The sequence below is a fragment of the Durio zibethinus genome, chromosome 20 (assembly GCF_047325235.1).
Source record: "Durio zibethinus cultivar Kanyao isolate XHJ-2024 chromosome 20, ASM4732523v1, whole genome shotgun sequence".
Lineage (NCBI taxonomy): Eukaryota > Viridiplantae > Streptophyta > Magnoliopsida > Malvales > Malvaceae > Durio > Durio zibethinus.
Window position 1 is genome coordinate 6,686,004 of NC_143181.1, and position 71,409 is coordinate 6,757,412.

Here is a 71,409-nt window from a genome sequence, read left to right on the forward strand (position 1 = left end):
TCTTTAAATCTTTTTCAATCAAGAAGTGTTTTCATTGAAGGATTTCTTTTCTTTTTTTTTTTGTTTACAAAATCTTGTTTCTTATTTTCTTTAATTTCAACAAAACCATTCTTTTCTAAGATTGATCCAAGTTTTCTTTATTTTCTTTGCAAAATTTGGCTACATGTTCTTTCTTGTTTTTTAATTTTTTTCATGCAATCTTTATTTACTTCAAAAGTAAATTGGCATTCTTGTTTACAATATTTTAATTATTTACTTTGCAGCCTTTTAATTTTTGGCTTTAGGATTAATTGTTGGCATTAATCTTGGCTTCCCAAGTGATAGTTGGTGAAGCTTAAAACCCTGTTGTTTTTTAATTGATCCTTATCTATTCAAATTTTGTAATCTTAAAATCCTAAATATTCATTTGTTTAGATATAGGATCTCAGCATTTCACCTTTGGTACTTGTGAACCACCCAATATTATATTTTATAATTCTTGAAAAGACGATACTTAGAATACTCTACTTTATTACTTGATCTGTATAGTTTCAGGCTCTATACAAAATGTAGCAATCAAAAGGGCACCGAACTAAAGCTTTTTCTAGCCCTTCTTGGGCCTTGGTTCATGTGCATATAAATGAAAATCAAAGTCCTTGGACGATTGGGTTGACATCTATATCAAAACAAACTGAGAGTTAAAAAAATCAAAAAATTAAAGACCTATAATGTTGCCTTATACCTACCCTAATCTTGGACTTGTTTATCACTTTGGGGGAGGTCAGCTCATTAGCATCTATGACCAACTCCCTATTCGGGTGTAGTCCTTTATTTTGCCTTAATCTATGAAGTTGGATATAAAAAGAGCAATGGGCATATCAAAAAAATTCTTAGGCTCATTCATAATCTCCAATGCCTTGAACTCACTGTCCTTATTTTTTTTCTCCTTCTGGATGAAGAAAAAAAGTAGCTTCTAGTTCTTTATTGAGCTCGAGCAATCTGTGAATAATTTTTTATTTAGACAAGTTGTTACATAGAACTACTTCTTGTCACTGAGGTGCTTCTTAATAGAAAAGAATTTCTTGAATAGAGGGAGGCCAAGATAAATACCTAATTGTTGGCACAAAATTATGAATGCTAGGTGAGTGTTAAATTATAAGAAAAATTTTTTTAACAAATAAAATGTGCAAGAGGAACCTTAGATCGACCATTATGGAATCGCAATACACTTAGAGTCGATAAGGCTTTAGCTTATTAGTGATCTAATCTAAGGTGCTCAGCATCTATATACTATACCCTTTTTTTGAAAAATAAAAGTTCATTCCTAAAAAATGAATGTGATGAGCAAAACATGTATTAGGGTAGTTTTTAGGGTTAGCCCTGCCCTTTAAGTTCTTCATTACATCCTTGGGGATCACGCCTAAAGAATATGGGCTATAGACTGAAACCTCAGCTACCTTATCTGATTCAAGGGAAGACTCTCTTTCATTTTTGCTTTTCTCGACTGGGTTATTTTTCTCCACCTACTATTTCATAAAATCCCTTTCGTCGTTATAGTTCTCATTATTAGAAGACTTAGACTTCTAAGCAGAAGTGAAATTTTGAGTTGGAACAATGGCTAAGAGCAATATAACATTAAGAGAATATGAGGAATGAAAAGATTCCTCAGAAGAAGAAAAAGAGAGGATATCAATGAAAGCTAATTGAGGAGGAAAAAAAGAAAGAACATGAGCATTGATGACAATTTAAAAAGCAGATGAGGTAGAAAAACAATGAGGAAAACCCCAGAATAGAGAATAGTCGAAAAGAAAGGAAAGTCGACCGAATAAATTGGTCTAACTTGAGAGATTGGGAAAAAACGAGGATTTTCCAATTCAAAATCAATTTGAGCATACAACTTATCCACGTTGGACTTTTTCTTATCAAGCCTAAACACTATCTTCAACTCTTCACTACTTTTCTTCTAACATTAGGTTGAGCCAGTAAGTCGTTTGCTATAGTCTGGACCAACAATGATCAATGTGACTAGGTTGTCATCTTTCTGCCTAAGTTGACCCCTTAGACTCTACCCTAAAACTCCCTTCACTCTCAGAACTAGTGTTAGTAGACATAGTAAAAAGAATATGTACCAAAGTAAAAGAAAAGCGAGTGGTTGAAAAGAAGGAAAAACTTTAAGGTAGGAAGAACTTGAAAGCTTTTTAGGTTGAAAAATTTAGGTCGAATTGAAAACAAAAAGGCAAAAAGGTGAAAAATAAAAGCTAATAGCCCTTCATATAGGCCAGTATCAAATTAGATGAACATCATAGATTGTGCTACAAGTCAAAATACTAGTAAAAATCATCTTTTCACCTTCCCTACTCTGAATTTTATTGTCCAAAAACCTTTCTCCTCATAAAATGTGATATTACTCATTTAAATCGACTAGTCCAAACAAAAATGCTAAGTTGAATTGATTTGGTGAACCAATTGCTAGGTCACCGCCAAGGCATGCACAAGGAACGAATTTTATTAAACGCCAAGTTTCACATCGGCTAGATAAACCTTACCAGCTCATCCAAACCTTATCATCTTCACTTCAGGCCATCTAAGGTGACACCACTTAGCTAACCTCTAAATTGATCATATACCTAACCTAAAGCACACACGTAAGTTCAGACCCACACTAAGTCGGTGTAGGCCAGGACAGCCCAGATTAACCCGAACAAATAATGTAAACCTCTGATACTTGCCCATTATATCAGTCTTACAAACATTTGATCTCGATCATAGAAGGTCGAATCCCTAACAATCCTTTAAAGCTTGCATTCGTAGAGTAAGGTCAAATTCACAAACATATACAAATAAATTAATCACATACCCAATAGCCTGATACTCAAATTGTTTGTAGGGAAACAGAGTGTTGGGCAGCATTTAGTAGTCTAAAGGGTATTATAATCCATTTTCCTTATTAAAAGCTACCAACAACAATCAATGTCATTTTGGACATATATGCCAACTTGACATATAAGATTGATTTGACATATTCAAAATCACATCAATCCAATCACATCACTTTTGTCTCCCACAAGTCTCTCGCGTCTTACCTATAAATATGAATATCTAGATATTATCAATTCCATTTCATCTTATTCCCAACTCAGTGTACAAACACATAGAACACTCCCTACTTTTGTACTTAATCACTCATTTCCTTTTCTTGTCATTCCAAAAACACCTTTGCGTCGGAGTTCGGCACAAATAGAGCCAATACCAAGTACTTGGTCTTTGATTTTAATGAGTTAAGATTAGAAAGTTTATACCTCACGAGCTAAATTAACTATAGAAAAATGCATAATAAATAGAGTAGATGTTGGCTTAATGGTTGCCGAACTTTTCCTGCCGGGGTCTTCTTAAACTATGTTTTGGATTAAAAATGCAGGTTTTTGAGGGACCTAGAAGAAGCTCCAAGGATAGCTCGAACAAGCGACAGTGTGGTATGAGTACAAATTCTGGCAGATACTGCTTTAGAACCATGTAAATACGCATTTGTGGGATTATACAAGGATTTTCGGTTTAGATTACTGGCAGTGAAACTGTTATGCCTGGAATGGAAACAGCTATATGACATGGAGAGACCACGGAAATTAACTCATTGTCGTCAGATGAGTGATTTTACGTTCACCATTTTGCTTACAATTGCAAGTGAATTGGCTAAAACCACATTGAATTCTTATGGAGGGGTTGCTATTTCTTCTATAAAAAATTTTGCACTCTCAAACGACGAATTAGATAAAATTTTGTATACCTCATTGATGTATTCAATATTCACCCATCTATTTGTTTATCATATGATTTTCAAAAAAAAAAAGCCGTAGTTGTTCTAAACTACGACTCCTTCAATTTTGGCATAAAGCTTCGACAAGCGAAGAGTTACTCGCACCAGATCATACTGCAAGCCATTAGCTTCCATACAGTTATTAATGCTTTTCTGCCGCGTGGACTTTCTCACTGATCCAACTAGGCAATTCTAACGGCTAACTTGACTACTACTTTAATTCCTTTTGCGTAGAAAATGCCAAGTTATATGCTACACTGCCATTTCAGTATTGGCTGATATGTTCTCATTCTTCTACCACATGTCATTCATTGATTAGTTTATCAATATGTCAGGCCATTTTCCCTTGCCACATCATATTGGCGTATTTTTCTAAAAGAATGAAAGCCAAAGGTTTCAAGGCTCGTTTTGGCAGCCTTGGGCAGAAAGTAGAAGCAGGGCGGTGCTCAGTGCTGACAATTCAATGTGGAAATGATGGAAGTTGAAACCCCGAAGTAAGCAGCAGCTGTCTGATTGTAGGAAGCAGAACACTTAAAAGTGCTACACATTGCCAACTCTCAGTACCAAAAAGTACAAACTGGAAAGCTACCCACCCACTCACCATCTCCATTAATAGCAAATCTTAAACTTCGAAATCCAATCCAACGATTCAGTCAGAATCATGGATCTTGTTTTTCTTCATTACTAATTAGTATTACAATATACATTAAATATTTTGATTTAATATCTTGTCTCTCTTTAAACGCTTTTCTTTAGTATATTACTTTTGAAAAAGATATAGTACCACCATCGATCTTTCTTTTTCAAAAAAATATGTTTATATGTATAAAAAAATATATACATAAATAATATGAATTTTGAACATCCAAGATCATAAAATTTATATCACCTCTACAGCATAAGTACCACTTAACCTTGTCGATCTATAATCTAAGCAGCCAGAGGCCGCAGTCCGCTGCAGCTGATGAGAAATGAAAGCGGAAGCGGCGGTGGCCTGGTGGATTAGACATGAGGTTCGTTCATTCACTCACTTTGGAGATTGTAACTGACGGTAATCAAGTCAGATTAGACAGCGCCGTCAATCCCAGTAATAAAATAGATTATGTCCTTCAGTTTTTGCAGCACCAATTCGGGAACATTTTATTATAATTTTTTAATTAATTAATTATAATATAAAATAATATAAAATTTATCATTTAAAAGTGTAATTCATTGAAATATATAAAAGGTTAAAGAGAAGGTTAAAGAAGGGAGGAAAAAAGGAGTTGAATAAAAGAAAATGAGTTAATTATACCGTCAAGTCATAACAGATCATAACTACCATATACGAAGAATAATCTTTGTTTCGAAGTTGACTATTAACTTGCATTTGTACATTCAACGCTAAATTTTTTTTTTCTAGAGATAAAATTTTTGTATCAGCATACATTTTTCTTTTTTTCTTTTTCTTTTTTTTGTTTGATAAAAGCATGATAAAATTAAAAAATTTACATTTTTTTTTAAGTTAGTATTTGAAATTCAAATTCATTTATCTACTTCTTTTATTTTAAAATTGTGATTTCTTAAAAATATATATATAATTTTCTTAAGGAAATTCAAAGTCTTAGGTTAGTTGACTATGCAAGCTAGCTAGGGATATACATCCTTGTCTTACAAGTGTGTTCTTTAATCACACTATCGACTTTCAATTATTTTTTTAAACCTTGTAATGTTATAATTATATTTGAAATTATAATAATGCTTTTTCATTCCTCGACTTCATCGTCATCAATTTTGTATTTTTCTTTTAACTACTCAAAATATAATTAAATTAAGGCCATAGACTGAGATATTGAGTAAATATATGATAGTACTAATGCTTGTGGCGTGAAGCAAGGAGTGAAAAGAATAATTCAATAAAAAAATCAAGGCAATTTGTAATTTGTTAAAAAACAATCTGAATAGTTGATTTAGTAATAATAAGTATATTTCTTCAATAATATATAAATGTGTATTTCTTGTTAAAACCGCGTTGAATTTAAAAAAAAAAATTCCAATCTGTACTTTTTTATCATTTGATGAATTTATCATTTTTTAATTATATCCAATTGGGATTACTTTACTTCCAGGTTGGGTAAGGCAAAGAAGAAAAATGTATGCATTAAAGTTAAAAGTATTTGACCGAATGATCATAGCTAGAAAACAAAAAGGAAAAACAATGTAAAATAAACTACAGTTTCTGAGAATGATTTCTCACTTTCCTCCTCTTTTCTTCTAAAAAAAAGAGTAGGTGATGACATTCAAACCTGAAATTTTCTAAACATTTAAAACTTTTGATTTTAAGTAAATAACAACTACTCATCAGCCAACTTTGATATTACAGTCAGCTGACTCAAAGCCAATAGTAAGGGGAAATGTGGATAAAATTATAAACAAGAAAAAGACTACATTTACAAGATCAAAATTTTAGTCTGCCCAAGTACTACAAAACAAACCCATTTTGGAGCTCCAACTAAAAGAAAAACAAAAAAAATAAAATAAAATTCCCATTTTGGAGGATAAAATATTGATACCCTGTGAACAAAAACAGGTTGATCTGCGAAGAAAGGAAAAGCGCAAAAAGGTAAACAAGGCAGAAGCAAGTGTATATATATATATTCTATTGTCTCTAGGGCTTCAAGCAAAATTGGAGTTGACTTCTACTGAAGATGGAAGGAAAGCATGTAGCAGCAGTACTGCTTTTTTCTTCAGTTTTATGATGATGATGACGATGATGATGATCCTCAAGCAAGTCAATGTCTTGTGGTGAGACCGAAACTTTTTTGCAGTTTTTGGAGAGCCATTTGGACTGCATATAAGAAGGTTTTCTCCAGGGAGGAACATGGAGACCATTCTCTTTGAGTGACCTTTTAGCAGCTGAGCAAAGTAAAGGGATGATCCTGTTAAGCTTCTCTTCAGTACCAACAAAGATCAATGGCAGACCGTTTATCATATCTCTGTAGGTCACTGTTGGCCTTGCTAATTCAAACTGAGACCTGAATTCCATATCCACTATTACCCTTTTGGGTCTACTATTTTCCACCACCATTACATCAATATACTCGTACCCACCTGGACATTGGAAAACTTCGGAACGCAAAAAAAAAAAAAACCAAATATTAAATATGTATATATTCATGAGGGATTAATGAAAGAAATTTTTTGTTTTTTCATCTGATCAATTTAACTGTTTAAGAATAAGAGAGAGACCTTTGTGATGGCTAGAATTGCAGACCCATGAAGTTTTGCAAAGAGAAGCTTCATAACCATCGTTTCTCAGTTTCATTACTACCAACTTCTTCAGATTGTTCGTCTGATGCCCAGCAGTTCCCATATCTTTTAAATACATTAATATCTTTTCATGTATCCCGACCTCCTCATCCGTGTGTTTTCCTAGAACCTCCTGGAAAAAAAATTTAAGGAATCAGGAGAATTCACAAGAATAAAAAACCGAATAAAAACAACAGTTTGATATATGTTATGGACTTGAAAACCATAGAAGAAATTAACCTGCAAAACAGGTTGATGATTGAGAGAAAGCGGTGTTGTAGTTTTCAATTTCAGTACTGAAATGGAAGTGGGCGTTTCTGATTCAATGAAATCTCTCACCATTTGAACCAACTCTTCCTCGCCTAGGCTTCCCATTTTTGTCTTTCACCAAGTCTCCAAATCGTCAACTCAACTTCCTATCACAAAAGTCTTTGGAACGCGGTTCTTTTATATCTTGGAAAACCTCACTTAACAGTTCTGATATCGCTAAAATTAAAAAGAAAAAAAAGGGTTCAAGTAAATGTCGTCATTTGTCATCATTAATACATATCCAAGACATTTCTCTATTTCCATGCTATTGAACATAATCCATACCATATGTCATCATTTTTCACATTCTCTCACCATCTCTCCCAATTTCCACGTTGCAGCTCAATGATTTTTTTTTTTTGTCCGTTCTTCAGCTCTCCCCCTCACATCATTAATTCATTCAATTCAACGTAATTATAATGAAGCTTCTCCCCACCGTTCCAAAGTCTCAGTTTAGAGACCCCAATTTGCAAATAGGCCAAAATTAAAAGTCTTCAGACTTAGCCCAATACTGTTAAATTTATTTTTGTTAACAGTGACACAAATAATCATGTATTGCTTTTATTTATTCTTTTAAAATTCATAACTTGTCAATTAAGTTTTTCTTTTTATTGGTGCATTTACTATTTATTTTTTATTTTTTGAATAATTATTATAAAATGAAAATAAATAAAAAATAATATTATAATTGAATTAAGATGAATAAATGGCTAAATTTAATTATATCAAATAATATAATATAATCAGTGAAAATAGATAGACCCAAGCATTTTATTTTGAAAAAACTTACCTGTACCAGATAGGATGTAGCATGTTGTAATTATTATGCTAAACTTAAATTTTTTATTTTTTAACATTCGATAGACCGTTAATACTTATAAATAAAAATAAAATCATTCAAATAATCAATTTAAAATAAAAATAAAAAATAGTTTACGTTTAGAATAGAAAATAGTTATGAAATCTGATATCCCAAAATTAATAGATGCACATATTCAATTTAAATTGATTTGATAATTTTTTTTATTTACTAACTTCCAAAATATATACTATAATTTATGATATAAAGATTGTTCAAGAGGAATCGATTTATGAAAACTTTATGCCTATGTTTATAAATATATTAATAAGAGCTCAATAATAAACCTTTCCAATAAAAATTTCTAAGCCCAAAAAACAAGTAATGATCTGGACATAAATTAACAAATGATATCTATTCCTATATATATTTTAGAAGAAATGCATGCTTTTTCCAAAGTTTAGGCTATTTTCCATTATATTTTTTCTATTACTTTTTAAAACAAATTCAATTTATATTCATAAATATGACTTTTATAGTTTATAGGTGATTCCTACGCATACAAATGATAATGAAAGGTTTTAATCAGCAGTATTAATCTCTACTCTCTATATTGAAGCCAAAGAATTTTTTTTTTCAAACATTCCTTTATATAATTTATATTTATATTCATATTTATATATATAATAAAATTAAAAATAATAACTAATATAATAATAAAAAAACATATTTCAGTCTCAGTTATGTAAATTAAAATTTTCATTGAGGACGTATAGAAAATGAATTTTTGTTATAATCATTTTTAAACCTAAAAAAGTAGTAAACATTGAATTGAAAAAAAAAAAAGGAAAGTTAATTTTCTAGGTGAGAAAATTTTGTTGACAAACTTTGTTATTTAATTTAAAATAACATGTCAAATTTTAATTTGTGGCACACATTTTAAATCAATGAGAAAGCATATTATATACATATATATATGTATATATAGTTAGTTTAATTTGATTAAGTAACTCAATTTAAAAAAAAAAAAAGTTGTTTGGTTTGATAAAATGTTTTTTGTTTTTATTTTCATTTTTTAAAAATAATTTTTATTTTTATTTTTTAAAAATTTATTTTCATTTTTTAATATTAAATATATTTTCGCTCATATTTTTTTATTTTTTTAAAAATAAAAATAAAAAATAATTTTATTTTTTAAAACCAATCATTACCTTGATTTCTGTTATTTCCTCGCAAAAGCAAGGAGCATGGACAATTGAAAGTACATGGGCGTCAGATGTACGCCTTGCAGGCCCACATGGGGGTACGCACGCCTTTAGTTAACGTCCCAAAGTTGAAAATATTGGAGGGGGGCGCAGATCTTTTGTAATTGGGCTAGGCCCAGGCTGAGGAATTGGCATGTTCTTGGGCAACATCTCCGAACTCAAACTCCTCAATGGTGGCCATGATAGCAGCGTAATATCGAGGGTGGTGGATTTCCTAGTTAGCTGAGCTGATTTAGCAAGCGAGGCGGAAAATGACTTTCGAAAAGTGAACTACCATTCTACCGCTGACGCGAAACAAACAGCCGTTACATCTCCCAACAAGCAGTTGGGGACTCTCAGTCAAACTTTTGGTCAATGAACTACCATTCTACTGCTGACGTGGCATCCATCTCTACTACTCTTCTCTTTTTCTCTGCCAAGTTAGATGCCTCCGTGGTTAAAACGTAATCTTCTATAATCCCGGTTTCACGGTCCATTCTCTCACACGACGGCCTGTTACGAATGCCACCACCACAGCCTCCCTTGGACCTTGCACCTCAGTCGGAAGTTCCAATCATCAAGTCACCTGTTAGAAATCAACGGCTGAAGTTCTTCCTCTGATTAAATTTAAATTTAAAATTAAATAGACCTTGCCGTGACATTTTCTTTTTAGCTTTATAAAGAAAACAAAAAATTTGCCAACTGCCTTAAGCAAAATGTCGGTTTTGTTTCGTTTTCTTTTCATCCAAACAGAAACCCAGCCCCATCCTCCCAAAAAGCTATGGTTTTTTTCATTCATTTGAAAAAATTTCTCGGGTTATTTTTTCTTTGAATTGAAAAACAAATTACAATTCTCTGATTTTCTTCGGGAACATTGTGACAACAGGTTTGGACCTAAACTAGTTTCTTTTTTTTATTATTATAAAATTTCCCTCATTTTCTGCAATATTTATGGTTTTTCTTAATTTTAATTTTATCTCCTTTAGAGTAGCTTTAGTAACATTAGGGTTTTATTTTTCTTCAGGTTATCGATACTCTAGCTTTTCTTTGAGTATTGCGGCTTGTTTTCCTTCGCCTTTGTTTAATTCAGTCAATTATTAACTGCTTTTTTTTCGATTGCAATTAGGGCTAAGTAGTTTTCTTGATTGGTTGCTGGGAAAACCCAGGAAAACGCGGTTTTAAGTGATCGTATGTTTTTAGCAAAATGTGAGTCAAGTATAGTTGTTTACTTTATTTGGATGTCTGAAATTTTTTAATTTTAGTAATTACTGCAAATTTGATAGCTTCAATTGTACATTCGGCATTTTTGTTGAAAACTGATAAATTAGGGACATTTATAAAACAAACGCTTGTCTCATAGTGGAGGAACCTTTCTAGCTAAGCAATGGACCTGTAGATGTAGTTCTATTTAATCCCTTTATATCGGTTTGGGACCAATAAATGAATTTTATTTTTGCGTTCACCTTGTCCTTGTCATATCTGTGTTTCTTAGGGAGAGCGGTTAGGGGCTTTGTTTTGTTCGGGCTGGTTATATGTTTAATATTTATTGCTAATGAACATATAGTGTAGGCTTTAGATGTTCTAGTTGATAATGTTATAACCTTTGGATTACTAAGAAGATGGGAAGATGAGTGAACACATAAATGATAAGTGCATATGGAAAGAGTTCGTAAGTTTGTCATTTTGGATATCTGTATTGGAATAACCACTGGTTTCATTTTTAGCTTCATTTTATAGTAATTGAAGGTGGGCAGATTATACTTATAATGTAAGTCCTGAGCTCAAGCTATTTGTGTTTCTTTAACACCCATTCAGTTGATTTTTTTTTTTTTTAAATTAAGATGGGCTGTAAGGTACTTATTCTAAGCCTGGAATGTTGCCATCAATCAGTGCTTCTTGTAAGTTTACTGAGCTTATTTTTAGCGTCTAAATTTGTAATTTATTACACATCCATTGGTAGTTTTGTTAAATACTCAAACTCCAATGCTTTTTCTTTGTATTAATGGAGCTTTAGAACTGAATTCATGCATTGCTTCCTTTCAATCCTCTATGCCAATTTTCTCTTCTTTTTTGTCTTTTTAGTTTTTTGTTTATTATCAATGTAATATTACTTCTTCTGGTATTTATTGTTGATTTATGGTATCTATGCTCCTTACAGATAATTTCAGTCGTGGTCCCCTAGGCTTCTTTCTTTTCCTTTTTTAGGCAAGCAATCAATTTTCATGTTAGGACTGTATAGTGGAAATGAGCTGAGAAAGGATAATCGCATTGTAATGTGGTAATTTTTGTGTGCTCATTCTGGGGCAATCTTGTGGCAACAAAAGAAGGGCAATTGTTCTTTGCAAAAGTGGTAGTTTGACAGCAGTGGTATTCTTACAATTTGCAGAAGGAAAACATATATTGAGCAACTGAAGAACAAAGCTTGGTAAATGTATATCTTGCCTTATAGATTCTTCTGCAACTTAAGATTTTGATCAGCACGCATTGGTTTCTTGGACTGTTGAATAAGATTCTTGCCTACTACTGCTCCATGGGATGGCGAGGTGTCTTCTATTCTTCACTTTTCCTTCTCACCCTAGTCGAATCATCAAGCAGATCAGAGAAAATATTGTTGCCATACCTGGGCGCACAGAAAGCTGTAGAATTCAGCTGGTCTGTCTTCAGTGCAAGCATATTTGTGTTTGTTGCTCTTGTCCTCTCTATGTACCTTATCTTTGAGCATTTAGCTTCTTACAATCAACCAGAGGTATTTTATCATCTTCCTATCCGTTTTTGGATTTTTTTTTTATTTTTTATTTTATGTTGCACATTATTATTATGTTCTATGTTTTAATAGATGTGCCTTTGCTATTTAACTTCAGGAGCAGAAGTTTTTGATAGGACTCATTCTGATGGTTCCCGTTTATGCCCTGGAATCGGTATGAGTGTATTAACTATTTATTTATTCTCTTACCTCATCTCTGCCCCTTTTTGGCTTCGCTTATTCATATTTTTAATGGTTTACTATTAGTAATGGAAATGTGTGTTTAACTGCATTTGCAATGGTTTTGCTTGCAAGCTTTGCACGGTTAGGTTTGAATAACATATTTTAGGGATTTGAGAAAGTCTTTCTGTCATTTCATCAGTCATATGTTTTGGTGACAGTAGGAACTTGAGATAAACATCATGCTTTGCTGGGTGATGGTGATGTGTTAATGAGATGTTTTGGCATCAAGTAATTCAGTTTAACTTAACTAGGTTAATTTCATGTGCTATCACAGCACCGTAGGTGGATGGTGTCATTGCCTAATCTCAGATTGAAGCAGAATTTACTTATTTACCATATAATTAATACTTGGCCATGTTGAAGATATGGTAAACAAATTATGAGAAGCATGATTGTTATCCAAATACTCAGTTAAAGTTTTTTGCTTGATGTGCTTATCATCCCTACTTGAACAAATTCATCTTTTCTAATACCTTTTTTTTTTGGATTTATATTTGAATTTTTATTATCTTTTGGGGGCACATTGTCAGTATATGATGTGGTTTTCATGAAGCTTTGCACTATTTTCCTTGGAGTATTGTCTTGTCTGCTTAGTCATTGGGAGGGTGCAGGGTGGCGGGGAATTGGATATCATAACTGAGTAAACTGACTATAGTAAACTGACTAATGGATGATTCTCACAGCCTCCTAAGAATGGAGGATCCTCTATCTTTGAGACAGTTGATCCTCATTGTAGTTTAAAACATTGCGGCAGGCCAGATGCTCTTTTCCCATTTATCTACTAATTTTTTGCTTTAATTATTATTTTTTTTTACAATTCTACCTTTACAACTTGCTTTATTAGCTTTAAAAGTTTGTCCATTCAAGTAGAGCACTTCTTGATCTTATTATATGCTATTTTATAAAACATCAGTATCTTGGCATCTGATTCTGTAGGGATATTTTACAAAAGGAAAAAAAAAATTGTAGCAATGGTTGCAGGTATATGTAACTTTTTATGGACTAACTGTGTATTTTGGATTTCTAAAATTTTTTTGATGCAGTTTTTATCACTGTTGGACTCTGATGCCGCTTTCAATTGTGAAGTAATTCGGGACTGTTATGAGGCTTTTGCATTGTATTGCTTTGAGAGATATTTGATAGCTTGTTTAGGTATGTGTAGAAGACTGAATGTTTCATTGTGCATTGATAAGCTAATAGTTGTTGTCTTGAATGTGGTTTGTAGAATAGATTACTTCTCATAAAGTACCTTTCAGATCTTCAATTTCTCATTTGTTTTTTCCTTTTTGAGTAGGTCTGTGTGCTTTGTCCTTTTTTGTTTGTCTTTATTTTTCTCTCTTTTTTTTGGTATCAATAAACTGTGCTTAAGAAATCTATAAGAAATACATATATGAAGAGTTAATATGTGCTTGATGGGCGCATATGTCTTTAAGTCATTTTTCAATTGAATGTCCAGTGAGATGCACTTTTAGTGAAAGCAGATAGCCTCTGCCCCTTGCAAACCTTTGAATTAGATGGCAACTGCATTTAAAGGGCTTTCATTACAAGTCAGATTTGGAAATCCTAAAAGCCTTTTTTTTTTGGGTTTAACTAACTGATTCAGGGACTTCTCATGATTATTTGAAGCTGTTGCATGCTTATGTAGGCTGTTTGAGGTTTAGCATTTGTTTTATTTGTTAGTGAGAAATCTTTTACTCTACTCCGATAGTATTTATTGCTGTAGCTCATCTGGTAAGTCATTTACATTGCTGCTCAATGGAAAACTATTTCCCAGAAAAGTTATCTGTTTAAAATACAAATTAGTTGAAAATAGGTGGTTTGGCAATTTCATTTTATAAGTAATAATATGTGTTTCTGACCTTTACTTTGCTAAGAACTTTAGTTGGTAGTGACCTGACAAATATTTCATTATGTCTGAATTATAGTCTCATATAGAGAATTCTTTTTGTGATTGACACTAGCCTAGATGTATGCCTAGACATATAGACTGCTTGTAGTCCTTCCTTGGCCTTGCATAATAGGGTGATAAATAGGTGTTTCAACCTCCAACATGGAGTCTTAAGTGATCGCCTTTGGGGTGTCATGGTAACAAGGTTCTTGAATGTTGCATCCACCACCGTGTGCTTCCATTTACTTGTCTACCAATACCATTTTCAGAACACAAAACTATGCGTTAGTGTTTATTTTCCCCTAATTTTAATTTGACCTGAAAAATGGTGTCTGTAGGTGGGGAGGAGCGTACAATTGAATTCATGGAAGGTCAGACACTAATCACTGCCAGCACCCCTCTTTTAGAAGATGCATATTCGTATGGAGTTGTTGAACATCCTTTTCCTTTAAATTGCTTCCTAAAGGATTGGTATCTTGGTCCCAAATTCTATCATGCTGTAAAGATCGGAATTGTTCAGTATGTATGTGTTTATATGTCTGGAAAACATTTTCATTGCTGCTTTTGAAATTTTACAGCCTTCAGGTGCTTACCAAAGAATCTTTCTTTCAGATGATATTGAAGATGATATGCGCACTGCTGGCAATGATTCTGGAATCCTTTGGAGTTTACGGAGAAGGAAAGTTTGAATGGAGATACGGGTGAGATATATATGCTTCCACATTTTCAGGATCTGAAAACTTGATTGCACATATATTACTGACTTATCATGGGCGGCTATGGATTTTAAGTTCATATCATTTTAAGTTTTTATTTTTTATTTTTTATTTTTTTGGGGTATCTATCATCACATTCTGACCTTAAGCACTCTGATTTTCTGGCAGCTACCCATACTTGGCTGTTGTTCTTAATTTCAGTCAGACCTGGGCCCTATATTGTCTTGTACAGTTTTATGCTGTTATTAAGGAGAAGCTGGAACCAATTAGACCACTGGCCAAGTTTCTGACGTTCAAGTCAATTGTATTCCTGACTTGGTGGCAAGGTGTTGCCATTGCATTTCTTTTCTCTATGGGAGCTTTTAAGGGGTCATTGGCTCAGGAATTGAAAACACGAATACAAGACTATATTATCTGTATTGAGGTATGTTATTAAACTATATATCTATATTGATAGTTGGCTGCAAGATTTTAGAAAATTCTTTCTTTCTTTCTTTCTTTCAGCAAGAGATTGGTGTACTGAAAGTGTACTAGTCTAGTTTGTAAAGTAAGCAATGATTTTTGAAAGGTTTGCTGCTGTTGGTCTACAGAAGACAATATGTAATATTATGTGTTTCTGACTGAATGTTTAAGGTTTAGGGTATAGGGTTATATTGTACGTTATGATATTTCCCCCCTTGGTTTCATTCAATTTTTGGCTCCTTGTAGGTTGTTATTTAACCTATCCTACCTCCAGTGTTTTTGCATAAACTGTGTTCTCCAGACTGAAACCTGTGCTCAAACTTTGTTGCTCCAACTCTTGTTGGACACATATCTAACACATCAAAGTAGGCATGGTGATAGGGTCTTTTGAACCTCAAAATATAAGAGAAAGCCTAGAAATGATTGAAGACGCAGAGTTGGATTCCCATGTCTGATACTCCTTTTCTGGGCAATATAGATTGGAAATGCTTGTATTAACATTGTATCTTTAGCATTTAGATAATATTTGAGGCAGGGTGTTTCTGATAAGTCTACACATCATGGATGATCTATGTTCTAAAGTTTTCCTGACAGTGTATGGTTATATTTGTGTGTGGTGCTAAACTCTTCTTGTTTCTTATGCCAATATTATAATGTATTTTCAAAGTTTAAAGTGATACTCTTGTGGGAGGTCTAAAGTAATTTTTGTGAAATAGATGGGTGTTGCTGCTGTTGTGCATCTTTATGTCTTCCCAGCGGTATCTTACAAGCGTGGAGAAAGATGTGTTCGTAATGTAGCTGTTATGACTGACTATGCTTCTCTGGGAACACCACCAGATCCTGAGGAGGTCCGAGACTGTGAAAGATCTACTAGGATGCGCTTGGGTCGCCATTATGAGAGAGAGAAGCGTTTAAACTTTCCCCAGAGTGTTCGTGATGTGGTCTTGGGAAGTGGTGAAATTGTAAGACTATCTCTCTGCGTTTCTGGCTGGATACCTTTTCTATCTTCCTGGTTTTCTTCTTTACTTGTTATTTATCATTTTGTTTCCTTCTGAAATTGGTGGATTCTTAAGTGCTTTTTTCCCAAAAAATGAAGAATTTTACTTATTTATATCTGTTCTGACTTTGTGAACCTTCTATCATATCTCTAGATTGTTGATGACATGAAGTATACAGTTTCACATGTTGTTGAACCAGTTGAAAGGGGAATTGCTAAAATAAATGAGACCTTCCATCAGATATCTGAAAACGTGAAACGCCACAAGGAGGAGCGAAGGAGGAGCTCTAAGGATGACAGTTATCTTATACCCTTAAATTCATGGAACAGAGAATTTTCTGAAGCTCGTGATAATCTTGTTGAAGGCAGTGCTAGTGACGGTGGTCTGGCCAATGGGAAGAAAAATCATGTCCATCCTAAAGCTGCGGCATCCGGGAAACGAACTGCCAGATAATATTTGCAGCTGTTTATCGCCATGGGAGTTATCAAAAGGTATTTGTTTCATCATGGTTTCTTTCTGGACAATGTCAAAGATACCCGGCATGTGTATGCAAATTTGAATCTTAGATTTTTTTTTCCCACTTGCTCTTCTTAAAATGCTACCTGTTTCTTGGGTTAAGAACTTGGGAGGGCATGACCTCGATACTTTCTAACATCGGAAATATATAGAGTAAGATCCTGACTAAACTGCAAAATTTTGCTGCAGTTTGGTGAATGTATAGAACTCACTTTTCTGAACAGGTGTAAATTATGATGATATATTCACTCCATTATAAAAGCAAGATTTCTAGTGCCTTTTTTTTTTGGGGGGGGATTATACATTGAAATTTACTTTTTTGTACTTTTTTGGCATTCTCCATCGAGTTCACACATAATAATAGTAATAATAATAATAATAATTTATTTTAGTTATTACAAGTAAAAGAAGTTAAGAAGCAAGATCACTACTAGTAGCTTATTGGGGTTCCATTTGATAGATGCTTTTATTTTTTACTTTTGGTTATTTGCTATTTGTTTTTGGTTTTCTGATCATTTTGTTTTACATTTTGCTTTTCAATAATTTTTTTTTGTCAAAAAGCAAAATCATTTTGAGTTAATAATGTCTATGAATAATGGTAAGATACATAATTAATATTATCTAAAGTTCGGTTGCAAGAATATCCAAGCAGATGGATACCATATAACTGTAATGGAATCTTTTTTGTACCAAAATGAGCATTTGTTCTTCTACTATATGATGGTCAAATAAATATAAAATGTTTTTTTTTTTAAAAATACTACTCTGTCAAATAATCTATTCATCTTCAGATTGTAGACATTTTTTACTGTTCTTCATTTATATGATAAAAATATAATAATAAACGGTAACAAAATTTGAAGAGTAATAATTATCCTATCAAAACAAAAGGAAATTATAAATTAAAGATAGAAGAAAAAAATAAAAAAATTATAATAATAAATTTTAAAATTTAAATTTATTGAATGCTACTCTAAAAAAAATATTTTATGAACCAAAGTCCCGAGTTTTCTGTTACTGCAATTTACAATTGGAAGAGCAGTCCCAGTTTTTTTAACAAAAAATAATGAGCCGGACCAAACCCTTGAGATAAGGCCTTAAGGCTTGAATCCACGAGCATACCAAAAGCAAAGTCCAAAACAAAAGGGCATAGAGAGGACGTGCAGGGTAAAATTGTTATGACTGGAAAAAAAGTGAAAAGGGTGGTGGGATTAGGGTTTATAGCTTCTTCCCTCTATAAATGTCAAACCCAGTTAGCATGTTCGTCCGCCATCGTTGCAGCCACCATCTTTGTTTCTTATAATCTTTTTCTCGTCTTCGACCATGGTTGCTTTAAAGTTTTTAAGAGCTATAATGTAGATTTTAAAGGTATTTTTAATTTTGGGCAATGATGAGGAATTAGAGAAAGTCATGCACCACGCTGATTCTAATGTGCTGATAATTTCTCTCTACCCATGTTTTTTCTGAGCTCTTTTCTTTCTTAAAAAAAATACTAATTGTTTTTCCACTATTCGATTCATCTTCGCTAAACCCTTTTTTCCCCTTTAGTTTTTCAATTGAAAACATTGAAGAAAAAAAAATAATAAAGGGAACCAAGTGATGTGATCTTCTTTAACGAGAAGATTGAACCATGATGCGGACCGTACAGCTTTCAGCTTCTGGGGATAACTTTTGGTTTCTGATGGTTCCTCTCTTTTATATTTTTTCTACATTTTTTTTAAAGATATATTTTGGGTTTGATTTAAATCTTGTTCTTGGAAAATTCTACCAGTACCAGGCTATCAGATAACTGTTGGTTGACTTGAAATGCCACTCAAAAGAAATGGTAAAGACACTGGATCCCCAATCTAGAAGTGTTGGGAGATCAAGTGAACAGGATGAAATGTTGGATGTTTCAGTGGTTTAATGTTAAGCGTATGACTTGAATTTAAGAAAATTAATACAGGAATTAATCAATAACTTTTGATTCATAAGCTTTGAATCTGTTTCTACAGAGTAAAAACAGACTGCTTTCAAACAACAGTTAAATCAGTAAAAATTATGGACTGCTTTTAAACGATAAATTAAGCACAATTTTGTAAATTTAAGCTTTTTTTACCCAAATCTAAGAGTGGGTTTTCTTGTTGAACACCTGCAAAAATTTCCTTGAGTTTAATAGCAGTTCTTTTGTCAAACAACTAGCTACTTCGGGTCTCCTGTCATGGTAGACGAAGGAACGGTTCTATCAAAACAAAATAAAAAGCTTTGTTTAATCTTATCAAGCATTTCTTCGTTCAACTGCCTTGAAAATGGACGTGATGATGAGATTTGTGAGATGCAGTGGGTTAGACTGTGTAGTTGAAGAAAATCCTTAAGCATCAAATTCAAAAGCAAAAGGAAAAAAAAATTCTGAAACATGTTTCTTGTAAAAATGCTGGATACTTTCCTCGCAATTAAAAAACTGCTTGGATAGTGGAATACGGCCAAATCTTTTCTTTTCCTTCTCGCGAGGAGTTCATTGTATGAGGAGTTTGGTTTTAACTAAAACTCTTGAACTAGAGATCTTGCCGTGGTTCATTTGAATTCGCTATTAAATTATTAACATGTTATCCCAGGGGCTATTCCTTCAAGCAGATCTGACTTTCTGTATATTGGTATCTTATTTATTTTGTGCTAAATACTTATAAAATATAAAAATTATTATATTATAATTATGTTTATATGTAAATATAAAACATATTTTTTGATTTCTTATTAAATTTATATATAATTTTCTTAAAATATTAGATCATATTATTTTTATATTATTTTAATTATTTTTTATTATATTTTCATCTTCTGTTTAAAATTATTAAATCTACTCTTTGATCATTTTGTCAGAACTGTACATGGCTCATACAAATAGTTATACCAGGTTCATTACCTCCAGTTAATTTGTAATTGAATCGTTAATTTGCGATTACATTTCATTCATTCCCTTCAGTTTCGCAAGGTAAATCAACCACTAATAATTATCCGATGCACGAGTTCAGCTATACTTTTCAAATTGAAAGGGAGCTATATTATTTTCTTAAATCCAAAGTCATCCAAAAAATTTGACTAATTATTTTCAACTTTTTCACGAGGTTGGCGTAATAAAAAACAATGGAAAACCGCCTTGGGCCACGGCCAAGGCCACGAGGATTTCCACTAGCAACTTTGACTGGTTGCTCACCACAAACAAGTTTTCCTGGTGGACGTTGCGTGCTCATCCACAGCAGATAAGCCTAGTCCGTATAATAAACTGAAAATCAACTACCATTTGAAACTGTCTTCTTATATTAATAATTAATCCTGTCTTGTTGTCCACACTGGTTATCAATTGCTACTTGAATTTGAATCTGAATACTCTTATATTCACATATTGATCTACTGCCTGGTGACAACAATTTTTGCCTATATAAGATCCCTTGTTTGCCATAGTACTTGAGAAAATGGCTTCTTCAGTCACTGATGATCAGGAAGACAAGTACCGTTCTTACTTACATGGAGAGGGTGAAAAGAACACCAAGTGGAAGTTGGGTGCCCCTCCTAACTATGATGTTGTTAACAAGCTCTTTGAAGAAGGCAGAACTAAGGTTTCTTTTTCCTCCATAATATGCATGATTAATTGTATATAATATATATATATATATATCAGTTATGTATTCAATGTGTCATTATTGCAGTCTGATTTTTCATTTTGTTGATGACAGATATGGCCCCCTGGATCACTCGAAGAAAAGGTCCAGAACCTTGTCAAGACATGGGAAATGGAAATGTTCAATAAAATATCCTCCCATGACTATAAATCGGTTATTCTAGAGAATTATACTGTCACCGTAAACGGTATCACCATTTCTTTTCCCAATTTTTCATCTCAGGTTTATCTTATCATTGTTCAAAGAAAAAAGTACTGATTTTTTGTCATAATATTTAGGTAGGAAACCTTTGACTATAGAAGAAAAGAGAAAGCTTGGGGGAGGTTATAACTCATTTATGCAGACCTCTTTGCCAGAGAACTTGAGGGGTTATAACCCAGATGAAGAAACTGCAGATTCCTCTCATGTTGCCTTCACAACAGCATTCCCAAGAGGGTTTGCTTTGGAAGTTATTCAAGTTTATTCAGGGCCGCCATTGATTGTGTACAAGTTCAGGCACTGGGGTTATATGGAGGGTCCTTTCAAAGGCCATGCCCCAACTGGGGAACTTGTAGAAATCTACGGAATATCAATTTTTGAGGTATATATTTGGCCTAAAAATTTTTTATTCTTTATCTTCTATATGGTGAATAAATATATTCCATATTTCTCCTTTGAAACAGGTTGATGAACAGATGAAAATCTTGAAAATAGAGTTCTTCTTTGACCGTGGAGAGCTGCTTGGAGGTCTTATGAAGGGTCCTAAATTGGATAGTGGTACTGAACAGGTGGCTTTGAGCTGTCCATTCTTGAGGAACACAGGGTAGCTTCCTTGGATGTGTATGAATATATTTCTGTATTGTGATGAATAAAAATGATATTTTCAAAAATATTCTTGTGTTATTCTCTGTGTTCTCTAAAAATATTATTAACTACATCATCAGTTTCCTGAAAAGACAAAGGAAATTTACAAATACCAAATATTACAGCAGTAAATCTATAAGCAAAAGAGCAGAACATTATTTTTGGAACGGAGAGTCAAACTATAAGAGGAAAAACCAGATTTTAAATCCGGATAAAGATCAGAACTTACATGAGCTTCCAGAGTAACTCTATAGTTTAAATATTTATTTTACCTTGTAATCATGTATTTAAAGTTTACTTCTCATCACATTGTATAAAACAGAAACTATATACACATTATGAATAGAACATGGCAATTTTGCCTTTTGTTTCCTCATATTTCCTGTCTTATTGATTTTAGCTTATAAAAGGAATGAATCCTGTTTAGATTTAAAGTGATTTTATTTTACATGGTAGTGTCAGAGAGATTTCAGATTGTTTTTAATTGGTAAATAACATTTAAATTTTTAATGATGCAGATCTCAATCAAGTAAAAAAAAACATATGGTAGTTGTAATTAATTATTACCACTCATTATCCTTTTCTTATGATATAATTGTATTTCATTGAATTTGAGTGAGAATTCCCTTCTCCAAATTAGAAAAAAAAAATGAATAAACCGAATTTTGTACTTATGTAACTGCAAATAATGCCGAATTTTGTGAGCTATATTAGAAAGGAAATTACAAAGAAATATATATTTTTTTGGGTTATAATAGGAGAGCACAACCCTAATACAAGTAAAGGAAAGAAGAGAGGTCTGATTTAAAATCAAATTCTTGATGTCTCATCAAACGCTTTTAACCACTAAACTAAAGACTTTGAGATAATTACAAAAAAATATTGAAGCATATGTATCTTGCCCATATTTTAATTTCTAACCAATGTAGTTATCATCTCTGCTAATTACAAGGTCACGAACCTTTCATAAAATTCAAGAAAACGAAAATGATGCAAAATGACAAGAGGACTAGGTGGATACCGAAGTTCATGATCACCAGATAAAGCTGTCCACAACCCAACAGAGAAGCTGACAGTAGTTATCATCTCAGAAACAAAGCATGGGATCGTTTAATAATATCCTTAAATCAGTAATTACCATTTCTTGGAGACTATTGCATTTATGTTCAATTAAAAATGTTCTTTAATTTCGGTTACTTCATTAAGATTGAAAGGGCCAGATTCTAAAGGTCAAATATGTCAACAGGCGATTGGTTTGTTGGAAAAATGTTATACTCTTAATTTTGGTTATTATGATTTAATTTTTAACAATTTCAAATATCCAAAAAAAAAAAATCCAAATCTATGTTTATTTATAAACGATTTGAAATTGTTAGAATTTTTTGTAAGTGTGCTACTTTTAATTGATGGTTTTAATAATTTAATAAAATCAACTGATAATTTAGTTTTAATACGAGATAAGCATGAGAGTTTAAATAATTTAATGTGATCACCTAAGTGTAAGTTTTGCACATCTATTGGGTCAATGTATTGTGATGGTTATATAGACCTTTAACCCAATAAGCCTTTGATGGGAATGCTGATAGGGTTATTTAATTAAGATTAAAATATGTCATAGGTTCTTATATTTTTTTATTTTAGAAATTTAGTCCCTACAGTACTATTTAAAGGAATTTAGTCCTTATAATATTACTTTTAAAAAATTTAGTCTCTATAATATTATTTTTTAAAGAATTTAGTCCTTGTGCATTGTTAATGATTAAACTGAAATCTTTAAAAAATAATACTACAAGTACTAAATTCTTTTAAATAATACTAGAAGACTAAATTCCTAAAAATCAAAGAATATAGAGATTTATGACATATTTTGACCTTTAATTAATTAGGTTTAGGTCCCCTTTTCACTTCTGCAATACAATAACTACCCATTCAGAAACTGTTAACAAAAGAAAAGTGAAGATGAGCACCGTAACTACTTTAGAGATTATTTTGCTTTTGAGAATTCACAATGATTGCCTAAACAAGTATGTCGAATCATTTTGATTAATGTATGGTGTTATAATTTTCACATAATGATCTTGGATTAGTATTTACATGTGGGATCAGAGCTTAGTTGTGTGAAATTAGGATCATAATTTCATCTTAATTTAACTTATTTTTTGGTGGATTACTTGTTTGGGACAAATAAGTTATTGCCATAATTTTTTTTGAATTCTGATAATTATTTTCAAAATTGGTTTAGGGCTTTTGTTCCCTTCTAAAAGAGGATTAAAACCATATAAAGATTGTTTTTTAATTCCTTATATGGTGAGAGAAATCGAGGTTTAAATTTTTTAGTTATAGCTTTGATCAAAATTATTATTTTGTTTATAAGATCAACATTTTATGTGTTTAATTTGAAATTGATCCTTGGGTAATGTTTTTAACATATTATAAATATGTATTAAAGCGTCTATTTCATAAAATGTTGGTGAAAGATGATCAAATACAAAGAAACAAAAATAGGTTGTTTATGGGTTTGTAAAATCCAAAATCTTTTGTCAATTGATCCTTTTTTTTTGTGATTTTTGCATGAATTTGATAAAAAAATCACTTTAGTCAAAATTTTGACACTTCAATTTGTTGAAAACACCGTGAAAATGCATCGAAAATGGCCAAAAACTATTGACTGACCTGAATGGGTAGAAAAATCAATCCAGTCGAGTCAGGCCAACCTAGTTAGAGGTTGAAGAAGCCAACCCACAATGCCAAACGAAGCCCACGCACAAGGAGTGGTACTTATGATGCGTGTAGGCTCGTCTGGTGGTTATTTTTTCTAACATGCTTAGAATTTTATTTTTGATTTTTCTATGATTTTTTGAAAATTTTAACTTCCATGAAATATTTATTGTTTAATATTCATGCCTTGTTCAGTAATTATTATATACTATGCATATGATTTTATTTATTTTATTTGATGATAAAATATTTTGGTATGCTAGGAATCTAATGGCAATAGGTATATTTTCCCTACATAGGCCTTAATATTTAAGTACTCTTAAGTTGAATTTTATGTGCATAATTGATTTGCAATTAAAAATATTTTAAAATTAAGTTTAAGACCCAAGTTTAAATGTAATATACATTGTTTATAGAACCTAATGAGATAAATCTAGGTTTAGTATCTAAGCTGGAATGGTCCATTGTATACATTAAGGTTGAGAATGCAAACTAAAAATTTTAGGTAATTAATAAAATTTTTTGATTTGATAATTTTTTATTAATTGATATAAGTGCTTGATTGCTAAAGTAGCTTACTTATTGAAGTTAATGGAATATTTATCATTATAAGATTATGGGATGGTTATTAAATTATTTGATGCATTTACCTACTTAAAAAGGGTTAATGTGTAAGGTAATTTATTTTGGAATATAAAGTATCATGGTTGAGGGTGTATAGGTCTAGAAAATTTATCTACCTAAAGGGAATAAGTTTTTCAAAAGCTAGGACATTTTCATATTAGCTTTATGTGAAAAGTTCCTAATAGCATGTTGCATTTTTTACCCAAAGGGGAGTTTATGATGATGCACCTAGACCTTTCAATAATTGTTAGCACATCACGAATCATTGTTATACAACATATGATATTGCCCATTGACTAATATTGTTTTTTGCTTTAAACAGTGACTTTTACTATCAATAACAATTAAGCCATTATCGAAGTACTTCATAGGTCTAATTATAAGAGATGAAATGAATATTTTAACTTTGCTTTGGTTATGAGCGAAATAGACATAGCTTTACATTTTTCAAAACCTACTGATCTTACTAAAGAAAATACTACTAAATAAAAAAAAATTTTTGCCAAATGGATAAAGGCAAATTGTATGTGCATGACATTAAGAGATATATTTCTGAACATCTTTTGAATGGTTTGGATAATACCGAAATTGTTAGGGATCTCTATAATATTGTAACCAATAGATACCAAAAATCCACTAAGTTTAAGGCTATGAACCTTATAAGTGAGCTTACGAGTATGATGTATGATAATGCAGGGGGTGTTAAAGATTTTATTATGAGAATGGTCCACATTCAAATCAAATTAACTTCTTACGAAATTATCCTATCCGACAAATTTATTGTTCACCATGCCTTTAATTCATTAGCTATTGAGTTCACCCAGATCAAAATTACCTAAAATGCTATGAATGAGGTTTGGAGTGTTAATGATCTTATTTCAAAATATATTTTTTAAAAAGAAAAACTCAAGAAACAAAAGAGCGAGAATGCCCATCTTATTATCTACTCTAAACTCAATTATCAAAAAAATTATAAAAACCTAGGATATCTATTCCTAATGCTCGTAAAAAAGTTTAGGATAATAAAAGACATGGTAACGGTCAAACTAAAAGGGTAAGAGATCCAAAAGCTATAATTAAGAAAGATATCTGGTACTTTCCTAAAAAAAAAAAAGTTGTATGAAACATGAGTGTCCCATAATAAGGCTTAATTAGAAAAAAAAAAGAATAAATAAAAGGTAATTCACCGGTACTCGTTTGTTTTGAATCCTACTTTGTTAGTGCCCCACTGAATTTGTAGTGGCTTGATAATAGTGCAACTGTTCATGTTGTGTTACCTTATAGGGTTCAAAAGTAAACGGAAGCCAAGTGAAAAAAATGTCAAACTTAAGTTGAAAATAATGTTGAAGTAAACATTACTTATGTAGAAACAATAAGTTTAAATTTGGATTCTAGTTTTTAACTTATTTTGAAAAATATTTTTTATGTACCTTCATTTAAGAGAAATTTGATTTTAGTTTCTATTTTGGATAAACGTGGTTAGTACTTTGGCATTGAAAACGAAAAAGTTGATTTATTTTTAAATTTAAATATTGTTGGTGAATTTAAACTTGTTGACAATTTTATATAAACTATGTTTGACCTTCAATAATGAATATAATTGCAATAATGTTGAAAAGATAGTGTCTAAAAGATCTTTAATTGAAGAAAACTTTTTCCTGTTTTGGCATAAAAGGTTAGGTCACATTTTTAATGAAAGAGAGCAAATATTGATAAAAGATGCTACTTTACCATCCATTGTATTTGAAAAGTTAAACACTTGTGTTGATTACATAAGGGGTAAACTAATTAAAACTAAGAAGAAATGGGCAACTCACAATTATGACCTTTTGAAACTTATACACACTGATATTAATAGACCTCTTACATCTACTTTGTGTGGTAACAAATATTTTTTACTTTTATTGATGACTATTTCCACCATGTGTATCTTTATCTACTTGATGAAAAATCCAACGTTTTTGATAAATTCAAAATTTTAAAATTGAGGTAAAGAAACAATTAGGGAAAGTCATCAAAGTCATTAGGTCTAACTGAGGTGGTGAGTATTATGGCAAACATAGTGAAACTGGATAGCACATGGGACCATTTGTCAAATACTTTCAAGAATGTTTGATTATTGCCTAACATACTATGCCTGGTAGTTCTAAACAAAATATTGTGATCGAAAGGTGGAATCGCACCCTTAAAGATATGATGAAGAGCATGATGAGTAGAATCAATTTTTCTTAATCTCTTTGAGGTGAAGCTATTAAAACTACTTTATATATATATATATATTCAATAAAGTGCCTAGTTAATCTGTTTCTAAAATACTTTTTGAATTGTAGACTGGTAGAAAACCTAGTTTGAATCACTTTCGAGTTTGGGGATGTCTTATAAAAGTTAAAATCTATAACCCTTCTGAAAGAAAGATTGAACCTAGAAGTACTCGTTACTTTTTCATAGGATATCCAAACCATTTTAAGGGATATAGGTTTTATTGTCCTACTTGTTGAACTAAGATTGTAGAGTCATAAGTAGTAAAGTTTCTTAAGATGGATGTTATTGATAAGGATATGACAGAGGTTGTGAATAATAATGAATCCATTATATATGTCTCTATTTTTTTGCCTACAACAGAGTGCCATATTATGCCAGTGGCCATAGAAAAAAAAGATTAAGGACAGTAGGATATAAACCCTTATCCTATTAATTGTATTTCTATTAATGTACAGCAAGTTCAAAAAAATAATATTGAAATTCAACTAAGAAAATCTACCAAACAAAGAAGATTTGCCATTTCTAATGATTGTGTAATTTATCTTGAAGAGAGTGACTATGACATCAGTAATGTAGTTGATCTTGTCACTTTTGGTAAAGTTGTTAGGAGTCTACAGTCTAATGTATGGATGGATACAATGAAAGATGAGATGAATTCTATGGCTCAGAATGGTATCTGAGAGCTTGTTGAACTATCAAAAGGGTGTAAACCTATTGGTTGTAAATGGGTGTATAAAACCAAAAATGATTCTAAGGGAAAAATTGAGAGGTTCAAAGCTAGAATAGTGACAAAAGGATTTACTCAGAAGGAATGAATAGATTATAATGAAACATTTTCACCAGTGTCTTACAAAGATTCGTTTAGAATCATACCATATTTTAGTGTAGTTAGGAGTCTCATGTATACACAGGTTTGCATTATGCTAGACATTGATTTTACAGTGAGAGTTCTTGAGAGATATCTTTCTAATCCTGGAATAGATCATTAGGTTACCACTATAAAAGTAATGAGGTACTTACAAAAGACCAAAGACTATATGTTGTTCTATAGAAAGGTGGATAATATTGAGATAGTTAGGTATGTAGATTCTGACTTTGTTAGTTGTAAGGATGACATGAAATCCATTTCAGGATATATTTTTATGTTGGTTGGAGGAGTTGTGTTTTGGAAGAGTGTGAAGCAAACACTCTTAGCTTTTTTTACCATATAGGTTGAGTTTGTAGCATGCTATGGAGTTGCTACGCATGCAATATGGCTTAAAAATTTTATTTTAGGTTTTTGTATTATTGATTCCATCTCTAGACCATTGAAGATTTATTATGATAATAAGTCTGCCATGTTATTTTCTAAGAATAACAAGAACACTAATGGGTTTAAACATTTAGAGATAAAATATTTTAAAGTCAGATATTTTATGAAAATGATGAAATTGTTGTCGAACACATTGAGATTGACAATATAATTGTTAATCCTTTGACTAAGGGGTTTAGTCATGTTGAGTAAACATGTTGAGAGCATGGGTATTCTGGGGTCTTTTGATGTAGTTCATTAGTAGGAGTATATCATTTGTATTTCATACTCACACATGATTTGTCTTTATATTTAACCTTTTACTTACGTTTGAAATATTTATATGATATTTGATTCTATGCTTAAATGATGATCATCGCTGGTTAATATTTATGGTGTTATTTATTATTGGTACATACATTTGAAAAATTAAATTTTGCTATATACATTGTGAAATCTTAAGACTTGGTGTCTACCTTAAGTATAACTATTTTGTTATATGAGTATATCTTATAAATGATACTAACAAGTAACCTCGAGGATATTAATAAGACATACAAGCATATCTGGATGCTATGGAGATTTCTCAACAAGTTTAAAGAAATCACAAGAGAACTAATAATGAAAATAACATATTGAAATCATATTTAAGTGTTATTTTCTTGCTACATAGCCACATTGAGATCCACTATCGATGAAGTTTTTAATACTTGTAACTATTTATTGGTTTTATGTCAATAAAGGGCATAAAGACTGTCATGATTTGGTATTAGATGGTTTTATTGAACTGGATCATTAAAATGTTGTCCCAAAAGCTAAGTTAGTTTTTAAAACTATGGCCACATCAAAGTAAAATTAATCAATTTAAAGTCTTATTTTTTAAATTATGTTTTCTTAAAATCAAACAACCAAATTAATATTGCCAAAGTGGGAGAATGTTAGTATTTTTTATAAAGTGGGCTATTATTAATTGATGATTTTAATAATTTAATAAAATTGACTGATGATTTAGTCATAATACAAGAAAAGAATAGGAGCCTAAATAATTTAATATGATCACTTAAATGTGGGTTTTGCACATCTATTAAGTTAGTGTGGTATGATGATTGTGTAGACATTTGGCCTAATAAGCTTTTGATAAAGAGGCTTTTAGGGTTATTTAATTAATTAGGTTAAGGTTCCCTTTTCACTTCTACACTACGTTAATTACCCATTGAGAAACTGTTAACAAAAGAAGAGTGAAGAAAAAGATCGTAGCCACTTCAAAGATCATTTTGATTCCAAAAATTCATAATGATTGTCGAAACAAGTATGCAATATTTCTTTAATTAATGTATAATGTTTTAATTTTCACATAATAATTTTGGATTAGTGTTTACAAAAAACGTTGTCAATTAAGGTGAGATTGATGATTTTACAAGAAAAAAATGATTTTGAAGTTTTATAACTGCAAAATTGTGATTGTAAACTTGAATAATATTATTGAAAAAGTCATTGTCATTGTCAATCAAAACGTATCAAAATGAATCACTGATAAGATATGGGGAAATTTGATTTTGACTATAACTACTTTTGTCATGAGAAAAACCTAAAGAAAGTACTTAAATTTGGTTTTCCAATTGATACATGAAATTGGGTAATTGTTTGAATACTAATATTGTTATGTCCCAGATAATTTTGCCTTTCAATATATATATATATATATATATATGCTTTTCTTGTGTCCAAGAAATGGCAATTTCAGGTGTTGGTGAGACAGCTACCATTCAGGGGAGAAACTAGTGGAACTCCTCTACCTATTGTTCCCTTTAATTGACCAGTTTGAATTATAAATTGCAGTGACTCAGAGTAATCAAACAAATTTTCATCGAAATATACCAAATTTAAAAGAGGTCAATCAGTAGCCAAAACCAATTTGATAATCTGTATATATATATATAATATATCTATAGCCTATAGCATACAGAATTTCTCTCCAAGTAACTTGTCTTTTCCTTCGCAAGAATCGACATTTCCTTTGGAATACTCAACAGTCTTCCTTGTACACTAATCAACCAATTTTCAAGTTTTTCACGTCTAGCATATAATCTTAATTATATTGCCAATTTTTAGCAGTATACAACGGTGTTGTTCTTCTGACAACCTTTGTGGACATTGATTGGATAGTTGAAACACATATCCACCAATTAATTAACTATATTGATGCTTATGTTCAAATGAAGACATGGAGTAGTCTGACACTAGAAGATTATTCAAATGTCATCTTAGGAGAACATTGTGCCTATATAAAATCTCTTCTTTACCACCAATAAGCAAGAAATAAACTTCTAAGTTTCAACTATTCAGGAGATGGAACTTTGACTGGCTGCTCACCACAAACAAGTTATCATATTGGAGGCTTTCTTAGCAGATTAGTCTAATCCGTATAATAAAGGAAATCGATCACCATTTGAAACTGTCTTATCATATTTCCTAGGTGAACATTGTGCCTATATAAAGTCTCTTCTTTACCACTAATAAGCAAGATATAAACTTCCAAGTTTCAACTATTTAGGCAATGGAACTTTCAAATGTTGAGGGAGACAAATATCGTTCTTATCTGCATGGTGAAGGAGAGAAGAATACCAAATGGAGGTATGGAGCTCCTCCCAACTACGATGTTGTGAACAAGCTCTTTGAAGAAGAAAGAACCAAGGTATCTCTCTCTTTGCTGATCCCTTCTTTTGTAGAGCTTGCCTTGTTTGTCATTTCTATTTGGTTTTCAATCATTGCTAAATCTAATAATTTTAAATATGATATGATGATACGATATAAAAAAAATATAAATTGTAAAATTTTAATTTTTATGTTTTATACATATTTAACACAAATATGCAAATATACGTAATATGAATTGTTAGATCTTATTTTTGCCATCTTAACTGTTATTGCTAATCTGTTAATGGAAGGTATGGCCCCCTGGTTCACTAGAAGAAAAGGTGCAGAACCTTGTAAAGACATGGGAAATGGAAATTTTCCACAAGGAACGCCTTGAAGATTTCAAAACCATTGATACAGAAAAATATGTTTTTAGCTTAAATGGTGATACCAGAAACTGAATCAGGAAGCTCATTTTACAAGTTTTAATCATTCATATTGTCATATAATGCTGTTGTTTTCGATATTTATACAGGTAAGGGAGCTTTAAACATGGAAGGAATAGGGAAGCTTGGTGGAGGCTATAACCCACAGTTGCAAACTTCCCTTCCGGAGGAGTTCAGGTGTTATGATCCGGATAAGGAAACATCAGAATCATCTCACAGGGCTTTCACAACAACATTTCCGAGAGGCTTTGCCCTAGAGATTCTTAAGGTTTATGCAGGGCCTCCGGAAATTGTTTACAAGTTCAGGCACTGGGGTTACAATGAAGGTCCTTTCAAAGGACATGCCCCGACTGGAGATCTGGTAGAGTTCTACGGAATTGCCATCATGGAGGTATTTATCCTAGCCTATATTTTTAGTCTTGACTTCCTTCTTCCTGCTTGTGAATGAAATTAAAACTTGATCAAATGTGAAACAGGTGGATGAAGAGATGAAAATCGTAAGAGTAGAGTTCTTTTATGAACGTGGAGAACTGCTTGGAGGTCTGCTGAAGGGTGCTCCCATGGATAGTTCTGCTCTGGAGGCAGCTTCTAGCTGTCCCTTCCTGAGGAACACAGGGTAGAATTTCTGCCAAAATTCTTCAACCTGAATACCTAAATAAAACCTTCTTTGAGCTCACGCTGCTTGCCTTCAACCATTCGATAGAACAAAAACTAAAGCAAAATAAAACATCCTCTGCCTGAGATTGTAATTTGTAAACACTTTCAAATGCTCATCTCAAATTTGTCAAATCTACAGAGTTTTGTTACCAAATTTGTTTCCTAGAAGCAAAAATTGAAAACGAGATTCCAGGCTCGCACCAAAATGCAGCTTTCTCCAAGCTAGATCTAGTAATTTTAAATTACAAAAAAGACAATAACATGATTTAAAATTTTAATAAAACCGTATATAAATTAGACAAAAAAAAGTTCATATGTAATGTATCGATACAGTAATTTTCGTATTTGACATGATACAGATCTACTTCAAGCATGTAAAGTTTAATCTATTTTACTACAAACTTAGATCATAAATAGCCCAGAATTACATATAATGCAGACTTCTGCCAAGCTTGTAAGTTGTAACACATTTACTACAGCCTAATTCATAAATGATCCAGAACTAGAAACAGCACCAAAATACAAGCTTCCTCCAAGCTTGTTAGTTGGAACTAATTTACCTAGTTCATGAATATTCCAGAATCATAAATAGCAGAAGAATACAACATTTTCCTTGAAAATGCCTAGGCCTTTTAGTTTTTGATTAGAAGCCAAAATGAAGACTAAAATCCAGGGAACAAGATCATGATGAAAGAGATTCCAGAGATCATGCTATATATTTCTGGAAATATAATCAGGTATTCAGTAGATTACTGAAAACATGACACGTTTGATATTCCCAAGCCGATGGCAAAACAAAAGCTCCAACAATTATCCTATCGATAACTGTGACAACAATGAAGAAAAATCACGAGATAGAGAGAGAGAGAGCTTAGTGGTGTGATCACATCACAAATTCATCGTTTCTTTTTCTATTAGTTCGGTAATTAAAAAATTATTTAACAAGAATTTATATTATGTGGTCAAGTGTCCTTTTGGAGGTCTAGATGGGGTACAGGCTATCAAGAGAAGTAAGATACTACAGTAAATTTTACTCAGCCCATGGCAGAGTACCTCGATAAGGAGAAGCCCCACAATATCTAAACAGACCTTCGATTTCGGGGCATCCATTGGGATATGGAATTGACCGATGGAAGGGATCACGACCTATCTTTTTCCTCTTAAGTAATCCGATACATCCATATGGATCTTGTTGAAACTGAGTCCTCACCAATGCCTCACCTTTCAAAGCTGCTTCTTTGGAAGTTGGTGAAGCTGGGGTGCCCGTGTAGAAGAATCATGACTCTGGAAAGACAATGGCAGAGCAATGCAAGTGTGCAAATCTTTCTTCCTTGAAATCATAGCTTACAACCTAGTCCGAATGCAATAGGATTAGGATGAATTTTCTTTCCAAAACTGGGGGAGCAAACAGCACTTTTTATAAATAAAGAACAAGCAAGTACATTTAAAAACAAGAAACAAAAAACAAGTCAAGTACTTTGAGGTAACATGTAATGGAAACCAATGGGCTTCCCTCCCCATCATTGTAGAAGTACAGATGCACAGGGAGCCTCTACTAGTATAAACAGTAAGCATATTATTGGGCTAAAGATTTTGAAAGGTATACTCTTTAATAGAGCAATCATTTCTTTATGCCCCAAAAACTATTCCTTCGCATATTAGAGACTAGTTGATGGACACTTCCATCATCAGCTACTTGACAAAAGGGAAGAACATGCAAGAAGCTTTTATGTGGAGTGATGCATATTGTAACTGATGCCTAACGACACTTGTCAAACAATTTCTTCATACAACTGAAGAAATTGAGGTTCACATGTGAATATGATATCTCACATCACTAAAAAGTGGGAAGTAAATGTGGCATATATACATGAAGAATCCAAGAACCCATTGGCTTAGGATTTTTGGTTCAAATGGTGTCCAACATGTATGCATGAGCTCCTTTGGGGTGTTCCCATGGGCTTAGGGTTTTGGCTTATCTCCCCAACAATATTTATAATAAGCGTAACTTTGACTATAGGTCACTTAGGCTAAATTAATATATATACTTTCCATAAACCAAAATAGTACAAATGGTTCATCTAAAGAATTGTGTCTCAAGATTTTCACTAACTTTTACAAATAATATATTTCTTATAATTTTAAGAAGTGTCCACATCTTTGTATCCCATTTTTGTGGATTAGGCTCCTCTTAGTTATTTTTCTATCCATTTCTTTTCAGTACAGCCATCATCAACATTCAAATGTGTAGGATCCATCTAGAAATTGTGGAACTCATACTTGTGATTCGTGATTAAAGTTGTCTTGAAAGGCCACGGACAAGTAATGGACAGAAAAATGATGAAGGGAGCCATACAATTTTTGGACACTTTTAGCAGAATCCAGGAATCAGAAATTTTTAGCAAAAAGCGAGTTAGACATGCAGACACTTACTCATATCCAACATTCATACCTAAGTGCATGTAACATGGAAGTTGGTTACTTCGGTTGCCTTATGTTGCAACTTGGTTATTTGGATTAAGGTCTAAATCACAAGATGTTATATGAACCCACCCAAAACCCTTTTGATTTGATCAGCAAGGACTACACTGAATAACTTTGACATGTGTATGTATGCAGGAAATCTGATATGCTTTTGAGAACTAAATGTATTATTCCTGGCTGTGGCTGCAATCATACTTATCTGGGTGATTTTTCTGGTGTTCAATGACCTTATGAATGGAACTAGATAATTACTCTAATGCTTTGCTATTTTGTACTAAGAGTAGGAACATTAGCTTAATAAACAATAAAAAACCATTGACTGTTTACCTTCCAGTTTATTCTTTCACCCTATTTAAACATGCTAAAAGGAGGGAAGAAGAGGGGGAAGGGAAAAGTAAAAGTAAGAAAGACCAACAAATGCAGAATGCTTACAGTTATGTTGTGTGGGTATGTCCCAGTGAGCTCTCGAAACCGACAAATACTAAAGAGAAGATTCTCAAAGCTATCTCTTGCATACTCCTCTGTTAATGCCCTCGACTTCACACTTTCTTCCTTCCCTGAAAAAAATCAAATATAATGACAATGAGACTCAGATGATTCAAAGCCTTCATGCTGCAAAAACAATTTCATGGGATAAAAGTGTGAAAGAAGAAAACTCATAAACTTGACTAGAAAGTGGATATTGCAATGACAAGTTCATTATTTATATATCAAAAAATCAAGGGCGTTCTTCAGTGCCATAAAGCACAATTATAAACATAGAACTTGCAATTAATCAGCAACAAGGGAGTTCTTAGTGCCTTTTGGCATAATTTTAAACATAGAATTGCAATTAATCGACAATAACAGCTTCACAAAGGCAACATGTAATTACTTCATAATAAAATATAGCGCATATCCCTTATTTCAACCCTTGTAAACAGAAAAACATTCTTACACTTATGAAGTGAAATGAGAGTGATCTGCAGCACCAGTCGCTTAAGCAACAAGTGCTTAATGAAAGAGCAACAAAGGACTCCATGCTTCATTTCCCACTTTTAGTGTTAATTGGAGTCAAGGAAAGCATTATAGGATGCAGTTACTTTTACAAGTTCTTTCTCATTTCTTCTATTGCTTAGACTTTTTGTCCATGCATTTTTTACTTTAAAAGAAAACAAAAGAAGCCTCATATCAACGTAAACAAGTCTTGCTTCAATACATCCATTGCAAATTTAGAACATCTGGAAGTTTGTTATGAATTGGCATTAATTTTACTGCTTCAAACATGCTGTTGGGTTTACTTCTTACACCAGAGTGGCTGTAACTAATGGTACAACCAACATTAACAGCAAAATGAAACGCTACATCTACTTGCCGACCAAATTTTCATGCACAAAGTAACGATGAAGCATACACATGGAAATGTCAATATATCAGAGAGGATAGTTAAGTTGAGTTCCCTAGATGAGACCTCAAACTTACTAAATAGAGACATGCACAAGAGGACATGAACACTGACAAAAGGTGCCAAATCCTATGAAGCACAAGCTAACTGCTCACATCAGAGAAGCTGATTTCATACATCAGTTTCCAGGTAAATATGGAGGAGTTTCTTTAGGAGAAAAATGAAATTGCTAGCATGTATACTGGCTAGTCCTATTAGTTGAAAGCAGTAGCTTAACTGGAATCCAATCTAACAACATTACCACCATCAATATATTCAAATTTTTTTTATAAACATGCAGTTGAATTCAGTACTAACTCTTGTCTAACTAGTATTCTTACTAATTCAACCAAACCAAGAGTTTCATCTGCCCCAAAATTATTCTTGTCAATAATATCTGGTGGAAAAGGCCGCTTGAAAATTGTAATAATTGAACTTCAACTAGTACCCTAAAATGTTGTGAATTTGAATTTAAAGGGTCATGAACTTATTGGAACTAAAACTAGAGACGGTCATGAAATCAGAAAACTTGATATTGCATAAAAAAGCAACAAATATATAGGAAGAATGACCAGGTAAACAATCAGCGCAATAATCATATATTGTCAAATTTACATTTAATCCTTCAAATCAACAGGAACATTTGAACTAGAAATGACGTATGGCAGGACAGCATATAATCAGGAAAATAAAAGGACTGAATAAGTGAACATACCAAACCATCCTTTGGATTCAGCAACTGTCCAATAACTCTGCGCCTCACTTTGAGGACCAGCATCTTTCCGAGTCTCTCCACCACTAAACAGAAGCAAAGCCCCATCATCTCTTGCTGTGCTTTCTATCCCTTCTTTTATGTGAGCCAAAAAAGTAGCAGCCTGGCCTCTATTCTTCTGATAAGACTCCAAAAACCAAGAATCCTCCTTATCAACTTTCCCACAACTACTACTTGTATAAACCGAATGTCCAGCCACAATTACAAGATTCTTAAGCCTGGCAAATGGATAGTTATTATCGAAACCATCACCAAGTATCCTATAATTACTCAGCATCCTATAGTGGTGCTCATATAGAGATAAAACTATGAGGATTGTAACCCCAAATGACAAGCAAATGAAGAAAACAAGAAGTGGATGTAGCTTGTAATAGTAATGAAGCCGGTTAACAAAGGACGTAATCATTCCAACAGGGTAAAATGGTGAATTTCTAGGCCTTCTGGTTCTTTTAACAGTTCCTGATTCTATATCAAAGTCACCCCTTGGATATGCATTGAAGGACTTAGGACTTTTTGACCCAAATGGATAATTATTCATGATAATATAAATCCAGCTGAAAAGCTTCGATATTTATGCAAATTAAGCATACCCAGATAGGTAATTGGACAGGTTAAAGAATCAAGTTATGGCATTTGATTCAATTACACAAATTCAAGCATAAACTACATAGAGGAAAGATCTTGACCATCAAAGTTGCAGTTCTTTTGGCAGCTTAGGGAAGAAGAAACAGAATGTAAGGCATTTAATAAAATGGGATTTTGATTCTCTTTGAATTTCATGAGTTGAATGAAAAAGTAAGGAGATGTAGAAAGAGTACACTCACCAAAAACCTGGCAGAAGAATGTTCAAGATCTAGATTGGTGGAGAGATTTTGGTTTTAACTTTTAATGAGAATGATTGTTTGAAATAGATAGACGATGGTAGAAATTTCAGATCCAGAATAAATTTATTCGGACTTGCAAGTTTGGAACGTTGAAATTGTTCACTGCTGACAGATTCAGAGATAGCGAAGGGAGAAAACAACAGGGACTCAATTCTTGGGTTGCCCTTTTGAGGCCCAAAAAGAGATCCATATGTAATTTCCTTTCTGAAAATTGTTTTTGGTTACCTAGTCGGCCTAGCCTCCGATTCATTGAGATATATAAAAAAAATGTCATACTAAGTTTGAAGTTTTAAGCATACAAATAAAACACCCTTTTAACGATCTTGAGAAATTGTTTTTGGAAAGTGCAAAATCTTAAAGCTCAGTTTATTTTGCGAAAAATAATTTTTAAAAAATAATTTTTATATTTTTTTTTGTATTTATTTGATAAAAAATTAATTGATCAACGAAAAATAATTTATTGATCAATGAAAAATAAGATTATTTTTTAAAAAATTATCGTATGAATTTAAAAAAAATATTTTTAAAAAAGAATTATTTATGAGTAAAACTGTTTATTAATATTTTTAGCATAATTTTACTTATAAATTCTATATTAATAAAGAAATAATATTATATTAATAAAAAATATACTATTAATAAATAATATTATAATATAATAATAATTTAATATTATATTATTATAAATAAATATTACAATAATATATTAATATTAATATTAATAAATAAAATTATATTAATAAATCATATATTAATAAATAATATATTAATATATTAATAAATAGTATAATAATAAATATTATTAATTTAATTAATAAATATTGTTATAATATATTAATAAATAATATAAAGAATAATAAATAGTTTTATTTTAAGTATTTTATATATTAACATAATATTTTAATATTAAATATTATTATTAAAATGTAATTATTTTTTAATATTAATAATTTTAATAATAAATAATTTCAATACATTTTAATGATAAATAATTTTTAATATTTTAATAGTTATATTAATATTATTTGAAAAAAAAAATTTCCAAAAAGCAACCAAACAATAGAAAACATTTTTTATCCAAATAATAAAAAAAATTTTAAATCAGAAAATATAAATATTTTTCAAAAATTATTTTTTAAAAGTCATTTTTTACAAAATAAATGGAGTTTAACTACCTTGAAAAATAAATATAAAATAGATATAAAATTTTAAAATAAGATTAAATAATATAATTTAAAATTTTGATAAAAAATTATATATAAATTTAATAAAATTAAAAATATATTATATATTTTCATATTAACATAATTTACAATATATAATTTTTATATAAAATATGAGATAAGATATAAATTATTAATATTTTATTCGATACCCGAATTCTCAAGTTTAATACAAAAGAAGAGAACCAATTATCTACTTTCAGACTTCTTTGAAAATTGTCTGCTACATAAGTTGCAGCTCCTCCTAGCTCTTAGAATTTTTTATTTTGGAAGGATTAATATAAAAATAAGGTGAATTATTAAAAATTTAATAAAAAATAATATTAAATAAAATAATAATGTAATTAAATAAAAACTTTAAATTTTTTTTTTTTACAATTTAAAGAAATTTCTTGAATATTTAAAGAATAATTAAATTTTAATTAATAATTTTTTGAAAAAGGAAGAATAAGAGTAATATATTAAAAGATTGAGTTTTAAAAATGAAAATTTTTGATAAAAATAAAAAAAATTATAATGTACAATTAAAGTTGTAATTTTATATGCACAGTATATATAGCTAGTTGAATTTTTTTAATTGCATTTTTTTTGCCTCTATAAAAAATATTTTGATATAATAATTAATGTCAACATCTTATTTAATTAATTAAAAAGAAAATTTTATTTTAAGGAAATAAAAAATTTAATGAAATAATAATGATTACATTAAAAAGAATAAGTTTTTTTATTAAAAAAGAAAAGAAAATCAAATTATTTATTGCATGTAGAAATAAAAATTTTAACCATTTATGAAATTTATCATATCATTACAATGTTCCTAAAAAAAGACCAAATTATTAATTTTTGGAGGATAAAATATGATTTTACAATTTTTTTGGATGAAAATATACTTATGGTAAAGTGATTTTGAGGAAATAAGGGCTAGAGCCCTGCCAGGCCCCTCTAGTTTCGCCTCTGCTTGGGCTCAAATCACTCCATGAAACGCATTCTGTCATTCTTAAAGGTACTTGTAAAGATTATCCTTGAAAAGCTTTAGCTAGTTGAACTCCTAACCTTCTTTTCAAACATTTTTTTGGACCAGTCTTCCTCCTTTCAATTGGCCTCCTGTCAAAAGTTTCTGCTTGAATTTCAAGTCATTCTCCCAACAGTTTCGGGTTCCTTTTTACTCGATTAGACCTCCAAACTACTATTTATACATAAATATGCTTGATGAGACCGATTCAAGAGTAAAATAAATTGCTTGTTACCCTGATGATGCAAATATTTGTACAAAGAGTTTAGGGAAACCTCTGTATTTTACATGTCTACATACATTAGAAAAAAAGCAGCTGTTGAAGCAGATTTTCTTGCTATTTAGAAGGCTATTTACAGATAACATTTACAGGAAAAGACAATGGGGTTGGAGAGCACTACAAGCTATAACAAAACCAAGCTCTGTATGTTTGTTCTTGCCTTTTTCTTTCCCATATATTCTCCTTAGGTTGACTTTAACCTATCCAATCGATAAAATCTCTGCATAACCAAGAAAATAAGCATTAGACATTGCCCTTTAGTACATCTATGATCAACATTGACAAATATACTCACCAGGATAGAGTGGATATCTTCTAGTATAGGAACAAGTAATGAAATTAAGGTCTGCATATCCTCTTTCAGGTTGTCATAATTTTGATCTTTTGTCATGAGAAGACTGATGAAAGTTTTGTTATCAGGCACGAGTTTTAGCCCCACCTGCAAACTTTACATCCGTTAGCGTTTAACAATTTTAAATATTATTCAGTGACATGATACAAAATCTGATTCGTTTAAAATTTAGCAAATATTATATGAATTTAATAAAAATTTTAAAAATTATTTTATATTTAATATGTTGACACATGATAATTTTTTGTATTTTAAATGCATTTGACACGACAAGAACACAAAATAATTACACGAATTCTTAGATCTTCATGTTTAGACAAATTTAAGTTATGCAATATTATGGAACTTTTACACAATCCTGAAATATTACTTTAAGGACATTACAGTTGATGACTTGCAGAATTTGTCAATGAAACAATAGTAGTGATAGACTGAAGAAAGAATTCTAGGCATTCCTGGAGTTTTGTGCCTGAGCTAGAAATTTAGCCTCATATCCTGTCATCTAACGAAAGCTTTTTCTCGAATAAGTGGGTTATGTCAGTAAAAAGGACTGCTAAATCATTAACACTTGAGACTCATATAGGCAGTAGAATACGAGGGAAAAATTCTTGCAAAGAATCAGGAATGCCGAAATACCTTAAAAGCAGCTGATGAAATCCAACCATGACATGGCTTCAAAGTAATATTATAGGATTCTTCAACTGCTTGTTCCATGTTCTGCCCGGGATCCTTCACCAATCTTTGTAACAAAGCTACCATAAAATCCATTGACCTGAAAGTTTGTTTAATTTGGTCAAATAAAAAAACAAAGTTAAAGCTTGTCTCTGTTTCTTGTAGTTAAAGACAACTCAAAAATAGTTAAGACCTATAATTAACAAAGAAGGCAAAAAATAGCAGACCCTATGACAGAGACTATCATGGATCCAAAGTTGCAGCACTTTGATTATTCTCTTTTATTTTATGGTGATAGAACAGAAAGCAAAGCTGAAACTACAGTTATAAGTTACATTATTGGAGAAAAGATTTGTTCACATCTGTTAACCTTTTTGCTAGCCATGATCAAATTGTAATATCTTTATTATATAATCTGCTTACCTAGTAAGCCAGAGAAAGGCTCTACTGCAGCTGGTACCCTTTCTTGCGTTGCCTTCACTGCCTTCTTTTTTCAACATCTCAATCAAATTTGAGTACTTTGTAGGATCAGTTTCGCAAAGAATCTCCAATCTCTGAAAATAGAGAGAAGAAAAAAAGGGTTCCATCAATGTTCAAATAATCAAGAAAATGACAAAATTATGTCCTCACATGGACGGAAATGCCCATGGAAAAATTAATGAAACGACGAAAATAAAGCCAAAACAGCAAGGTTTTGTTAAAAAGTCACAAGGGTGTTCTTGCCATGCAAGAAAAGTAAAGTATGCTGTGGTTTACTTTTAACCTGGATATTTTGATGAATGTCTTGTCTAAGGACAGCCATAGTTGGGCCTATCTTATCTGCAAAAGAACAAAAAAATGTAGGAAGAGAAAGTTTAGTTGATATTTATAGACCCACATGTCTGAAGAAGAAGAAGAAGAAGAGAAACTGACCAAGAACTTGAAGAATCAAGGTGCAGACATGAAGAAAAGGCTTGGTTGGTATATGAGCAGCGTCAAGACTATCACCAGGCTGAACTTTCGCTAACATGGATAGCTCTTCAATGGCAGCTCTTAACTCTGACCTTTTTTCCATTTCCCTTCTTCTCTTCATTTCAATCTCCACAGTTCTTTTCTCCTTTCTCTTAATTTTAGCTTAACCTTATATAGCTAACAGCTGACTCACCTGAATTTTTTTATGGACTATAGGCAGCGGCTGAGAGATTTTAGAATTTAGAAATTTAATCCAATAGATATGTATGATTGAATTAAACTAACAAAACAAAACCCATTTGTTGCTTAAGAAATGCTGACCCATTTATTAATTTTGTTGTTTTTATTTTTAATTTTTGTTTAATATTCATTTCTTCTCTAAGACTTTGATGGTGACTTTGTATTTGACCTCGGAGTTATCTATGAACTATACATATTTATCATCTCACTGTTATTTAAACGTAATCTTATGGTTTTTAAGATCTCATCTATACACTTTACTAGTTTAGCCTGAGTTTTGATCTCATCAATGAATGCATAAATTAAAACTAGAACTGTTGTGGGTCCTTGATGAATTAATCTATACAATCATAATTTTCTTTTTTCCAATATGAGGGAATATTTATCATCATCTTGGCCATACTGAAAAGGTTTAGGGAGCAAAACAGACTAGAAATTTTAAAATTGAACTAGAGCAGTTAGTAGTTATATCATCAACAGGGTTGCAGCATGGATTTAAAACTATAATTATATGATTTTTTTAGCTCTTAACCATCTACAAGTCCATGATCCCTGTAAAATTTTATAAGGTTATTAATTCCAACTCATCCATGCCACTTCACCCATTCGTTATACCCATTTAAGTCATATTAAAGAAACACAAAAACTTTCACTAAATTAAGTTCAAGAAATACTTTAAACCATTCCAAAATCATCAAGCACTGTAATTTTATACGAGTTTGGCACATTCAAGGAGGAAGTATGGTTAATGTTTCCAATATTTAAATGTATCCTTGTTAATTTTTTGATTAATTTATATTAAAAGTAATAATATAAATTGATTAGATTAAGTCTCGATTTTGTATAGGTAATGTTAGTTAAATGGTAATCGATCCAAAAAATCTTTTAATTTGAAAGGTAGAAATTAAAGCACCATTGGGGGTATTAAGAATTACCTGGTCGATGAGAAAATAATTTTATAAATAATTTTTAAATAGGATTAATATTTCATATACTGATTATATTATTTTTATACACTGTCAATTAATAATATAAAAATACTCTATTAATAAATAAAATTTTAAATTTTAAACCCTTAAAAATAAATATTAATAAAGATATGACTAGATAAAACTCAAATTTTCAAAGATGATTATTGTCAGGGCAAGTAAGGACGTTAAGCCGGCGGTGTTTCGAATTGAATGGAATGAGCACCAGAGGGAACTCCCCAGTGGAAATGAATGCGAATTGCATGACTTGGAATAGGCTCCGAAACGAAGCGGACGGATGAGAACGGAATCTTTTCAATTGAAAGAGAGTAGAGTTCAACCAACCTGCCTGTGTGCTTGTGCCCTCGGGCAGAGACAGAGAAAGAGTAGAAAAGAAAGTATGCGGTAAATGTAGAGAGAGGTGACAAAGAAGATAAAAGTTTTAATTTTAATTAATTAATTTTAAATAAATTTATTAATATTTATTTTTAAAGTTTAAAATTTTAAAATTTATTTATTAATGAGATGTCATTGTATTATTTACTGATAATGTATAAAAATAATATAATGTCAGTATATGAAATATTAATCCTTTTAAATAACAATGAAATATTTAATATAATATTTAAAATTTAAAAATATTTCATCTAGTATTTGAATTATGATACATGTTAATCAATGTAATATTTAAAAGAGTATATATTATACATATTTCATCATTTAAAGCTAATTATGTTTGGGGTTAAATCATAATTATCAAAATCAAATCGTACTATCGATTAAACTGGTTGAATGGGTGAATCAGTGGTAAATCGGTTCAATTCTATAATTGGACTAATTTTACAATTAAACCATTTAAAATCATTGTGAACTATTGATTTACTTAATAAACTAGTAAACTAGATGGTTTTTTTTTTTAATTGGGTTCGATATCAACTAATAAGTTTAAATAAAATATAAAAATATATTTTTCAAGTATTTAAAATAATCTAATTAAGTTCTTATACTATTATTTCATCTAAATAAGCTCCTTAACTCTTATTTTCTATTATAAAAATCCTTGGGTCTTTATATTAATGATATGTTAGTATATTTTGAAACATGTGGATAATGATTGAAAAAAACTTACACATGTGTAAAAATAAGCAATTTAAAAAAAAATTATCTAATGAAAAATTTTATTAATTGATACCATAATTAAAAATAATTATAAAATTAATAATAAATAAAATTAATAAAAAATGAAATGTTAATAAAAATGATTAATTATTTGATCATGATAAAAAATAATTAATAAAAAAATATATATATATGTAAAATTAATAAAAAAAATTTTACATTCATATAAAAAATATAAAAATGAATTTAATTTCTTTTTTACTAATTTTCATATAAATATAAATATTTCTTTTTTATTAATTTTATATATAGATATTTCTTTTTTATTACATAAAGATTAATTATTATATATTAATAGATAATATTTATATTTTAATAACTATCAATAATAATTATTATTATTTATAATTATTTATTAGTTATTATTTATTATATTTATTAAAATATAAAATATCATTTTAATAAAATGTTAAGTAATTTCATTTCTAACTAATAATTAATTATTTTATGAATTTTATATTTAAAATTTGTAATTTATGATATACCTTAAAAATTATAGTTTTATGATTGAACTATTAAACTATAACTTGAGTTCAATTTTAAATGATTTAATATCTGATTCGATCACGATAACTATGAGTTAAACTTTATTATGGGAATTTGTTTTGGCAGCATAACAGTTGCATTTTCTGTTGGTAGTTATTTTGTCAGACCACGCCGAGAGGAAGCAAGCCACTTTTTCTTCATAGATCCCCTAGCATATAATTATTTTAATTGAGCTTATATTTAGTTAACTATATTTGTAATCACATCCAAGAATCTAAAGATTTTGCATCATATTTTTTTTCATTTAATTGGCACTTCTTTATTTTATTAAAAATAATTATTTATTATTTTCAGCTCTTTGATTTAATGATTAAGAAGATTAAGAACACTCATAGGATGGGAATTCGAACCCCAATTATCAACATTCTCTATTCCTTATCTAATGGATAAGAAAATAATTATTTATTTTTCTAACCTTAATTTCTTTATTCATTTGAGCAGACAACTAACTATATATGGATATGCTTCTCAAAGGTTATTATATAAACTTTCCAACTTTAATTAAACTGTTTTATTTTTTTATAATTGATATATTCCATTTATAAAATTTAAATTCGATTTCCGTTGTTAGTAAATTTTTTTGGTGAATAATCTATAAACCTAATATAAGTTTTTGTTAAGAGATCCTGGATACAATATACCTCTAGCCCTAAAATAAGATATAACCTTCCCTCAGCTAAACTTTAGGAAAAAAAAAAAAAAAGGCTGTTTTCTGTCTTTAAAAAATTGATTTAATTATGTACTTAATGTCCCTATTATTAAACATTTATGTAAGCAATGATTCAACAAATGGATATGGTTGAACCTTTTATTTTATATTAATTTTCTCTTAGATAATGCAAATCATAGCTTATTGGTTACGAGATTGCCAACCCTGCTTGTAGAAATGGAATCCTTGCAAGAGTTTCTTAAGCTTATTTTCAAATACAAATATTAAAATTTAATATTTTAAATTATTATAATGAATAGGCTATGGTGCTATTATATTAGGAGATAAATCTAATTAGTATTTTGTCTAAATTCCAATGAAATTTAAATTCTTGTTTCATTTACATTACAAATGATGAAATTTAAATTTCGTATTTTTTATGCTTAAATAAAATATTATAAAAATATAGTGATCAGCAACCTTTTTCTGTTTCCCCATTTTTTTTCTTAAAATAATGATCAAACAAATCTATACCTAGAGACTTGAACCAAACCATCTGTTGCAATCCAGGAAATCAAGCAAGTTTGAACCAATCATTCAGGCTCCTATACCTACTTGGCTTCCAAGTTAATTTCTGGACACAACTTTCCTGTTTAGGCAGCTTTACATGGCTTCCAGACAATAACTTCATCTTCTCAATTAAAGGGAAAGAATCTAACATATTTTGTATTCTAACACTAGTGAATGATATGAGGATTTCAACTTTCAGTTTGGTTTTGGAGTTAAAATACAATATTAGATTGCAGTTGGTTATTCTTTTATTAAATATTGTGTATTAAAGATTAAACAGATAAACGATAATTAATACAAAAATAATCTTCCAATAACATGAATAAACAATCTAATATATATGATTAATAATGTCTATAAAAAAATAAAAGAGAAAAAACCCTAGTACATAATCTAATAATAAGCACATTAATCTTCTAGAAATAATGGTAACAATTTGTAGAAAAACAAGGTGTTTTACTTCACCAAGTCATTATCAAATTATTGTATTCTACAGGATTATTATAAGTATCAAAACCATTTAATTACTTTTCTTTAAACTTTCAACTTGGGTCATGATCGGTAGAACTTACCTATTCTTGAGTTGAGTTGAGAAGAAGTTTGGGCAATCTCTTAATAATGAAGAGTGTTTGGCTCCATGACAATTAGCTTCACATCAATTTCTATTTTTCGTTTTGATTCATAGAATCTTATGATATTTTTGTTCATAAGATCCCATGATTTTATCTTAAAAAAATATTTATTAAATTAAATATGATATAAATACTTAAAATTTTAATACCAAATTGATGTAAAATTTAGGACTCTTCTCTTGAATTATGATAAAAGATTCATTGTTTCATTTTTGTTTGAGGGAAAAAGAGGAAAAACTATGGTGTCTGATCATATTTTACAAATTTTTGTAACATTAGTAGTAAACCTGTCATCAATCAAGAACTTTTCTAGCTAGCCGAGCTAGTAACAGTACACATTATTTATTTATCAAGTGGAATGTTTATCTTCCTAATGGGTTGAAAACTAATTCATATATAAATTAGTCAGAGATGGTTGAGAATACAAATAAAATGGCATGGCAGGTGTGAAAACGCAATGGATTCCTTCTGAAATCAAATAAATTAACAAATCAACATTGACACATTTCTTGATCAAGGACCACCTTTCTTCCCCACCCCCTTCAACCTAAAAAAGGAAACAAAATTTCAAGTGAAGATCTAAATTTTAATCATGCATTGATATTGATACACATGAAAGCCTTTCAAAGAACTTGGGTTAAGATTTAATTAAACAAAATTAATTACGTACATGGTTTTTCCAAGATATAATATATCACAAAGTTCAAAGTGTGGATGCAACGAGATTCGCCTGAATAGTTTAGACAACATAATCAAGACTCAAGTACAATACAGCAGCTGAACTCTTAATTAGAACAAAAAATGACCCACTTGATTATGTAAATTAATTAGTTTTTTTTTTGGTTACATCAGATATCATAATTTAAAAAATATATATTATAAATATTAAGATTCGAAACTAAAAAAAAGTTATAAATATTAGGATTAGAACTTTTGACCTAAAGAATATTATTTTTTGAAAATAGTTGAATAAATTAATAAATTAAAATTAAAATTTACATGTGTTTTAGTAGTTTGAATATAAAAAAATACTATAATTTAAATTTTAAATATATTAAATATCATCTTTTAAGATAATTTATTAATAAATCGAGTTAAATTTTAAATTTTAATATTTATCTTTAATGATGATTGAATTAGTATTAGGATGTTAATTAAGATGTTAACACACTGATAATATTTTTTATTTTTCTAATCATTCACTCTGTTTGTTTTCTTGTTTTCTGAGCATAAAATAAAAAAAAAAAGTTTAGAAACGCGTAAAATGATTAGTTTTCCTTACAATTGTTAACAATATTCTTCTTATATTATCAAAAGGTGATAATGACTTAGAGTTGATCATCATTTATTTCTTAAAGTTATGAGTTCTAGAGTAGAACAAGTCAAGATTAGATATTGCTATCCCACCATAAAATGAAAGAGGTGCATAGTCTTAACATAAATTTTTTACTATTATATCTTTAGAATATGAATTCTTAAAATTACTTGCCAAAGATGAATGGTTTGAATTACTTTGGATGATATCACTTGTAATTTTGGAAAATTTTTAGGACAATCTCCAAGATGGTCTGAAATTTCTTACATGGGCTAATTCTTGCCCTTCCCAACCTAGCTGGATTAACCCATGTTTCCATTCCTTACAAAGACAAGATTACCCTCGTTATTTGCCCATAAAGACAGCTATATATTTTTTATATATTATTTTTTTTATTGCGGTTTATCTACCTTGCGTTAAAGCGGATTTTTAACAGAAAACAAAAAAAAAAAAAAGAAAAAGAAAAAGAAAAAAGCAATGGCGGTTGCTGTTGGTGGAGCAGTAACAGTAACCACAACCGGCGCACGTTTACTGTCACTCCCGCGCACGTTATCTGCTATCAAGACTTCATCATTTGTGGCAATGTTGTCATCCTCTAAGTTGGGTTTTTGTCCAGTAGGGATAAGGAACAATGAACCCGCAAGAAAGAAGCTGTTGGTTATCCGAGCTGCAAGAACTGGGTCCAAAGGCGTTTCCCTTGGTTTCAGGGCTCCCAATTTCCAGGTTTCGTCTTTACGCAAACATAAAAATTTTGCATTGTAAAAACATTTTTTTTTGCTTGTATTTATTACTACTATATTGTTTGTTTCCTTTGGAGGATAGTTGCCAGAGCCTCTAACTGGGAAGACTTGGACTTTGGAAGATTTTGAGTCATACCCTGCTTTGTTGGTAATAACCCATTTCTTTTCTTGCAATATTTTATTCTTCTCTGGTCTTCTTTTTTTTTTTTTGTGGTTTTTTCTCTGAATAATTGTTTTTTGGGTAAAAAATTATGTGTTTTATTCTATCTCTTTTCTTGGTTATATTAAATTGATTGAGCTTATATTAAGTTAGTTCAAGTATGTTTCTTTTGTGAAATTTGCAAAAGAAAGGCATTTTAAGTTTTCGGATATTCAAGTTGTTTTATTGGAAACAGTTGAGATAATTTCATCTTTTTTTTTTTTTTTTCATGGGTTTCATTAGGATCAAATATTGCATTCAGTTTGATTTGTATTGAATTTCATAAGTTTTAAGATAAGGCACTAGGAGAAAGGTACATGAATTTGATTAATTCATAAATTGGGGTCTCATTGAATTCCGATAAGAGTAGAAATGATTGAAAATGGGGTAACTGTCAGGTTGGTGTATATACTTTTGGTCTCATTGTTCTTTGTTTATGGAGCAATGCCTCAGTATTTGATGTGTTGTACTTTATTCGAAGGAGGATGGTATTTCTTGTCACAAGATTTGAGAAAATATATAATTAGAACTTAGGTTTTTGACAACAGCAGGCAAAGATACAAGAAAATGGTTGAAACTAGTAAGGGATTCTGAATTGCATATTTTGTTAGAAGAGATGATTTGTTCTATTGGAATATGTAAGTAGTTATTACTATAAATTTAAGATCCAGAGACAATACTGGTTTGAAAGGGAACTGAGTCTGACGGGGACCATAGTTGAATAAATGACCAATATTATTGTTATGATATTGTTGCATCAAAATCATTGGCATTGGGATTTTTTATTTGGTGTTCAGGATAACTGTGACCCAATGCTTCAAAAATTTTAAATTTCTGGAATGTAAAAGCTCCAAATAGTTATCACAATAAGCACCTGCTCTTTCAGTTTCAGGTGCTGACTTATGGATGTTGGTTTGACAATGATGCCATGGCTTGATTTATGTTTGTTCTTTTTCATAGGAGATAAAATTACTATATTTTGTCATTTTGGATCAATACAGAAAGATAAAAAGTTATTTTGGGAGCATTTTTTAATCAATGTGAATGTCTGTCTCTCTATGCTGCTTAGAAATAGCTGGAGTTGTTTTAGTTCACTGAGTGGAGCCAATCTGTGAACTAGGTTTCTAGGGCATGATCCAAGCTTGAAGCTTAAGTGCTGATTTGGCTCAAGGCTAAAGCTTAAATATCATGGGGCTTGTAAATGGTGCTTTTATAAATAGACATCATATAGTAGAGTGTCCAGAGTAATCCTCGAACACTCTGGTTTTTGATTCCAGTGTCTTAATGCACAACCATAAATTCTTGTATTGCCGCATTCACTATGGTTAGCACTTTTTACATGGAAGTGTAACTATTTTTTTTCATGTTTTTTGAATCTACTACCTATTAAATGAGCTAGACCTAGTACTTGAAAAAGGGCTATAGTTTTCATATGAACAAAGCCAATTTCATACAAGTAGAAATGGATGTAGTAGGCAGATCTTTGTCCCAAACAAACCGTATTCAACTAGTATCATTTTTGTTTTCACTTGGGCCATTTGTGATATGTGTCCTTTCAGGTTTCGATGTAAAGAAACACAAGCACTAACACTATCTAAATTATGGGATTAAATTCTGCAAAAATATCACAGTAATCATTGCAGTTTTATTGAATTATGTAGAGTTGAAAAATTATGATCATCTATATCATGTTTGAACTAACATTGCAAACAGGCATGGTTCATAGCACTAGTAACAGATAGTGTCATGAAAGTTTGAAACACTCAACATAATGAAGTGTTGCTTTAAACATAAATAATAATACTCCATTAGTTTCAAAATAATTAGTAATTATAATAATAATATGCATCATGAGCTTCTCGATTCTTGAGTATTAATAGCATTTATTCTCTTTATATTGACATATATATTTAATCATTAGATTTACAGTAACCATGTTGTTTTGCAGGTTATGTTTATTTGCAACCACTGCCCATTTGTTAAGCACTTGAAGAAGGATATTGTGAAGCTTTCAAATTTCTATATGAAGGTATTAAGTGCCGTGCCCTTCCTCTTACTAGGCTTTTCAGCTTTCTTTGTTTCCTGTTATCAAAAAGAACTTGGAAAGATAAATGACTGTACAAGATGAACCTTCCGAAATTTATTGCATTCTATTGCAGAAAGGGCTCGCTGTTGTTGCAATATCTTCAAATTCTGTAGTCACTCACCCTCAGGTTCCAGTGATCCCCTATTTTGAGAATAGAGCTGCTTTAAAGCTGTTGTATGATTTCTCCAAATGAACTGTTGTTCACAGGATGGACCACAATTCATGGCAAAAGAGGCTAAACTGTATAATTATCCTTTCCCTTATCTATATGATGAGGTATGCCAGTGCTACCCTTGTTCTCTTCCTTTGTTGTTTTGATTAAAAACAGTATAAATAAATGAAAACGTTATTAGAAATGTGCTTCTATCGTTTACCTCTAAAACTATGCTTCTTTCATTTTCTTAAAATCTGCAGTTTGTTTTGCATTATTATAGCTTTAAGATAGCTGAATTTGCCTGTTATTTCATTGTCATTAATTGTTTTATCGTTTTTATTTTACTCTTCATGCCATGTGGACATGCATTCACAAACTGCCCTGCCTAAATTGGCACAGGTGTAGTTAAATTGTGATATTCCCTAGGAATTTTTGTAGATTAGGACTGGATCTGAAAATCAGACCATAGGATTCTAAGATTATACAAACTTAAAAAATTACAGTTATTTAATTAAGAAAAAATTTAATCAGATGTAATATTGGTAAAATTAGAAAAACTTGGCATCCCTTTACAATAAAAATAACACATATCAAGTGTTAACTAAGATCACAGGGAATATGAAAACCTTAGGACTGCAAGACAGAAAGTAGACTAGGAAAGAATACTTTAGAATCTCTGTTCTGTTTATGCAATTATCTGGCACGTTCATCTGTATTCTTCTTTTTTTTTTTTTAATATCGTAATATTTTTCTTTCCTAAAGCCTTAGAAATCTGGCAGATTTCTTCGGCTGTAGCGTATCAGTCTTTGGACACCTCAAGCAGACATTAGTTTGCTTCGTAATTGATTTTCTGCTTAAGAGCTTCTTATTGATTAAGTCAAATATGTTTAACTGCAGACTCAAGATGTTGCAAGAGATTTTGGGGCAGTTTGTACACCAGAGTTTTTTCTATTTAAAAAGGTGATCACAACATGTGTAACTTATTTTATGCTTCTTTCAAACATCAAATTGTTGGTTTTGCTCTTGATTGTCTTTATAGGCAGCCAGCCTTGAGCCAGTTTGGCAATGATAATTTGGCAGCCTGCAATTCCATAAAGATTTGAATGCTAGAAATTTGTGATTTATTACAATATGATCCGCTTAGAAGACTTTCTGTGGTGGGATTAAGTCTTGGGATCATGTTCAATAGCCTTTAAATAATAGTAACTTGCAAGGTTCTTCCTTTTGAAACAGGATGGCAGGAGGCCATTTGAGCTGGTATATCACGGCCAATTTGATGATTCCCGACCAAGTAATAGTGTTCCTGTTAATGGAAGGTTGACTTTTATGATTTTAAGCTTAATATGTAATTAATAATTTGACTTCCCCCCTCCTGTTGCATTAGTAAACAATCTGCTTGTTTAACGATTTCTAGGGACTTAAGCCTTGCTATTGATAGTGTTCTTAGTGGCCAACCAATAACATCAATTCAGAAACCAAGGTGCACTCTTCCTCAAGTACATTGTTTTTTTGTTACTATTCAAAGTTTGACTCAAGGGATTACCCACTAAAAGTCATTATTTCCCATTTGCTAATAGTGTTGGATGCAGCATAAAGTGGCACCCACAAAAAAGTTCGTAGTCTGCAACAAATATTTTCAGTTATCTGAAGAACATAATTTGTGAGTGTACATTTGTTCAGAGGAGAGGCATTCCTTTTTAGTGCTAATAGATAATATCGGAATGTAACTTATTTTCTTGTAATAAATGTTCCATAAACCAACTGGGTCCTTTCGATTTCTGGAAGCACGGTGCATATGGGAAGATTTAACATGTGATTTTGATCTGGCTTTTGATTTCCTATATATGAATTGTTTGCATATGCACAAAAAGGTCTTTCAAAAGTGTACTGCTTACTGTTGTGAGTATTTAGATTATTGGCATGCAATAGTCATTTGTAATTAATTACTTGTCTTCTTGCATGTATACTTCTGACAGGCATTGAGAGAAGTGGTTCAAGAATGTATAACACTAACCAACAGTCTGGAACTTTAAATAATTTTGCATTTAAAATTTCCTTGGGCATAGCAAACAACATAGTATTTAGTCTTTATTCTTTGGGTACAATTGACTGGTGCGTATGATCAAGGGATGGATCTAGAACTTTTCTTTAGTGGGGGCAAATTTATTATATAATATATTTACTTAAAATTTTTTATTTAATATAAAGGTAATGTTTTCTAAATGTAAAATAGAGTTTTGATAAAAGAATTTTTTATAATATCAAATATATAAAAAGTTTAAATAAAAATTAATATAAATATAACAAAAACTTATAATATTAAATACATAAAAAATTTAAATATTAAATAAATACAAACACATAATATTATCATTTTTCAAATGAAAATAATACTATATAATTGAGTTAAATAGTTTTCATAAGTAGAAAATCTAAGAAAATTTTTTTAATTGTCAATATTAAAAGATATATAATTTTATTTAATTTCAGATATATTTTTTTAAAATTCACTTTCTCTTACTAAAGATATTTGTTTTTGACTAACTTAAATCAAATACTAATTTAATTTCTCTATAGTTTTTTAGGCATAAGATAAGATATGAAAAGTATAAAATAGGACCAACAACAAGCTACTTTTATATATATTTTAACTTTTTTAATAATTTTAAAATTGATATTAGTTTTTTTTTTTTTTAATTTTAGATTTTGTTAGATTACATCTTTACAAGTTTGTTAGGTTACATCTCTACAACATTATTTTACACAAATACATATTATTATAAATTCTAAATAATGTTAAAAAAAACACCTTATCACATTATCAATATAAAAGAAAAATAAGAGAATAAAGTACTTTGATATGTTAAAAAATTTTTTTGTGTCATGAGTGTTTTGTTGTAATTTCATTTTGCTTGTTATCTATATTTTACTATATAAGATTAGTTTAGCTTTAATTTGTACTTTTTTTTCTTTTACAAATATTTTCTCATTTATACTTGACTTGAACATTTTTATAATAATATAATGATATTTCACATAAGTAAAAAAAAAAATTGAAGTTTGTGAATAGAAAGAGAGGCGAATAGATAAATAGGGCAAAAGAGAGACAAGTAATATTAGATTGTGACTTAAGTTAGTTAGAATGAGACTTATATGAAATAATTATTTATAAGCTAAAATTTATTAATATTTACATATAATACTTTATTTTCTTTTGAAATGAGTCAATTTTTTTTAGTAAAGTATATCTATACTTTATAATATTTTTAAATCCTTCCCTTTTATATTTTTTCTTTTTCAATTTAGTAGGGGCAAACTGTAAAAATTATTAAAACTTTTGTCTAATATCATAATATGTTTAAATAGGTTATAGGATTTCAATGGGGGCAGTTGCTCCCATTTGCCCCCACTGTAAATCCGTCGTTGCATATGATAGTTTTGACAATTAGTCAGTATACTCTCCACGGTGCTCTGACATCGACAATTCTTAAATCTTCTTTTCACATCTTTTTGCATCCTATAATGGCCCTAAACTTTGCCAAAGTTATTTCTTAATTGTTACAAGTTCCCCACCATGCTAATACTGCAATATAAAGGTGCAAACATATGCAAGAATGTTAGCATGTTAACACATGGTAGCTTAGGCTTGAAGATTTTTCTTTTGTAACAGTTGTAAACACCATATTTTTTACTAGGTTATTTGGGCTTTTAGACCTAATTCATTTGATTTGGATTTATCAGGGTATTAGGCTTATACTCAATGCAAGCCTATTTATTTTTATGTTTTATTTATTTATTTATTTATTTTTCTAGAAAAATATAAAAAAAAAAAGATAAAATGAAATGATGAGATTTTTTAAATTCAATTGCTTATTGGAATCAAAATTCAGATTGAAGGGGATAAGATGCTCAATTTTTGAACCAAAATCCTATCTTCATCATTTTTATTTAAACTGTAGAGCAATTACAATGGAGGAAAAAAAAAGATGGAGCAAAGATCACACCACTCATCCTTTTCTGCCTTTTTTCCCGTTAACTAGTCTCCATCACTGCCATCTTAACCAGTAGCCGATCCCAATCCCACCATTGCTAGATTAAAAACCATCCCTAATCAACACCACATTGCCACCGCCAGTCAGCTTAACGCCTCCATCACCATCCCAATCTCAATCGAAACCCACAGTCATCCAGATTCATCAACAGAACCGTAGCTCAGCCATATTCACAAAACCTTCCATCTAAATTCAACCAATTACGTAGAGAAGCATCGACCAAAACACCCTTTCTCTTGTAACCATTAAATAGTCCCCTGCTTCCTCTCCTATTAAACAGTCTTCGCATAGCCACTTAAACAGTCCTAAAGAACTTTAAACCCAACCACAATTCCAGCTACAACCTAATTCCCTGCAAACCAATTTCCAGAAATTAAAAATCTAAAGTTTCAACAAGCTATTAACAGCACATTTCTAGCAATCTCAACCACCTGAAATTTTTCATTAACCAAACAATGAACAATAATAGAGGCAAAACCAAAAGACATGCATCAAAATATCAAAACAGATGCTACAATAACCCTTCACTTAACCCAATTTTGCCACCATCATCAACCTCTTGCCAAGCATCCATTAACTGTTAGTAGACCACAAAAAAAAAAAAAGCAAAGCCAAGTCAGAAACAAAAAAAAGACTAGAAACGGCAAAAGAAAAAAAAAAAAAGAAAAGACGTCTTTCTAGGTTTAGTTTGGTTCTCTTCAAGATGTTTTTGAAGCTTTAAAATTTGTAAGGAATCAGTTAAGGCTCCAAAGAACAACATATCTAGAAGCGGCGGCCATCTAAGCAGCGAGGATAGCTAAAAGGCCTTGCATTTATCTTTAGATTTAGGCCACTGGAGTGCGATTTTCGAAATCTTGCATCCAAATCCAAGACCAAGGGACCTACACAAACTCGTGGAGACTTTTTGGAGGTTTTTGGTCATCGAGGGATGGTCGATGAACGGCAGCGTGTGGTGGTAGCGACGGTGATCTCCACCAGATTCTAAGTTCTGGCTGACAGAGTTCATAGTACCTAGAGAGAGAAGAGAGAGAATATGTTCTTAGAGGGAGAAAGGTAAAATTGGAAATGAGGAAAAAAAACTGAAAAGAGGATTTTATATTGTTAGTAAAACGGTGTCGTTTTTAGATAAAGGAACTGGTTTCTATTTGACCCGCTTCAAGGATCTACGTACTGCTTCACGGGTGACTCAATCCATTTTGCAAAGCCATACCCTGAGCCACCTAGCTGAGTCCAAGCCGATTCTGTAGCCACATCTTCTAAGTCATTTGTTGTTTCTATAGCCAAGTCATCTAGCTACCAAGTCGAGTCGCCAAACCATTCCAATACAAAGAAACCAAGTCATTCCCTATTGACTTAGAGTCAAAAAATTTGTTTTTGGTAATTCTTTTTGTGATATTTTGTTTATTTATTTATTTAATTTTTTGGGTAAATTTTATAAAAAAAATAATTAAAATAATTTTAAAAATTAAAAAAAAAAGTTAAAGTATCAAATTTTTCGTAAATATAAAATAATTTCAAAAAGAGAGAAAAAGTTGAATTAATAATTTTTTCTAAAAACAAAAAAATAATTTTAAAATTTTGAGACAAAAGTTGAAGTATCAATTTTTTTTATGATCAAAAATAATTCTAAAATTTTTGAGGAAAAAGTTAAAATATCAATCTTTCCTTAAAAGAAAGTTTTCAAAACATTTAGGAAAAAGTTAAAAGTATCAATTTTTTTCTTAAAGAAAACATCAATCTTTCCTAGAATAAAATAAAAAAATTCTTAGGAAAAAGTTAAAATATCAAATTTTCTTAGAATTTAAATTTTTTAAATGTTAAATAATCTAATGACGGAGCTTCTGTAAAGAAACAATAGTTTTTTTGTATACTCTTAAGGTGAAATAATTTTTTTAATTTTCTGTCAAAAGTATTAAAGTCAATTAAAAACAATTCACAATAATTAACTATCTGATAAGATTTTTTAGGCTTAATGGATAACATAAAATCAAGCTCGTACCATCCTTTGATTGGCATTATGAGGGTGTTATAACCTTTCTATTACGTAATCATGCTTCCGGACCTAGTTCTGGTTTCTAGATATTGAATTTATATTTTAAAGATACTTGAGTAAAGGTTGAGATTTCTTTTTAAAACGGGACAGATTTAATTAGGTGGTCAATCGCACTTAAACAAAAAAGATTGGTAGCAATTTCTAAAATTTAAGTTTAACGATAAGTTCACGGATTTAAACATTATGATAGTTTGGTAACTCTGCTAGAGAGAAGCTGAGAGTTAGGCTAGCAAATAAATTTGTGTTATCCAAAAACCTAATAAAATTAGATTTGTTTCTTAAAAAAAATTTTTATTTATTCACTTATTTTATTTATTTATTTTGCTTACTATGTCATTTATATGCATGTGTATAACATGAACTTTATATCTAAGCTCTGTTCTTTTAGGAGGGACTTACGCTTTTGTAAGGTTTTAATGCCTCTACAATGGCTAGCGAAATACTCTCACTCAAATTGAATATTTTTTGCTTGTAATCTATAATGAGTGAGGATTGAGGTGCCTTATTAGTTTGTGATGAAGATGTAGGAAGCAATTTAAAAATATTTAGATCAACCTTAAACCACATATAGTGACAATAAGAAATTTAACCTGTAGCTAGAGCTTTACCTTCTTTTTTGTAGAAAAAATCTAAAAGTTAGGTTACATTTTTTGCAATGATTAATTTTCTTGTATGGGAATTAACTTTTTTTTTTTGTACGTATCATGTTGCATGAATTGTCATTTTGAGATGTATGATAAAGTGTATGAATTTCTTCCTTAATCTATTTTTCTTTGTTTAAAGTAAGATAATATTAGGCTGTATATATTTTTGCATTCACTTCACATGTTTACTTGTAATCTTGGTGGTTGCATATTAAGATGATTTTTATAGTCTTTCCTTCATGGCATAAGCATGTAGTAATGCAAGCATCTTAATTTATGGTAATCAAAAGTTTAAGGATAGCTCGACCGTCGAAGACTCCTATCCAACCTACCCATCATCTAGACAATACTTGATCACAGATAAGGCAAATAAAACATGAGCAAAATAGCCGTATGGATAATATCGAGAAAGTTCAGGAAGAGTTAAAAGGGGAGTTGGTAAAGATGATGGAGATGTTAAAAAGGTTAGACAACGGTAAAGTAGTAGAAAAAACCCCCAATTCAAATAAGAAATAAGATATTGTGGATCCTCTACACCCTATTGGGTTTGGCCTAAACCAAAGCCAATCCTCTAAAGATGCACAGGCCCTACAGATGCCATTGTTTGGGGCATATGCTTACACATATCTTAAAGTGCCATTTCGTAACTATACTAACCTTATCTTTGGGGCAAAGGCGTATGATCCATTTAAAGTTCCTAATTTTGATGATCTTAAAAAAAAAAGATTGAAGATGAATACTTCTAAGATGATGGAAGATTCAAGCATGCAACAAATAAACCTTTAGAAGAGAGAGTGCAAGCTATCGAAGGAATGGATTATTTTGGCTTTATGTATGCAGTTGAACTCTGTTTAGTCTCAAATGTGGTAATTTCATCAAAATTAAAATCTTTGAGTTTAAAAAATATGATAGGATAAAATGCCCAATAATTCATGTTATCATATACTATCGTAAAATGACTTTTCATGCTCAAAATGAGAAGCTGTTGATGCATGTTTTCCAAGATAGCCTTACTAGCTTAGTTGTGAGGTGGTACGTCCAGTTAGATGAGCCCGTATACACTCTTAGAATGAGTTGGCAAAGGCATTCATTTTTCAATATTGACATATTATAGACTTATCTATCTCTATAAAACATGAAAAAGAAAACTTCTGAAAGCTTCAAGAAATATGCATAAAGGTGGAAATATGTTGCTGTTCAAGTTCATCCACCTCTCACTGAAAAGAAACCATAGTTTTATTTATGAGTACTTTAAATGCTCTATATTATGAAAAAATGATTGAGAATGTCACAACAAATTTTATCAATATAGTGATCTCTAAAGAAATGATAGAGAATACCATTAAGACTGGTAAACTTGAAGAAAGAAAAACTTCTAGTATAAAAAAAATGGGATGCCTAAAAAAAAGAAAGTAAAGTTCAAGTTATGAGTTTTGAAGGACAGTAGTTCAGAAGTTACACCACATACCCATAACTAGCATATCCTGCCTATTATCTAACCATTAATCATGTTGCATCAGTATTTTACCATATTGTTCCATAACTAGTTTATCGACCAGTTTTTTAAACACCTACATACAGGCCCAGTTCTATTACTACACCGACTTTAAGGCCTAATAACCAAATGGGTATTTTAAAGAGATTTTGAAATAACCAAGAAAGGGCCTACATTAATCTTATCCTTATGTCTTACATTAAGTTATTCCCAGAACTAGTCAAGAATGACTTAGTATCTCCAATTATTTTAGAACCATTAAAGTTGTCATATCTTATATGGTATGATGCTCTAATGTCACATGCAATTATTATAATGAGAATGTGAGTCATTCTATAGAAACTTGCCTTACTTTCAAGCATAAGGTACAAAGTTTGATACGAAAAAACTTGAAAAGCTTCGATAAATCAAGGGAACTAAATGTCAATAAAACCCTTCATTTGATCAGACAGAGACATAATTTTAGGAAAGACAATGATGTTGATGTTGATGCTGGTTGAGAGCTGCTTGGATTTTTTTTTAAAGTAATGTTTGGATTTCTTTAAATAAGATTTCATTTCATATCATTTTAATAAAAGACAAGTTGATGCATTTCATTATATTTTCTTTTTAATCAAAGCCACTATTTTATGCTTTGTTATTTTTTTTATCTTTTTATTCCCATTCCCAAATTTCGAATAACGAATGTTTGGACAATGATAAACAATAATTTTGAGATTGAATTATGAAAACTCATTCATATTGATCTGTGGAGACTATTTAAACAAAAGAAGCAACTTGTGAGCAAATATCATTCATGAAAAAACAAACATGTCTTAGAAGCATCTATTAGTCTATCTTTGTTCAAAACATGGTATTCAAATAGAGCATTCATATTTGAGATGAAAAATAGCTATTTTTCTTTTACCATTCATAAAAATGAAATTATCCATTGCTACCTTTGTTAGGCCTATTTTAGGGAGAAAAATCCAAATCAATGATCACTTTTCACACTGAGGGCAAATTTTAGGGAAAAACCTGCTTGAAAAAGAGAAGAGTGAAAAGAAAAAATAACCTTTTTACAAAACAAAAAAAAAAGAAAAGTGAATGCCACAAATGACTTGAGACAAGATAATGAGAATTTTTTTGTGAGGAATAATATAAAGAAAAAAAAGAAAAAAATATGAAAATGATGTGAAATCAAGCAAAATGTCAAGTTGCATTATATGATGAGAAATGATTTTTTGATTTGAACTCTTTAAACATTTGTTTTAAGCTTATTTTATCTATTTTTTTATGACCCCTTACTATAGCCTACATTAAAACCTTTAAAAGTCTATTTTGATCAAATGTGAATGCTTAAATTGAATGGTTATATATTGAGCTAAGGCATGTTTGTAATGGAGTGATGGAATCATATACGTTCTCGTGTTTTAGAGATTGATGTGTAAGAGATATCAATAATGGATGAAGTGAAAAAATGAAAAAAAAAATGAAAAAAATGAAACTATTAAAAATGTAAAATGTAAAAAGTAAAAAAAATGAAAAAAATAGAGAAAATAAAGACTCAAATTGAAAACCTGAAAGGGTGATTTAGGTAAAATAATATCTGAGCTAAAAATTAGATGGATAGTTAAATATATAGAAGATCAATGTTATCTGAAAATCTTTTGAAATTGGGGTAAAGTTTGATGAGCTTAAAATAATTTTGAAAATCAATGAAATGAGTTTTTCAAAATGAATTCTAGATTAATATTAAAAATTGTCTAGATATTCATTGTTTAGACATTGTTATACCATTTAAATAATTATCCTAGTTACATGCTTTGAATTTATTCCTTTGCCTATTTATTTTTGTACCAAGTTCATTTTTGTATTGATTATCTTTTCTCTTAATCCACATTGTCTTATCTCATTTTTGCATTCCTAGAATAAATTTAGGAAATATATGATTACATGTATATTTGTCATGAATTGAAATAATAATGAATGAATGACAATGTCAATAAGAGATTCATGTATTTTTTTGAAAAGAATTCTAGGATAATAGTGGCAAAAAAAATGAAAAAAGATGAAAAGAGCCTAAAAAGATGGTTTGAAAAAAACCAATGTGGTGATTAAGTGGTGAATATGGTGATGGATCAACCAATATAATATGAGTTGTGACTAAATGCTAAAAACAACATAGATCAGTTAACGAAATTTGTGAATTGATTATGAAATTATTAGGGCTGGGAAGTTAAAAAGGAAATGTGAGATGGTAGAGTCTTGATAACCTTATTATCATAATTAATTAGAATTTCATGATATTGATTTTAGTGACATTTGCGTTACAATGTTGTTTGAACAATACATATACATAATTTGGTGAATATTTGAATATTTGTTTTGATAATTGCATTTACATCATGGTTTGGTCATGCATTTGCATCATGTAATGAACATGTGAATCATGGTTTAAAGTATGACATTTGCATTATTGTGAAAATCTGGATTGTTGCCTTTGCATCATTGAGAAAAAACATTTACATAATTATCATACAAAATTTTGACTTTGGTAAGAAAATTTTGAACTTTTGAATCCTCGAATGAAAAAAATTTTTCATGATAAGAATTTTTGACAAGGAAAGCATTTCAAAATTTAAAGTTCTAAAGTCTTTTGAAAGAGCATTTTCAATGTTGAGAATAATTTATAAGATTTTCAGACATTAATCTTTAAGAATTTTCAAATAAAAATCTTTAAATTTTAAATGAGAATCTTGAAAATTTTTTAATATGAATCCCTAAAGTTTTTGAATGAGAACCGTTGAAATAATGGATATGAAACACTAAAGTTTTCTTAAGAATCTTTGAAATTTTGGTTATGAATCCTTAAAAGTCTTTCAAATGAGAATCTTTGAAATATTGGATGTGAATCATTAAAATTTTTCAAATAAGGATATTTAAAATTTGAATGTAAACCTTTAAAACTTTTGAATGTTAATCTTTGACTTTTGAATGTGAACCTTTAAAATTTTTGAATGCGAATCATTGAATTTTGTGAATCTTCAATTCTTGCAAATCTAAGTTTTTGTAAATCTTCAATTTTTGTGAACCTTCAATTTTTTTTTGCAAATCTAAATTCTTGTGAATATTCAAAATCTTACAAATTTGAAAATTTTACGAGTACGAAATTTTTATGAATTTTTAATTCTTGTGAACTTGCGTTCTTGTGAATTTGAAACTCTTGTGAATCTTTTAACCTTGTGCATCTTTGAATTGCGAATCTTTGAATTTCAAAATTGTGATTCTTTGAACTCAATTTGTGAATCTTTGGATTTTAACTTGTATTATGAATTTTTTATTATGAAATTTTTGAATGCTTTAAATTGTTAATCTTTAAAGTTTCAAAATTTCGTAATTGTTGTGAAGTTAAACTCGAACATTTTAGGTGTTTACATTTGTGCGCAATTCCTATTTCACAGAAACTGTGCAAAAACGGGCAACTATAGACACTATATTTCGTCCTAGGTTATTTGGGCTTTGGACCTAATCCATTTTATTTAGATTTATCATCTGGGCATTAGGCTCATTATATTTTTAAACTCAATGCAAACCTATTTATTTTTATGTTTTATATATTTATTTTTGTCATTTTTTTAGAAAAATATATTTAAAAAAAGGATAAAATGAAATGATAAGATTTTTTAAATTCAATAGCTTATTGAAATCAAAATTCAAATTGAAGGGGATAAGATGCTCAATATTTGAACTGAAATCATATCTTCATCATTTTTATTTAAACTATAAGGTAATTATACTAGAAGAAAAAAAAAAAAAGGGAGTAAAGATCACGCCACTCATCATTTTCTGCCTCATTTCCCACAACCAATCTCCACCACTACCATCTCAACAAGTAGCTGATCCTAATCCCACCATTGCCAAATAAACAACCATCCTTACTCAACACCACATTGCCACTGCCAGTCAGCTTAGTGCCTCCATCACCATCCCAATCTTAACCAAAACCCATAGTCATCCGGATTCATCAACAAAACCATAGCTCAGCCATATTCACAAAACCTTGCATCTCAATTCAACTAATTACGCAGAGAAACATCGACCAAAAAGCCCCTTCTCTTGTAATCGGTAAACAGTCCTTTAATTTTTCTCCCATTAAACAGTTCTTGCATAGCCACTTAAATAGTCCCAAAAAACCTTAAACCTAATCACAATTCCAACTACAACCTAATTCTTTGTGAACCAATTTTTAGAAAGCAAAAATCTAAAGTTTCAACAAACCGTTAACAACACATTTCTAGCAATCTTAACCACCTGAAATTTTTCATAGACAACATAATAGACAACAGCAAAGGTAGAACCAAAAAACATGCATCAAAACATCAAAACAGATGATACAATTGCCCTTCACTTAATCCAATTCTGCCACCATCATCAACCTCTTACCAACCATCAATTAACAATCATTAAACCATAAAAAAAAAAAAACCAAAGCCAAGTTAGAAACAAAAAAAGACTAAAAATAAAAAAAAAGGAAAAAAGAAAAGAGGTTTTTTTGGGTTTAGTTCGATTATTTTCAAGAAGTTTTTTAAGCTTTAAAATTTGTAAAGAGGCAGCTAAGGGTCTGAAGAACAACATACATGGAAGCAACGACCATCGGAGTGGTGAGGAAAGCTGAAAGGTATTGACTTTATCTTCAGATTTAGGTTACTGGACTGCAGTTTTTGAAATCTTGCACTGTAATACTCGTAAAAAAAAAAGAAAGGGACTATTTTAAGTATTTTTATAAGTGGAGGAACCTTTTAATAAAGAATGAGAAATGCAGAGGATTTATTGATAAATAACCCAATTTTTATTAATAGGGTTAACTTTTCAATTTTCAATCGACGACTAATCAAAAGAAAAATAAAAACTTATTTCTCATCTGTTTCTTATACGGAAAAGATCAATTGAAGGATTCCAAGTGAAGCGAAAGAAGAAATCTATAAGGAAAAATTATCTGTTAGAGGTGAGTAAATAATCTCTTTCAATTTTAGAGTATTGATGGTTAAGTCTTAAGGTGTAATTTGTAATCGAAAAACCTTAAAATTTTAGGGTTTCCATTATCCCTCTTTAGACAGATGATTTAGACTTTAATTAGGGTCAAATTAAGTGTTGAGAAAGTTGATAATGTGGATTTATTGCTAAAATAGAAATTTGATGGGAATAGAAAGGAAAATCTTTGTTTCGTATAAATCCTGATATGAATCTTGTGTTTGTAGTGATGAATTAAGGTTATATTCTGTATTAAAAGGTTAAATACTACTGCAATTATTATATATGGTTGGAAAGCATGTTGAATCTACTTTCTAATGAAACAAACGAGAGTTGAATTCGAGTTCTCTATGAAGAGTTATCCAATTTTTACCTAAGGATGTACAGGCTGCCTAGTAGTAGCAGTAAGGAGGAATTACAAAATTTTCCTTAATTTTTATACAAGGATTTACAGATTAAGCCATATATTTTGGAAAGCTTATTGAGTTTACTTTCCAATGAAATAAGCGGAATTAAATTTGGAGTTACCTATGAATAGATACGTAATTTTTATGAAAAGGTATCCAGGCTGTCTGGCAGCAGCATATGACGTGTATTACAAAAATTGTTATAATTAATCCACAAGGAATCACGAGATGTGCCATACATGATTAGAAAGGTTGTCAAGTCTAGTTTCTAATGCATTAAAAAGATTTTAATTCCGAATTGGATATCTTGAGTTATGGTCATTTTAGTGAAAGTAGTGCAGACTACCAGAATTAATTACTCGAGTTATTACTTGTTTAACTTAATTGTTTTGGTATAAATGGCCTCAAATGGGTTGATTAATTATTGTTATGTTGGAATTATCTTGGATAGGCCATTAAATTTTGAGGGAAAAAAATTAGGTGATGGATTAGAAGAAGGTAAGTAGAATCTCACACACTTTGCTTGTTTTCGAATCTATGTATATATATATGTTTATAAATGAATGAATGTTTTATTTCATTATTTTTGATATATGAAAATAGGATCAAGCATATGATTATTTCGTGTTTTTTTTTTTATGTAAATGATGGATTATGATTATGAATAAAATGAGAAAATGATTTATGTTTAAAGAATGATTTTATGATGGCTACGTTTTTATATCCATGGGAAGTGGGATTATTGACACCAAAACTAATTCTATGACATTGGCTAACAGGTAATAGTAGTTAGTAAAGACATGATCATACAACCCTGCTAACAAGTAATAGTAGCTAGCATAAGGCCTTGGCTAACGAGTTATAATATTTAGCAATGATCATGGTGATGAAATTATCGATACAGCTAATGTCACGGGTTGTAGCAGTGACTATAGCTAACAATAAACGAATGCTAATGATGATTTGTGATGAATGATTTTTATAGTTTGATCTATGATTTGGTGACATGTTTTGATTCTAATTTTTTATCTATGAATGCTTAATATAATACTAATTTTTAAATTATTTTTGACATTATGATTTGACGAATGTTTTGAATGATCTATATGACATATATTAAATGATGTTTAATCCAGTAAGGTGTGTGAGCCTTTACTTACTGAGCTGTGGTTTGCTCATTCTCTATTTTCTTTTCTTTTATAGATATTATGAATGATAAGTATGATTAGCTTGAGAAAAGCTAGAAGAATCGAGCATTGGAGAACTACTTAGAAATATAGGATTTTATGAAGTATTGTTTCTTTTAGTTGTAATACACGACTTTGAACCTGAGGAGATGTGTTATTTAGTTATTTTGTTCAATGAGAACCTTATGATATTTAAAAGTTGTTCAATGGTTATGGATTAGGCTTCGTATTGCTTTGGGGTTTTACTTTAGAGTAATATGGTCGTGTTATATCTCGATTTGAGGCATGACATAAAGTGGTATCAGAGTGAAGGTTTAAGATTTAAAAAAGGAAAGAACTGAGTTATAGTTAGTGTAGAACTTAAGTATTCTTAGCATTTACACTGATAAGATTCGATTATTTTATTTTGATTGCTTGTGAACTATTTTGTTGGTATTAAATTAGGTATGAGTGGTATAAATGAGACATTGATAGACCTGTGGGTCGAAGGAAAAGAACTAATAGGAAAAAGGATGAATTTGAAACCACCAATGTTTGAGATAAGCAAATTGATATTGAAAATGCTCTTAATGCTCTGGTGACGCGGGATGATTTAGTTGGAATGTGTCAAGTGGTGTCTAATTTGATACAACAATAGCAGCAGACATAAGAGAATTTACAACAACGTGAGACAACTTATGAACGATTTTGAAAAGTCAACCCACCTCAGTTTGAAGATGGCCTTGATCTTTTGGTTGTAGAAGTTTGGGTTAAAGAGTTAGAAAAACTCTTTAAGGTAATGCATATCTCTGAATATTTGAAATTGAGCTTGGCTATCATTCAACTAAGAGAAAATGCTGAGTATTGGTGGGATACCATAAATCCCACATTGAAGATTCAGGTGAGCCTCTGATTTGGAAAAAGTTTAAAAAGATTTTCTTTGATCAATATTTTTCAAAATCAGTGAAAGTAGAAAAGAAGAATGAGTTTTTACAATTACAGCAAAAGCATGATATGTCTGTGCTAGAGTATGCCAATAAGTTTAATGAGCTGGGATGTTTCTGTACTCACATTATTGACTCAGATAAGAATAAGGCAATACGGATCAAGCATGGGTTGAAGCCAAGTATTCGATCTTGTTTGTTTTCCCACATAATTGATAGTTATAAAGATGTGTTACAACGAGCACTGAATATTGAGTCAGACATGAAAAGATATGAGCAAGAAAGAGATGATAAGAAACGCTCGAGGTTTGAGAAAGATCAGAGTAATCATCAAAAAAATGTCAGAGGAAACATAGGTAAGAAGTGAGAGACGAAATCTGGTATTAAGCTTGAGAAATATGATTTTTGTGAGCGATTTCATTCTGGACCATGTTTTAAAAAAGCAAAAATTTGCTTTAAATGTGAAAAATATGGGTATATTGCTCGAAATTACCTAAACAAGAAGAATGATGCTGTTAAAGCTAAACCGATGGAACAACCATAAAAGAGAAATGCTCGAGTTTTCACTTTGACCCATCAAGATGCTAATGTAAATGATAGTGTAGTGACAGGTACTGTTCTTATTAATCATGTCCATGCTAATGTTTTATTTGATTTCGATGCCTCATATAGTTTTGTTTCTGTCAAGTTTGCTGTATCTTTGAGTATTGAACCTGAGAAGTTGAATGAGCTTTTATATGTTGCTACTTTTATGGGAAAAATTGTGTGTGCTGATACTATTTATAAGAATTATGTTGTACATATAAGGGGTTGTGAACTACTAGCAAACTTGGTACAGTTAAATATGCTAGAATTTGATGTGATCTTAAGGATAAATTGGTTATCTATACATCATGCAGTTATTGATTGTTACAGAAAGAGAGTTGTATTTCAGTGTCCAGGATAATCAGAACTTGTATATGAAGGTCATCATTTAAGCTTTCCATGTCGGATTGTATCGATCTCAAGTGCCATGCATTCTCTAAAAAAATGGTGTCTAGGCTACCTCGTCTATGTGAAAGACACTCAAATGAATGTAGGCTCACGATTAAAAGATATTTCGATTGTTAGAGATTTTTTCGATGTCTTTCCTGAGGACTTGTCTGGCTTACCTCATAACCAGAAAATTAAATTTGAAATCGATCTTATCGCTGGAACTGGACCAATATCTAAGCCTCCTTATCGTATGGCTCCATCTGAGTTACGTGAATTAAGGTGTAACTTCAAGAACTATTAGAGAAAAAGTTCATTCGTCCTAGTGTGTCACTTTGGGGAGCTCCTGTATTGTTCGTTAAAAAAAAGATAAGAGTCTGCGCTTATGTATTAATTATAAGGAGTTAAATAAAGTGATTGTAAAGAACAAATATCATCTTCCTCGAATTGATAACTTGTTTGATTAGTTACAAGGAGCAAAGGTTTTTTCAAAGATTGATTTACAGTTTGGATATCATCAGTTGAAGATTAAGGCAGGTGATGTATCCAAGATTGCTTTTTGAACTAGGTATGGCCATTATGAATTTTTGGTTATGCTTTTTAGATTAACAAATATACCTACTGCATTCATGAACTTGATGAATAAAATTTTTAAGCAGTATCTGGATCAATTTGTTGTTGTTTTTATTGATGACATTTTAGTTTATTCTAAAAGTGATGAGAAACATGAGAAACATTTGAAGATTATAGTACAGATCTTGTGAGATAAACAACTCTTCGTAAAGTTTAGCAAATGTGAATTTTGGTTGACAAGTGTTAGTTTTCTTGGTCATGTTATTCTGAAGATGGGATTTCAGTTGATCCGAAAAAGATTGAGGCAGTGGTGAATTGGCCTCGCCCGACAAATGTGACAGAAGTAAGAAGTTTTATAGGCTTGACAGGTTATTATAAAAGATTTGTTGAGGGGTTTTCTCAAATTACTATGCCATTGACTCGTTTAACTCAAAAGCAAACAAAATTTGAATAGACTAAAGAATGTGAACAGAGTTTTTAAGAGCTAAAGTAATGATTGGTGTCAGCACTTATCCTTACCTTACCTTCTGATATTGGTAGTTTTACCATTTATAGTGATGCTTTCAAGAAGGGGTTGGGTTGTGTGTTAATGTAGAATGATAGGATAATTGCTTATGCTTCTAGACAATTAAAAACCTATAAGCAGAATTATCCGACTTATGACTTAGAGTTAGCTGCCATTGTGTTTGCTTTGAAAATATGAAGACATTATTTGTATGGGGAGCCTTGTGCAATTTATACGGACCATAAGAGTTTAAAGTATCTGTTCACACAGAAAAAGTTGAACATGAGATAGAGAAGATGGTTGAAATTAATCAAAGATTATGATTTGACCATCAATTATTATCCAGGCAAAGCCAATGTAGTTGCTGATGCTCTTAGTAGAAAGTCCATTGGAAGTATGGCTGCTTTGCTTACTTTGCAACCACAATTGTTGGAGGAACTTGATACGCAGTAAATAGAGGTAATTATACAGGGAAAATGTGTTGTTATGGCTAGTTTGGTGGTTCAACCAACTTTGATCGAAAAGATAAAATTTGCACAAAAAGAAGATAGTAAGTTAGACAGAACTAAGATAGAAGTGTAGAATGGTTTACGACCAGAGTTTAATCTTCACGATGATGGCACATTACATTTTAGAAATAGATTATGTGTACCAAATGATCTTGATCTAAAATGAAAGATCTTGGAAGAAGCACATGGGTTTTGATTCACTATACATCCTAGAGGCACTGAGATGTATAAAGATTTGAAAGGAAGTTTTTGGTGAAATAATATGAAACATGACATAGCTCAGTTTGTGTCCCAATGTCTAGTGTGTCAGCAAGTTAATACTGAACACCAAAGACCATCAGGGTTGTTACAACTTTTAGAGATACCGAAATGGAAGTGAGAGTACATCTTCATGAATTTTGTGATGAGGTTACCTAGGTCATCTAAAGAGAATAATGTAGTGTGGGTAATTGTTGATAGACTCACTAAATTAGCTTATTTTCTACCTATCAAGTCGACTACTCCACTTGATAAACTAGCATAATTGTACATGAATGAAATTGTCCAATTGCATGGAGTTCCAGTGAGTATTGTGTCAGATAGAGATTTTAGATTTGTCTCTAAGTTTTGGGTAAGCTTACAGCGAGCTATGGGGATAAATTTGAAATTGAGTACAGCCTTTCACCCTCAAACAGATGGGCAAACAGAGAGAATAAATTAGATTTTAGAAGATATACTTCGAGCATGTGTGATTGATCTAAAAGGTAGTTAGGATGATTACTTACCTTTAGCGGAGTTTACTTATAATAACAGTTACTAATTTAGCATTGGGATGGCTCCTTTTGAGGTCTTGTATGGTAGAAAGTGTAGATCCGCTTTATGTTGGGATGATGTTGGAGAAAGAAAACTCCTAGGGCCAGAAATGGTGTAATTAACTGTAGAAAAGATCAAGGTGATTAAGAAAAGACTTAAAGTAGCACAAGATCATCAGAAAAGTTGGGCAGATAAAAAAAAAAAAGGGAGTTAAAATTTCAACAAGGGGATTTTGTTTTTTTAAAAGTGTCACCCACAAAAGGTGTTATGCAGTTTGGGAAGCGAGGAAAGCTAAGCCCGTGTTATATAGGTCCAATTGAAATTCTTAATAAGATGGGAGAAGTTGTATATAGGATAGCCTTGCCACCTCAGCTATCTAGTGTGCATAATGTTTTTCATGTGTCCATGTTGAGAAAGTATGTCTTTGACCCAAGCCACGTGGTAGAGTGTGAACCTTTAGAAGTTTAAGAAGATTTAACATACTTGAAATATCCTATTTTAATAATTGATAAAAAAAAACAATTCTTGAGGCATAGAACTATTCCTTTTATAAAAGTTCAATGGAGCAATCATACACTAAGAGAAGCAACTTGGGAAATGGAAGATGATATGAAGAAACGACATCTGCAGTTATTCAAAAATAAAGGTAAATCAAGTTTCGAGGAAGAAACTTTTTATAAGTTAGGGAGAATGTAATACCCGTAAAAAAAAAAGAAGACTATTTTAAGTATTTTTATAAGTGAGGGGATTTTTTAATAAAGAATGAGAAATGCAGAGGACTTATTGATAAATAACTCAATTTTTATTAATAGGGTTA

The 71,409-nt window shown here is 30.7% G+C and overlaps 6 protein-coding genes, 1 long non-coding RNA gene, 1 other non-coding gene and 1 pseudogene across 9 annotated transcripts; 5 read left to right on the forward strand and 4 right to left on the reverse strand.

Moving 5' to 3' along the window:
* Window positions 1-6,177: 6,177 nt before the first annotated feature.
* On the reverse strand, window positions 6,178-7,512 carry LOC111314999 (uncharacterized). The gene is made up of 3 exons (XM_022916616.2): window positions 7,322-7,512; window positions 7,022-7,214; window positions 6,178-6,898 (listed from the first exon to the last, which is right to left on the reverse strand). The coding sequence occupies exons 1-3, from the start codon at window positions 7,454-7,456 to the stop codon at window positions 6,441-6,443; spliced, it is 786 nt and encodes a 261-aa protein (XP_022772351.2). The 5' UTR covers window positions 7,457-7,512; the 3' UTR covers window positions 6,178-6,440.
* Window positions 7,513-10,137: 2,625 nt separating this feature from the next.
* On the forward strand, window positions 10,138-16,415 carry LOC111315687 (organic solute transporter ostalpha protein (DUF300)). Its single transcript, XM_089749324.1, has 10 exons — window positions 10,138-10,319; window positions 11,592-12,179; window positions 12,295-12,351; window positions 13,463-13,571; window positions 14,646-14,830; window positions 14,920-15,008; window positions 15,192-15,447; window positions 15,528-15,550; window positions 16,021-16,094; window positions 16,202-16,415. Exons 2-10 carry the CDS (start codon window positions 11,964-11,966, stop codon window positions 16,276-16,278), a joined length of 1,086 nt encoding a protein of 361 aa, XP_089605450.1. The 5' UTR covers window positions 10,138-10,319; window positions 11,592-11,963; the 3' UTR covers window positions 16,279-16,415.
* Window positions 16,416-18,381: 1,966 nt separating this feature from the next.
* On the forward strand, window positions 18,382-18,470 carry LOC149513083 (small nucleolar RNA Z221/R21b). Its single transcript, XR_016330962.1, has one exon. It is a non-coding gene; the product is annotated as a small nucleolar RNA Z221/R21b (small nucleolar RNA).
* Window positions 18,471-20,227: 1,757 nt separating this feature from the next.
* On the forward strand, window positions 20,228-21,527 carry LOC111315000 (pathogen-related protein-like). The gene is made up of 4 exons (XM_022916617.2): window positions 20,228-20,595; window positions 20,713-20,845; window positions 20,937-21,238; window positions 21,321-21,527. The coding sequence occupies exons 1-4, from the start codon at window positions 20,452-20,454 to the stop codon at window positions 21,462-21,464; spliced, it is 723 nt and encodes a 240-aa protein (XP_022772352.1). The 5' UTR covers window positions 20,228-20,451; the 3' UTR covers window positions 21,465-21,527.
* Window positions 21,528-30,883: 9,356 nt separating this feature from the next.
* LOC111315690 (pathogen-related protein-like) lies at window positions 30,884-32,290 on the forward strand. The gene is made up of 4 exons (XM_022917614.2): window positions 30,884-31,091; window positions 31,345-31,477; window positions 31,569-31,870; window positions 31,956-32,290. The coding sequence occupies exons 1-4, from the start codon at window positions 30,954-30,956 to the stop codon at window positions 32,097-32,099; spliced, it is 717 nt and encodes a 238-aa protein (XP_022773349.1). The 5' UTR covers window positions 30,884-30,953; the 3' UTR covers window positions 32,100-32,290.
* Window positions 32,291-33,537: 1,247 nt separating this feature from the next.
* LOC111315689 (uncharacterized) lies at window positions 33,538-37,633 on the reverse strand (annotated as a pseudogene). The gene is made up of 2 exons (XR_016330785.1): window positions 36,759-37,633; window positions 33,538-35,177 (listed from the first exon to the last, which is right to left on the reverse strand). The product of XR_016330785.1 is annotated as an uncharacterized LOC111315689 (transcript).
* A 2,508-nt stretch (window positions 37,634-40,141) lies between these two features.
* Window positions 40,142-42,617, reverse strand: LOC111315001 (glycolipid transfer protein 3-like). The gene is made up of 6 exons (XM_022916618.2): window positions 42,151-42,617; window positions 42,002-42,057; window positions 41,662-41,792; window positions 41,203-41,338; window positions 40,510-40,653; window positions 40,142-40,434 (listed from the first exon to the last, which is right to left on the reverse strand). The coding sequence occupies exons 1-6, from the start codon at window positions 42,308-42,310 to the stop codon at window positions 40,399-40,401; spliced, it is 663 nt and encodes a 220-aa protein (XP_022772353.1). The 5' UTR covers window positions 42,311-42,617; the 3' UTR covers window positions 40,142-40,398.
* A 6,068-nt stretch (window positions 42,618-48,685) lies between these two features.
* On the forward strand, window positions 48,686-53,291 carry LOC111315002 (Thioredoxin superfamily protein). Its single transcript, XM_022916619.2, has 9 exons — window positions 48,686-49,011; window positions 49,111-49,176; window positions 51,176-51,256; window positions 51,387-51,440; window positions 51,521-51,589; window positions 52,365-52,427; window positions 52,701-52,783; window positions 52,882-52,947; window positions 53,045-53,291. Exons 1-9 carry the CDS (start codon window positions 48,766-48,768, stop codon window positions 53,085-53,087), a joined length of 771 nt encoding a protein of 256 aa, XP_022772354.2. The 5' UTR covers window positions 48,686-48,765; the 3' UTR covers window positions 53,088-53,291.
* A 2,089-nt stretch (window positions 53,292-55,380) lies between these two features.
* On the reverse strand, window positions 55,381-56,666 carry LOC149513084 (uncharacterized). Its single transcript, XR_016330864.1, has 2 exons — window positions 56,405-56,666; window positions 55,381-56,096 (listed from the first exon to the last, which is right to left on the reverse strand). It is a non-coding gene; the product is annotated as an uncharacterized LOC149513084 (long non-coding RNA).
* Window positions 56,667-71,409: the final 14,743 nt, after the last annotated feature.

Coding starts and splice junctions, on each gene's coding strand:
- LOC111315001 (XM_022916618.2), bottom strand. CDS start 42,310: ATGAAGAGAAGAAGGGAAATGGAAAAAAGGTCAGAGTTAAGAGCTGCC. Junction 42,058..42,150: donor CTTGATTCTTCAAGTTCTTG/GTCAGTTTCTCT, acceptor GTTCTTTTGCAG/ATAAGATAGGCCCAACTATG. Junction 41,793..42,001: donor ACATTCATCAAAATATCCAG/GTTAAAAGTAAA, acceptor CTCTATTTTCAG/AGATTGGAGATTCTTTGCGA.
- LOC111315002 (XM_022916619.2), top strand. CDS start 48,766: ATGGCGGTTGCTGTTGGTGGAGCAGTAACAGTAACCACAACCGGCGCA. Junction 51,590..52,364: donor TCCCTTATCTATATGATGAG/GTATGCCAGTGC, acceptor GTTTAACTGCAG/ACTCAAGATGTTGCAAGAGA. Junction 52,428..52,700: donor AGTTTTTTCTATTTAAAAAG/GTGATCACAACA, acceptor CTTTTGAAACAG/GATGGCAGGAGGCCATTTGA.
- LOC111314999 (XM_022916616.2), bottom strand. CDS start 7,456: ATGGGAAGCCTAGGCGAGGAAGAGTTGGTTCAAATGGTGAGAGATTTC. Junction 7,215..7,321: donor ATCATCAACCTGTTTTGCAG/GTTAATTTCTTC, acceptor TTTTTTTTCCAG/GAGGTTCTAGGAAAACACAC. Junction 6,899..7,021: donor CAATTCTAGCCATCACAAAG/GTCTCTCTCTTA, acceptor TGCGTTCCGAAG/TTTTCCAATGTCCAGGTGGG.
- LOC111315000 (XM_022916617.2), top strand. CDS start 20,452: ATGGCTTCTTCAGTCACTGATGATCAGGAAGACAAGTACCGTTCTTAC. Junction 20,596..20,712: donor TTGAAGAAGGCAGAACTAAG/GTTTCTTTTTCC, acceptor TGTTGATGACAG/ATATGGCCCCCTGGATCACT. Junction 20,846..20,936: donor TTATACTGTCACCGTAAACG/GTATCACCATTT, acceptor CATAATATTTAG/GTAGGAAACCTTTGACTATA.
- LOC111315687 (XM_089749324.1), top strand. CDS start 11,964: ATGGGATGGCGAGGTGTCTTCTATTCTTCACTTTTCCTTCTCACCCTA. Junction 15,551..16,020: donor GAGATTGGTGTACTGAAAGT/GTACTAGTCTAG, acceptor TATTTGAGGCAG/GGTGTTTCTGATAAGTCTAC. Junction 16,095..16,201: donor GACAGTGTATGGTTATATTT/GTGTGTGGTGCT, acceptor TTTGTGAAATAG/ATGGGTGTTGCTGCTGTTGT.
- LOC111315690 (XM_022917614.2), top strand. CDS start 30,954: ATGGAACTTTCAAATGTTGAGGGAGACAAATATCGTTCTTATCTGCAT. Junction 31,092..31,344: donor TTGAAGAAGAAAGAACCAAG/GTATCTCTCTCT, acceptor TGTTAATGGAAG/GTATGGCCCCCTGGTTCACT. Junction 31,478..31,568: donor ATATGTTTTTAGCTTAAATG/GTGATACCAGAA, acceptor ATATTTATACAG/GTAAGGGAGCTTTAAACATG.